The following is a 60,948-nucleotide window of genomic DNA, read 5'->3' on the forward strand; positions in this document are numbered from 1 at the left end:
AAGTTGCACTCAGCTTTGCCGGGCCCTAGTTATGAATAAAGATCCCCATGAGCAGAATGTGAAAGGTGGTGGATATCACAGACCTGGCTGCTGCTGCCAGGAAAACGGAGAGGACACGACCCTTAGATGTCTGTTCCTCAAATCAGATTAAAAGCTACTCCAGTCCTGAGTTTCCTGATGACTCATTGACTTGTTTCTTTTCCAGCCAAGAATACGATGTTCTATTCCTTCTGGAATGTTTACAGATGGGAGCACCTGGGGAGTGGAGGACAACTTGACTGCTAAAATCCTCCAACATGGATGCTGGTTTTTCTGCTAACGTCCCCTTCTTACCTACTCTGTGCTGTTAGTGTTCACAGCCCCTCCTGATCTCAATCTCACTCCTCAGTCATGTTTCACTCAAATATGTGTAGTCTGAGGCAAGTGAAATTAGAGGTGCGTGTTTGTCTACTATTCAGTCTGTTTTGGCAGTGTGGCAAATGGAGCCCAAGTCCTTTCATATTCTAGACAAGTTCCCTGCCACCAAGTTACATGCCCAGCCCTTGCTTTTTGACCTCCTTTGGTAGCTGAGATTCGCCTTCAATCCACTGTGCATCCTTTCTGTAACTCCCAAGGCTTGGTGTTACTCAACTAGAACTGAAATCAGGAATTGTCTGTGGGCAGATAGAAACAGGCTTCATTTGCATTGAATGGCTGGGAATGGAGATAGAGTGAATGCCATGTTTAGCATAATATGGTGTGATGATCTGAACGAATTTCACTTTAGCCATGAGATCCTAAACCAACTTCACTGGAGTTTTACTCTCTCGTCTAAATAACAACCATTTTGCCCAATTCATAGCACTCTCATGAGAAGTGAATGAAATGGCGTGGGTGAAAATGCTTTCAGGCTCACACAAACTGTACCAGTGTGTTTGTCCTTACAAATAATTAACTTGAAGTGGGACAAGGCTACTGGAAAGGCCAAGCATGGCATATGTTTACTTCTCCTAAAGCACTTTACATTCGTTGACCTACTAATGTGTATAAAATAAGGACTTGGCAATGGTATTATTTAAAAAAAAATGGAAAAAGTGGGAAAAATAAAAGATTTATGATGCCATCCAGGTTTGATAAAATCCAGATGATAAAAATTGTCCACTAAAAGTTGTCAACACTGTAGTTTCATGAATTCCAGACTCTGGGACCTCAGTTTGAGCCTGGGAAATTCCCTTTTGATCATTCAGTATTTCTCTAGCACTATTAATTGAAATAGCACAACCATCAAAACCTCTAAGGGGAAGAACATGAGTCATTCTCTAGAATGAGGATCTGGACACAGACATACCTGCCAGAGCCTCTGGAAGTGATTCTGAAACCCCAACCTGCCCTGCCCTTCCTGCTAATCTGCGTTCTGTTGGTGTGAGCACAGCAAACGCTTCCTGTTTCTGGCCTTCAGCCCATTTCAATGTGTTCCTCTTTGCTCTCTCATCTAAGCGCTATCACACAGATAACTGCAGCAGTCACATGCTTGAGAACATCTAGTAAGATGCCAGGAGTTGTGGTCGGCTCTATTACCTGGAATTTTCCACTTACGTCTTTTAAGAAGGTGATGTTTATTCCCAAGTTATAGAAGCAAAGACCCAACCATCCAACTAAACTACCTAATAAAAGGATCATTGGAGGACCAAAGAGGCCAAGACTCTTGGTATCTCTGGTGGTGTACCCCAATAATAATCAGAAAACATTGTTTCTCTCTTGAAATCTCATCCACAGTTTTTCAAAAATATTCTACTTTAATCACATGAACTATTTTTAAATGTTCAACCACTTATATCTATCCTTATAACAGTTTCAGGATAAATATTAAATATAATGTGGATAAAAAGCTTTTTAATTAATATGAAAAGATTACACATGTACATTACACCTGTATATTACCTACGTGCATATGATTAAAAACACATGATAAGATGACATGTTTCATGTCGTTGTCCAACACAATACTCACTTGTTTTTTGAGGTAGGGTCTTGCCACATAGACCAGGCTGGATTGGAACTCACAGAGATCTTCCTTAGTGCTGGGATTAAAGACAAGTGCCATCATGCCTGAATCCTCATGTTATAGCTAAAGGTTTTCTCCACATTTTCTAATTTATAAAACTCTACCCTTCTTTTTAGCTTGGAAAATATATGAATTTACAATAGTGGAGGACATTTTTTTCCCTAAAATGTATGAAACTTAGTGGAGAAATTTTCAAAATATTTATTCATGCTTATCTATCTATCTATCTATCTATCTATCTATCTATCTATAATCATCGGCTATACTATTATATTTTGGGAAACACAGTCCCCATAGATATTTAGACTCTACAAAGAAGTCATCGTCATAAGAGAAAGCAAAGAAAAAATATGAGGGAAATTCCTCAAGAATGGAACCACCATCTTACCTGCTCTCAAGCTCCACCTTTAACGTCCATGCAGTTAACTGGCCTGCCCATCTTCCCATCTTCGAACTGCTTCCATACTACACAGCCCCCAACTGTCCAAGCCTTGTTGCACAGTGAACTATGTGTAGATGTGATCATTTCTCCATTATGCTGGTCCTTATTAGACAACTAACAGACAATACACCAAAACATCTAAAAATGTACTCAGTACTCTTTGGAAACAGCACAGTGAAGGAAGAACTTTCTTAACTCAATTATATTTTTTTCTCTTCTGAAAACCAGACTAGTTCATTTCATGACCCCCAGAGGTCATCCTGGTTGTGAGTGACCCTGGGAAGGATGGTATGAACAAGCTCTGATACTTTTGGGCTTCACAGTTGTTGGAGAAATAAATGCACTTGACAATCAGACTAAACTGTGGTGTAATCCTAGACCTAATACTTACTATCAAGAATAAGGGAATTAACAGTTCTCTGCATCAAACAAGTGCAAAATAGAAAACCACACCTTCCTTTAGTGGGGTTCACGAGACAAGTGAAATATCCTGGGTGAACTATCCATTGTACGTTCTGTCAGAGATCCTGTGAGGAGTTAAATGTATGTGAGTATCTGAAATGCAGTTATTAAACAGTGTTTCTTGCTGAGAATATTAACTTATTTAGTTTTAATTAGACTGCATTCATCTCTGCACTCCAAGTGAAGGACTTCTGATGTTGTGTCTCCTGCCTTGAGTGAGCTCCTTTGGCAAAATACCTGTACCAGAAACCCAGGCCTCATTCTGTTCCTGTTTCTGGTCTGTGGGGAGTCGATTTGAAAGCAGAACCAGACTCTCTGTTTAATCCCTCCCGACTTAAAAATGCAAGTTTCCAGAGACTGCTCTCTGGTAATATGTTCCAGCATAAGCTACCCCTGACAGATGCTAAGCACGACACAGGCCAGGGCAGTGAAATCCACTCTGATAATCAGTGGCTACGTTTATCAGAATACAAGGAATGGCAATGGAGAGTTGTTCTATATGTAGTATGGTCTAAATTTAAATGCTTCCCCAGTGAAATTTTTTTTTATTTTGTAGATTTCCAACTTATTCCTTAATTATCCTAAGACTGCAATATTTTCTGCTAGGTTTATTTACTATTTTCTTATTTTGTTTTGCTTTTATTGAAAATAGAATTTTTCACACATAATAAATACATCTTGACTATGGTTTCCCTTCCCTATGAAACATCTTCCAATTCCTCCCCACCGCCCCTCCCATTTGGAGACACCCCATTTCTGTTTCTTAGAACAAACAAGCTTCTAAGGGATAATAATAAAATAAGATAAGATAAAACAAAAAAACTAACACATCAGAATAGGATAAAACAAAGAGTAGGAAAAGGGCCCAAGAAAGGGCACAAAAAAGCAGATATAGATGTAGAGACCCACTCATTCACACACTCAGAAATCCCTTAAAAAACACAAAACTGTAAGCCATAATATATTTGTATGTATTCATATATATATATATATATATATATATATATATATATATATATATATAGAGAGAGAGAGAGAGAGAGAGAGAGAGAGAGAGAGAATTTTTTTAAGTGACAGCATTATGAGACAAGGAACCTCCAAAGATGCCACTGAGTGCATTTTCTGTTGGCCATCTACAGTTGGGCATGCTGTCTACCCTTAAGAATAGTTTGGCTGGGCAGTGGTGGCACACACCTTTAATTCCAGCACTCAGGAGGCAGAGACAGACAGAGTGAGTTCCAGGCCAGACTGGTCTACAAAGCAAGTTTCAGGACAGCCAGGACATTGCACAGAGAAACCTTGTCTTGAAAAAAAAAGTTGTTTGTTTCTCCAGTGAAATTCCCTAGGAGAAAACTCAACTTCCATTTGCAAGTGGTTATCAATTAGAGATACCTTCTAGGTTAGGGATGGAGGCATGTGCCCACTTCTTTCAGCTCTAGGACCCCATCTGGTGCAGACCCATGCTGGTCCTGTGCATTGTGCCTCAGTCTCTGTGAGTTCATGGGCTTTGATCCTGCTGATTTAGAGAACTGTGTCTCCTTGGTGTCCTCCATCCCCTCTGGATCTTATACTCTTTCTGGCTTCTTCCTAAGCCCTGAGGGGAGGAATTTGAGGGAGACATCCCATTTAGGGCTGAGTGTTCTGAGGTCTCTCACTCTCTGCATATTGTCTAGCTATAGGTTTCTATATTTGTCCCATCTGCTGCAGAAAGAAGCTTCCCTGATGATGGCTGAGCAAGTCACTCATCTATGAATATATCAAAATGTCATTGGAGTCATTTTATTGTGATTTTTTAGTTTAGAGCAGTAGTATTTGGTTTTTCCCCTAAGTCTCTGGGCTCTCTAGTCTCAGGTTCTTGGTCAACCAAGCAGTGTCAGGTATGGGTTCCATCTTGTGGAGTAGGCTTTAAGTCAAATCAGATAATTAGTTGGCTGCTCTCACAGCTTTGTGCCACCAATTGCACTAGTATATCTTGCAGCAGGACACCATGTTAGATCAAAGGGTTTGTGGCTAGCTTGGTGTTTACCTTTCTCCTTTGCTAGCATACAGAAGGCCTTCCTATCCCAGAGATGCTATCACACAGGGGCAAAGGTTCTGCATAGACCACCGGCTCAACTTCTCTACATTCAGTGAGTTGTGCAGGTGTTGTCTTCGGTAATACAGCCTTGCCGTCAGTTTGTGGAGAGCAACCTATAGTCTTTGCAACAGCCTGAGTAGTCTGTAGGTCCCCATGGGACACATTTAGCCAACAACTCAATTAAATGTAACTGATTTCCAGTACTGGAAGAGAAGAGATGTATAGATGGGGCTCTGTCACCCCCATTTTTTGATAATTTTATCTAGATCACCTTCATATATTTATATATTTTAGGAAGCTTCTACTGGATTAGGTTTCCATACTACTCCTCAATTTGGACCTGAAGTTTGGCTGTCACTCCCTGTGTTTTCTCCCTCATCACCCTCTTCCATTCCTCTCCCCACTTGATCAGCCCATTCCAATCACCTACCCTCAATCCTTCCATAGCTATCTATTCTGTGTCCCCTTTCTTGGGAGATCTGCGCCGCGCCCCCCGCCCCCCGCCGTCCCTTACTCTATACATAGCCTTGTGGGTCTGTACACTATATCTTCACTATCATTGACTCTTCAGGTAATAACTACAAATAAGCAAATATAATATCATATGTGTCTTTCTGGGTCTGGGTAACCTCACTCAGAATGTTTTTTTTTTTTTCTAGTTCTATCCATTTACCTGTAAATTTCATGGTTTCATTTTTTAGCAGCCATCTAATTCTCCATTGTATAAATGTACCAGATTTTCTTTATCCATTAATCTGTTGAGTGAAATCTAGATTGTTTCCAGTTTCTGGCTCTTGTGAATACTTCAGCCATGAACACAGTGGAGCAGGTATCTCTGTTGTGGAAGAAATTATCCTTTGGGTATATGCCCAAGAGTGATATAGCTGGACATTTATGTAGACAGATTTCCATTTTTTTAAGGAATTGCCATACTGATTTCCATAGTGACTGTACAGTTTACAGATGCAACAATAATGGATGATAGATGAGTATAAGATGAAAATCCCAGAGTTGTTTGATTTGCATTTTTCTGATTACTAAGGATGTTCAAATGTTGAAATGTTTCTCAGCCATTTGAGGCTCCTCTATTGAGAATTCTCAATATGAAAATCAAATCTCAGTCTGTCATTTGTTTATAGAAAGGCTATAATTTTTGTGAGTTAATTTTGTATCTACTTACTTATTCATGTGTTCTGTTCCTCTAGAGAACCCTGACTAATATAATAGGCATCCCCTTCTTTAGGTTAAGGAAATTTTCTTCTATGATTTTGTTGAAAATACTTTTTAACCTTTTTCCTTTTTGTTTCTTCTCTGTCCCTATTCTTATTATTCTCACACTTGGTCTTTTCATAGTGTTCCAGATTTCCTGGAGTTTTTATGTAGTGGTATTTGCTCCACCCATGACCTTGGGCTATAGGACACGAAGGAGGTGGTACTTCCTGTCATTGTATGTGACCTCTCATAAGGAAAGAGAGAAGGGTCACAAGTCCCTTCCCCCTGCTCCTGCCTGGGAGGTGAATTCTCTCCTGGTCAAATCAGAGGATGACTTCAGCTGTCTATTTCCTCGATTTGTATCTTAATAAATTCTGCTTAATAATAAATTCACTCACGTGAATTGATGGTTATAATTTTGTGCCAAGATTATTTTAGGTTTGACATTGTCTTTGATGGAAGTATCCATTTTTTCTATTGTGTCTTCAATGCCTGAGATTGTCTTCTCCATTTCTTATACTCTATTGGTTAGTCTTGCCTCTGAGGTTCTTATGTGAGTTCCTAAATTTTAATTTCCAGATTCCCCTCAGTTTCAGCTTTCCTTATTGATTCTATTTCCACTTCCAGATCTTGAAATAATTTATTCATTTCCTCCCACAGTGTTTTAACAGATTTCTTAAAGGGTTCATTCATTTCCTCGTTAATATTTTCTCCATCGTACATTCATAAAGGCTATTTTAAGGTCTTTGGCTTGTGTTTCAGCTATGGTGCAATACCCAAGACCTACTATGGTAGGATTGCTGGGCTCTAGAGTAGAGATATTGTCCTGGCTGTTATTGATGGTGTTTTTATGCTGGTGTCTAGGCATCTGGGATTTGGGATGATCATAATTCTAGGTGCCAGTATCTGGTCTCATCTTTGTTGGGTGGTTGTCTTGATCTTTAGTTTCTATTGCTCTCTCTGGTTCTTACAAGGATGTGGTGGCTGTGTGGCCACTGCCAGTTGATGGTAAAATGTGTTTCTAGGTATTGGAAGTTGACATTTAGAACTAGGGATGGGCTGGGGTGTGGTGTGCTGAGGAGGGTCTATATGAGGGAGGGAAGCAGGGTATTCCACCAAGATCTGCTTCGTCCCCTGGGGATGTGGGGAGAGATTGAGGAGAGGTCACAATAGGTAATCTGCTGCAGGGATGGGAATGAGTCTTGGGGATCTTATTTGGAGGAGGGAAAGTGAAAACCTGAAATTTGTTTAGCTGCTTTGTTGGCCTTCTTGCTTGGCTGGCAGGTTCCTAGGAATGCCTGCTGGCATTAGGAGCTGGGGTAACAAGACGAGTGTGGGGTAGAGTAAGCCTGGAGGGGGAGGATTTGTATGATCCACTGGAGATGAGGGCAGGGAAGGAGGGAGTTGCAGCAGGTGGTCTGCTGCAGAGCTGAGGGTGAGACTGAGGGATTGGATTTGGAGGAGAGAAGGGAGAGGTGAAGATCTGCTGTTAACCTATCTGCTTCCATCATTTACTATTTTCACAACGTTTTATCTCTTCTTTCCCGATATATATTCTCTCTAAAGGTAAAAATGACCTTCCTAGAAGTGGAGTTCACATACAGCCCCATGCCTCTGCATGGAGGAGTTTCTAAAAAGCCACTAGGTTTTCCATGCAAACTGCAATACCTTTCCTATTCTCCTGCATACTACTATCCCTTCTCTGCAAAGACTAGTAATGGAACCCTGTGGGTTGATTCCATCCTTGGGCAATCCCAATTGTATATTGATGTACGTTACATTTCCAGTGACGACCTATGGGTTCTCATGTCATTTCAATGAGCTTGGTTTATCTTTACTTTAGAGTTCTCCAAGAACAACAACAACAAAAAAAAAAGATGATTTTTGTTTCAATAATAATTTGCCAGAAAAATCATGTGCAATGCAATTTGCAACATGAGCAGCCAGGATACAGATTCAAAAATGTTTCTTTCTTATGTTTAAGGATCTGAAATATCTTGGCTTCTCCACAAGGGCTGAAATAAGAAAGGTCATTTTCTTTTTTTAAAAAATTAACTCTTTGAAATTTTTTTCATACACATTATGTATCTTGAACATATCTACCCTTTACTTCCCATCCAATTCCCCCAAGATCCTCCATCACATCTACCTTTCAATTTCATGTTCTCCCTTTATAATTATTTATTTATTTATTCTAGCCCATTAAGTTCAGTTAATGTTGCTTCTATGCACATTTGTGTGGGGTCACCCACTTGATCATGAGGAATTTGCAAGTGGCTAAAATGACTGTCAGCCGCCACCAATTGCCAATAGCTCCTTAGCTGGGTTGGTGCCTTGGGAGCCTCTTCCCACTACACATTGGAATTTTTTTAAATTTCTTTTATTAGCATGTATTAGTTGTATTAGTTGCATATATTAATGTGGTCCTAGGTGGTATTTCCATACATGCATGTAGCATGCATGGATTAAATCCAGCTTGCTTTCTCCCAACTGAGTAGTTTTCAAATGGGTAATGTTCTTTTATTCAGTAATTCCTTTTTTAAAGATAAGTCACTCATCACAAAAAGAACTTTATTTTCACTATAAACATTTCTTATTGTTTTCATTTTTTAAATTTTTTTATTTATTGTGTCTTTCACACCATGCATCTCAATCTCATTCATTTCCTGTCCCTTTGTATCTGCCCCTCTGCCCTTTCAACCACTCCTGCAAAATAAAATTTAAGAGAAAAAAAAAAAAGAAAAGGGGAAAATCTTATCATGGAAGCTGTAGTGTGGCACAATGAGTCACACAGTAAACCCTTTTATCCATGTATATTTTCTTGCAAGTGTTTGCTGCAAAGAGTCATTGGTCTGGTTCAAGTCCTCTGGTTTCTGCTACACTATCCGTGCTGGCTCCTCCCTGGGACTCCTCTTGGTTATCCTGCTGTTACCCTGTGTCGTGGAGACCTTACAGCTTTAGATCTGCAGGACAGACCCTTTCACATGGTCTAGCAGATCATAGGTGGGGTGGATGCTGAGGTGGGCCAACTCATAAGCCTGGTTCTGGACCTGGGTAGTGGCAGGGTTGGCCAGCCCACCGGTCTTCATCACCAGGGTGAGCTCTCCAGCATTGTCCTGGCTAGCTCACCCCTTACAGCAACGATCAAGGGTTGGGGAAGTTCTCCTGCTTTCACATCCTCAGGGTTAGCGCTCCAATGCTGACACCTTCAGGGCCAGCTCTACTGTGTTGCCCAGGAGAGGGGCCACTTTCCCAAGCGCTGCAGCCGATAATGGGGAGTATCGGTTCCCTCGCCCAGCACAGGTGCAGGGGCGGGGGGGGGGGGAGGGTAGAGGCATCTTTCCCTTGCCCCCCCCTACTATACCTGTACTGGCTATGTTTCTCTCAGGCCCTCAGGGCTGACTCACCTGTGCCCCTGTCTACAGGGTCAACTCTACTGTGCCGACGAGGCTAGGCGCAGGGCCTGTTCTTCTGAGTGCTGCTGCTGGTGAGGGGTTGGGTTAGGTCCCCCATCTGCTGCAGGTGGCGAGGGGTGTAGGGAGGGGGCTTCTTTCTCTCACCCATGCCACCCCATGGGAAATGAGAGGGTCGCGATCTGCTCTCTCATGTCCTCAGGCCAGCTTGCCCTTACCCCTGCGATCAGGGTCAGCTCTATTTTGCTGCCCAGGTGAGGTGTAGGACCCTCTCTCCTGAGTGCTTCAGCCGGTGAGGGGCTGGACCAGTTCTCCCTAGTGTTGCTGCCAGTGAGGGGCAGGGCTAACTCCGTACAGCCTGATCCTCTCTGCCTTTGGTGGAGCCTCGGACATCAATACAGACCATGGCTACATCAGGATCATGAACATAGACACAGGCCCGGCAGCAGCCCAGGCCCAGACATCCCCACGGCCCTGGGTGGCAATGAATCCACCCACCTCAGCCCACTCCTCGCTGTTTCCATCTCTTCATATATACCTCTGTCCATAGGACATAAACCATTCTGTCTCTCTCACTCTCTCTCCCATGCCACACTGTACGTTCACTCACCATAGTAGTGCCCTGCCTGGTAGGCCTCACAAGACACAGGGCAGGCCCATGTTTTCTCCTGGAAGCCTGGAGCAGTCCACCACAGGCTTGTGGGTGGGTCGCTTTGCTCCACTCAGTCTGTCATGGCAGGAACATGCTTCCCACGTGTTGGAATTTCTAACCAGATCAATACTATACAGTTCTTGTGTAGGTAGCCACAGCTGCGGTGACTTCATGTATGCGAGGGAGACATCACATCCGGAGGACAGCATTTCCCAGCACTCCCCCCCCATCCTCTGGCTCTTTACATCCTCTCTGCTCCTTCTTCCACAATCTCCCCTGAGCCTTGAGTGGTGGAGTATTGATGTAGATGATGCATTTAGGACTCAACACCGAGAGTCATTTATTCTCAGCACATTGACCCGTAATCTTTCTCTGTAGCAAACAATGCCTGCTGTAATAAGAAACTTTTCTCACCAAGGTCGGGAATGCACAAATGCATCGACATGAACATAAATATTTAGGAGGCATCTTGACAACATGACCATTTAGTAAAACAGCATCCATAAGTTCTCCCCTGGAGCCTATGACTAGCCATGGATTTGGACCACATTTTCAGTATGAGGAGGCATGAATCCCTTCCTGTGGGACAGTTCTGAAATTCAACCAAAGGGGCAGTTAGTAACCCTTTCTGCCTGTTGCATTAGTGAACACATCTTGCCTGGGAGGTCAGTACGGTCGCATGCAGGGTCTAGCACTGGGTAAGACCATTGATGTCTTTTCTCCCCCAGGAGCCTCGGTAGCATCTTCCAGCAGAGACGGTCTCTCAGTCTGTTGACTCTTCATTTCTCTGTGTCCTGCAACTGAAGTGTGTAATGTCTTTGGAAATAGAGTCTTACTATCTATTTATGGCGGACCACCAACACTGACTGTGATAACCTGTACTGGTGTAAGTGCCCCTGGGACCCTTGACCAACAGCTTGCAGGGTCAAACTGTGGTAAGGGCAAGGGCATACCCTAACCTCCCCTCTTAGTCTTCTTGTGAAATTGGGGTTTGCTCTTCCCTCATGTTGCAGGTACCCATTTTCCTTCCTTTTCATCCCTTCTCCCTCTCTCCTTCCTTCCTTCCTTTCCTGCCAGCCTCTCTTCTTTGTTTTTCTTTGTTCTGTTTCTCTCTCTCTTTTTTTTTTAACCAACCTCTCTGGTGGTTTCAGCTATCAAGGATGCTGCAGGCTTTTTAATCAAATCAACTGCAAGAAAGAAAGGCTATTCAAGACAAAGTCTTAACCCAGGTTGCTGGTAACATGAAGGTGTTTAAGAAATATTTGCTGAACCATGGATTCAACCATCATCATCACCATACTAGGCCCAAATCTGCTTTTTTTTTTTTTCCTTTTCAAGGAAAACTAGTATCTTTGTAATTGGACAGAACTAAGATATTTAATGCACTGATCATGGAGATGAAACACTCCTCCCACAGGTAGGAAGCAATAGACTTGTTCTGTAGAACAAAAGAAATAAAATTGCTCTTGGGAGTTGTGTTACATGTAGTTCATCAGTTAGAAAAGAAGGGTTTCTAGTGAACCCAAATCCCTAAAACTTCAATCCTAGGAACCTGTGCAAAAGGAATTAGAACACCTAATGCAGTATTGCGTTAATATAAGAACCTCATTTTGACAACTTGCTTTAAAAATCCGATGCGTCTACAAATTTTCCTTCTAATAAGCAAAGAAGTGTGCAACAGATGGAGAAAAAAAAACTAAGAGCAAAGGAATAAAGGTTCAAATGGGGGAAGAGGAGGGAAGGAGAAAGAAGGAAGGAGGGAGAAAGAAAGGAAGAAGGAACGGAGGGAGGGAGGGAAGGAAGGAGCCAGGGAAGGAAGGAATAAATCCTGGAAATTTAAAGTTGCAGAAGGAATGCAGCAGCAGCTTTAACTCGTGTTCCCGTGGCTCCCCCTGCTGGCCAAAACTTTACGAACCCCTGTCACAGGCATTTCCAAGTGTAGGTGGGTTTACCAGTGCAGATGCAGGCTGAGGAGCCGGCCTGAAGATGTATTCCTCCAAACAAACTCATCTCGCTCTGATCTGAAGAAGGAGATGAACGACCAAGGTCGAGATGTGGAAATCTGTACATTCCTGTTGGTTTTTATTTGTAATAGCTATATTAAAGCACTTCATTGTGTTGACATGTGGTCATTGATTTAATAAGAACACACACACACACGCCAGAGATCATATAAAAATACATTAATGATTTCTTTGGGATCTATTACCAGTAACAACAAATATTTATGACAGCACAATACCTTTATAGAATGTAGGTCTTACGAAGGCATTCTCATTAGTCTTTTCCATCCCCTCAGATAGATATCAAAATCAAGACAAAAATCAACATTGCACTAGTTTAAATATTAAATAATTTCTCAAGATAAGGTATCACTTTGACACTGAGCTGAAGAATTTGTGATTCAAGAACCAATATGCCAAGTATTGGGTAAAATGGGGCAGAAGGATCGTGATGTTGAGGTCAGGAGAGGGAGGGAGGGAGGGAGGGAGAGAGGGAGGGAGGGAGGGAGGGAGGGAGGGAGGGAGGGAGGAAAAGAGAGTACAGGGAAATGAGAGGAAGGAGGAGACAGAGGAGAGGGGAGGGGAGGAGAGGAGAGGAGAGGAATTCTCTTCACACAAGAGAATGCCTGAAATGTCTTCCTCCCATTTCTGCTCTGAGAAGTAGAATGATGCAGTAGGACTCACAGTGACATCTATTCCCTGATTTCACACCCTAACATAACTATTATAACACGCTTCACTTACACCTCTTTCTGATCTTCTTACTATTTACATTGACAGTTACTAAGTTCATGTCTAGATGACAGAGGACATGAGCCATGGATGTCCTCTGCATGGACTTAATTGTCAACTCATTTCTTTGTTCTCTTCCACATTTTTACTGGAACAAGGACAAGTTACAAACTAATATTCTAAGAAAAAGTATGCAATACCAAGAATAAGCAAGCAGTGGCCATGGTAAAACCCAAATAACTGTTTGGGGGTGAACAAATTCTATTGAATACTTGTTCATACGTGAGTAAATAAACCAAGAGAGAAAGGGATTTTGAAAAGCTCAAGCGCAAAGCAATTAAAGATTCCTAGATGTTCCTAGAAATGAGCATCAATCCATGCAACATAAGCAATGCTCTGTGAATGCAGTGGAATCTAGGACTGAAAAAGGATAGTGTGCATGGTACCAGAAGTAGGTTGGGGCTTCATCATAAAGTATAGTTTCTTAGGTAGGAAGCAAAGGATCTGGGACAGCCTGCTTGCTCCATCACTCAAGCGCTGTGTGATGTGCCCCAAGTTTATAGGGACAGTTGCACATGGTAGTCAGGGCTGCAGCAGTTCACACCTAACCCAGAAGATTATTATATACCATGCTTTCTGTCTCAAAGGTCTCTCGTATTTAGGAACCTGCACACGCCTCCTTTGTAAACTAGAATTTATGGGGATACAAAGTTAATTTTGTAGCCCATGTTTGCAGCTTGTATTGCACCAGGTATTGAAGAGATTGAAATCACAAAAAGAAACATTGAGTTTCAAAAAAAGGAGCCAAGGACTGTACTTTGGTAAATAAAAACAAAATGTTTCAGTTGAACATAATTTGTAGAAAATCAGCTTAGAGGAAGCAGCAGCAGACGGTGATCAGCTTGCTCACTGCCAAGTTCCACAGCTAAGGCAGACTTGCTAAGTCTGTGGATCATGATGCCCTGGAAGTCATACGTGCCTCCAAACTTATACTGGAACAAATACAGTCCAATTAGAGAAAAAGGAGAATGCCCTTACTTGGAGACACACAGTCTCCTTCCTGGAAAGAACACATACACCAACATAATGATGTCAGGAAGGGGTTACCATTGTCTCTTCAATGAAATTTTGAAAATGTAGAAGTGAGAGAAGAGCTAAAAGGCCTTGCATAACATGAAAGAGTGGAAATAACTCCAATTAAGGTTCCGATGGCCATGCTTAGAAACAATTAAAAGCATAGATTTTTGAACAAAAATATCAGGACTTAAGAACTGTTACGTTTTTTGTTTGTGTGTTTCTCTTTTCATTTCCAAACTGCACAACAAAGACAAGTATGTAAACTTTCTAATCCTATTTTACAATATATAGAATAGAATTGCTAGTGTAACTTACATAAAATAAATTAATTAATGCATACTAATAATTTAGGACATTCTTGCATTGGTTAGTGCTCATTAAATAGAATTTGGATTTTTTCCAATGTGCATTTATTGCTTGTTTATTTATATGTCAGACAGTCTAATAATTTACAGTACAAAAGTGAACAACTTAAGCAAGAACATGATATTTACATTACATTGTGGTTTAGGAAGATAAAAAGTCAATAAAAAATAATGGTAGGCAAGGGCTTTGGCTGAAAATACCTACAGAGACAACATAGAAACCCATGAGAGGACACCACTGTGGCAAAAAAAAAATTACCAGGAAAGGTTGTGGCAAGGATCTAAAGGTAATTAGAGATTTGGCAGAGGCAAAGGAAGAGAGAAAGCTAAGAGGTAGGGAGACACTCTAGGTATGCATATGGACCCAAAGAGAAACAGAGATAGAGCATGCTACCCTCACTGGGCAGATGAACATGTAGGGAACCTGGGGTAGGTAACTTTTGTGTGGGGAAGTAGGAAAAATGCAGATTTGGGAGGTGGGCAATACAGGCTCTGGGCCAGTACATTCTGATTTTACGGTAGCATCAGTGGAGAATATTTAGAGAGAAAATGACAAGTATTGCTTATTTTTCAAAGACTAGCTGATTCATTTAAACTCCAATAAGTTTGAAAGTAACAAACTAATTAGAAGATTTTTACACAGGCAAAAGACGGGCAGTTTGGAGTAGGATGGCGGCAGTGGGCTTGGAGCAGATGGATTTGAAGACGGAAGCTGCGGAAGTTGATGACTAATTGGAAGACTGGAAGGAGGGAAAGAGGATATGTAGAAGTTAGGCTTGGAACCTTGGCTGATGGGAATACTCCCTACTGTGACAGGAAAACAGAGCAGGAGGTTTGGGGGCCTCAGAGCTAATGACTTTGATCTCAACTGATTTCTGATTTTTTAAAGGTTCAACTTCCAGTCTAGCTTAAATGCAATATGATTTAAAAGTGATCCATATTCAGTAGAGACTGCACTTTACATTTTGATTATTTCTTTCCCCTAGGCAAGCTATATACTGCATGCTACTACCTTGAGAAGCTGAGAAGAGGCAGCCACCCATACCTCCCAGTCAGGCATGCAGTCATGGGGATAAACAGCTGACACAGGACAGTATACTTTGTTTCTAAGGTTTGTCTGTACAAGTAGCATTTTCTGTGTATAACAAGGACCTTTTTGCTACAACCATACTAGTCAGTGGTGGCTGTCAGCACAGGAGGACACCATTAGTGTCCAGTTGCACCATGCTGGTCAGTGGTGGCTATCAGGAAGGTGTTCTCCCCTCTTAGATATAGGCACCTCAACAACAAGGACCTGGAGAGATACTGGTCAGCTGGAGACTTAGTAAGGGCGGGATGCACTGTGGGCAGAGTGATGGTGTGGGCAGCACAGGCTGAGGAGACAGGGGCCAAAGCACAGCAGTATACTGTAGAGTCTTCATATCCTGGAGTAAACAGCCAGAGTAGGCATCACCCTTGGGAGAGCCACACTGGAACAGGAGAATTCTGCTACTGAAAGATGAGCAGGTTCTCAGCTTTCACACAATTTCAGAGTCCTGCTTTTAAAAAGATCAATAAACACATAGGGACATAAACAAATACAAGAAGTAAGGAAATCAATTCAGGAAAGCTAGAAAAGTTGGAGAAATCATCATCACTTTGAAAACTCAAAATCACAGAGGATGAATTCAATAAGGAAATGATATCCAAGCTGAAAACTGTCAAAATGAAAGAATCAATAATGATAATAATAAAAACAGTACTGAGGCCCAAACTAATAATCCACGGGGTAGAATAAGGAGCTAAGATAAATCCTAAAGGCAGAGACAACTGATTTGTTGAAATTAGTTAGAGACGGAAATAGATATACAAACAAGAGCTATTTAGAACCTCTTTACAGCATAGAAGAGTGAAGAAGTAAAAAACAAAAATACAAAGCAAGTAAACTATAGCAAAAGACCTATGGGAAAAGAAAATCCAACTAGCCTTAAGGTAAGCACATGAGAATAACATGAAGCCTTTCATCAGCACCCCGAAAGCCCAGGGCAGCCTGGAGTGAGAGGTTTCAAATCATGGAAGTAAACAACTGCCAGCCAAGATGCTGTAGCCAGCAAAGTTGACTTTCGAAATGATGAATAAGTGAAGGACAGTAGAAAACAAGTTCAAACTAAGACAATCCACAACAACTAAGCTGATGCTGCAGAAAATACCTGAAAGAATACTATACACAGAGGAAGAAGAAAGACACATTTCTGAGAGCACAAGAGAGAGTACATTTATGAGGTAAGTAGATGCACAAAGGAAAGCTTGGACATCACCACCATATTGCATGCAGTAAGCCAGAAAACTTCTAAAACTCACAGATAAGAAAGCAAATAACCATGCCTTTAACCAGAGAAACTACCCAAAACTATGGGATTTATCAAATAATCACCTTCAAAGCAATTGCCTCTATGCACCATTTAAAGCACAAGGACCTGCTGATTGGATAAAAAGAAGGTCCCACTACCTTCTGCCTCCAAAAAACACATCTCACTGGCAAAAACACCAATAGACTGATACTCAAAGGATGTCTATCAACCTGAAAAGCAAAAGAAATAAAGGCAAGCTGGGTTCATGTTCCAATTTTCTTTCTCTAGCTGTGATAAAAAACACTTTGGCAGAAAACAGCTTGAGGGGAAAAAGATATGCTTAGCTTATACTTGCACGTCACAGTCCATGCTTCAGGGCAGTCAGGGCAAGAACAGAAGGGAGAACTAAAGGAAAAATATGGAGGAAATCTGCTTGCTGGCTCAGTCACAGACTCATGCTTAGCTAGCCTACATCAGGGCCATCTATCCAGGAAATGATGCAATCCACAGTGGGTGTCAATTCACATCAATTAACAATCAATACAATCCCTCACAGATCAAACAAGAACAACTACTCAACTCTTTTTTCAGGTGATGTAGGCTGTCCAGTTGACAGTTAATGCTAAATTAGGACAAGTAACTATACTGATATCTTATAAAGTAGACTTCAAAACCAAAATAGGAAAGGATAAATATGGCTACTACATAATAATAATGGTAAATATTCATTCAGAAGATTTAACAACTCTAATATTGTATATATACATCAGATGTGGGGGGGCTTCTAAATTATAAAATAAATATTAAAAATCATGAAAGGTTGTGTTTGGTCTTGACGCAATAGTGAGTGACTTTAGTACTCACTCTTATCTTTTGATCATCATCCAAATGAATATCAGAGGTAAACTACAGCATAGATTGATTGGACTAAACAGATATCTACAGAACACTCCATCTAACATATGTAGAATACACACACTTCTAAGCAACCTGGGAAATCATCTCTAACATTGATTACATTTATAGATCACAAAACAAGCCTTAATAAATACAAAAGAATCTAGATTATTATCTGAATATTAGTAGCATATAGTGAAATAAAGCCAAGAATCAGCAACAAGAGAAACCACAGAAAAGCAGTCAAATACTTGGGACACTGAACAGTATGCTCCTGAATTAACTGTGGGTTATTTTATAAGTTGAGAGTATTCCTAGAATTAAATGAAAATGACAGCACAGCTTCACAGAACATAGGATACAATGAAGGCAGTTCTCAGAGGAAAGCTTAAGAGCTTCCATTTAAAAAGTCATAGAGATCCAAAACAAGCCAATGATCCATCCCAAAGCTCTAGGGGAAAAAAAAAAAAACAATAAAGGCTGAACTCAAATGCAATATATAACAAGAAGTAATGAAAGCTGGGACAAATACCGATGAAAAGGAAATTGGAAAAAAAAAAAGGGGGGGGGATTCAAGATTGCAATGGTTGCCAGTGACCACAGAGCTGAGTGCAGCTTCTAGGATCCTGAGAGACCCACAGAGGCTTCGCAGGAAGAGGCAATGGAGGCACAGCATGAGCCTGCAGAGTGCACGGTATCTCCGGGGGAGGGTGGGGGAAGGCAGGTCTTATGAGAAGATGTCTTTCAAAGGTGGTTTCATGGAACTGGAGAAAAGGATGAAACAAGGACCATCCCAACTCTGCAGTGATACGCTCCTTTGTTTGCTGTGGCCGCACTCCCAAATCTGTCGCTGCAATGTCTCCAGTTCTGCTTCTCTCAGCCGTGGGCACCACTCAGTTCCAGAAAATCTGGAAGAAATAAAACAAAAAAAATTAAATCTAGCAAAATTAAATCAAGACAGTGTAAGCACCTTAAACAGAAATATGGCAGGTCATGGCACTGCTGCAATAGATAAAAAATATGCCCAAAGAAAAAGCCAGAACTTGGCAGGCTCACTAACAAATTCTATCAAACTTTAAAGGATGATTTACTACCATACCTCTCAAACCGCTCCATAAAACAGAAAGCGGGGCTGTATTGCCAAAATACTGTATGAAACCAGCATCATTCTGATAACAAAACTAGATAAGGATACACAGACAAAAAGTTCTCAACAAAATATTTTCAAATTGAATTCAACAGCACATGAAAAGCATTGTGCATTATGACCAAGTTGGTTACATCCTAGAAATGCAAGGTTGATTTAACATCAGCAAGTTAATAATTGCAATACTGCACGTAAATAAGCTTCAAGTCAGAAATCATGTCATCATCTCTGAATGATAGATAGTGAAAAGGCACTTGACACAGTTAAATACCACTACATGATAAAAATCCTGAAACACTGGGATAACAAGAAAGTATCTCACCAAAATCAAAACTATATATGACCAATCTAGAGCCTACATCACATGAATGAAGAGAAACCAATACATTTCCTCTAACATCAGAAATGAGACAAAGGTACTCACTTTCTCCATTTTACTCAATGTAGTGTTTAAAATCTTGGCTAGAGAAATAAGACAAGAAAAGGGAATGAAAGACACACAGGTAGAACAGTAAATCAAATTATTCTTTGCAAATGACAAGTTCCTACATTTAAGATACACTAAAGACTCCACCTGAAAACTGTTGGACATGACAAATATAAAATCAGCAAAATCAGAAACTTTTCTGTAGATCATTCACGAAGGTGATGAAAAGCAATTAGAAGAAGCATGCCATTCACAATCCCTAAGAATAAGCCTGACCAAGGAGGAGAAACGTCTCATAAACTTTACAACCCTGAAAAAAAAATTGAAGACAGAGAAACAAAAACACAGTCTAGAAACTTAATGCCATCTCCCTAAAAGCTTCAATTACATTCATCACGGAATTATAAGAGGCAATCCTAAAATTCATGTTAAGACACAAAAGACCCCAAATAGCCAAAACAATCCTAATCAGAAAAAAATAATGTTAGAGGCATCATAATACCCAATTATAATTTGCCATTCTAACAAAGACAGCATGATATTGTCACAAATAGACATGCATATTAATGGAATTGAATGGAGCACCAAATAAACCTATACAGCTATAATAATATAACTTTATATTTATTATTTTTTATTTACATTTTTGTGTATTTGGGGGGGGGCATAGTATGTGCATGTGAATGCAGAGGCCTGTGACAGTCAGAGGTTCCCCTGGAGCTATAGTTATAGGCAACTGTGAACTGCCTAATAGGTCACACTGGGGGACAATTTTCCTAGCTGGACTAGCCAGAATTGGTGGGTTTAGGTTCGGTGAGAGAGCCTTCCTCAATAAATAAAATGGGAATTGATAAGGAAGACACCCAATGTCAACTTTGGCTTCTATGCATACCTGTATACATGTATCCACACGTATATGTGTGACTATACATAGACAATACACATATGCATACAGAGAGAGAGAGAGAGAGAGAGAGAGAGAGAGAGAGAGAGAGAGAGAGAGAGAGAGAGAGAGGAAGAAGGAGGAGGAGGGAGGAAGGGAGGGAGGAAGGAAAAAAGAAAAGCTCCCTCACTGGGAACTAATTCTACTGGACTCTTAACCTTCACCAAAACTGTGAAGAAACATATTTCTGACTTGGGCCATATTTGTTGTTTCTGCAAAGGCCAAAACAGGCATCTTCCAAAACCAACAAAAGTTTACAAAATACTTACAATGAAACATATGTCAGTCCCAGGGTCTTATTTCATGGTAAATGAGTTGCACAGTAGACACCGAGCCCAGGTAGCCATCAATCTTTCCATAAATTGTGCCATTGGGAAGCATCTGGCCTGGCAGAATGATGGAGTGACCTATTAAGTGTTCATCTAGGACATTGGCTGTGGACTCACATCCTGCTGGATTAAAGCATTTTCTCCCGGGATGCTGTATATATTCTCTGAACCAAAAAAATCAATGTGTGGTATCATATTTCCAAGAGTTAAAATGCATAGGCCTAGAAAAAAAATAAAAATAAAAGGAGGCCTGCTTTCACTCACATAACGATCAGATTTGTGCTTTCACATCTACAATTTGGCGCTCTGCTAAATCTTAGCCGTATGCGCAAAAATGCTACCCTTAAAAGTTCCTCCTAAACCTGAAGGCATGTATGATTGGCATCCTAGCTGAGGCTGCTTGTTCTGGTATAATGGAACACCTAAGGAGGGGGAGAGTAATTTAGAAAGAAAATAAATTTATATTGTATAGTACTGGGGCTGGAGATTCAAAGATCCAAAGACTCAAAGGCACTGTGATATGGTGTGGGGAGAGCCTCTTACCACACATCACATGGTAGAAGACAAAGCAGCGAGTGAGCAAGCTAGCTGAATGCTGCGCGTGTGACATCATGATGTAAATGGCCTCCTGCTAAAAGCAAATCATCTCTCAGGGTCCCTTCACCTCTGGGGAGGTTGATGGTCTTGCTACTAACTACTGTGAAGATACAGAGGGAGAAGGTGATATAGAAAGTGAAGCTTTTGGTGAACAATGCACAGGATAATGGTCACAGGGATCAGGTACCCATGGTAGAAGCCTAAGGGGATTTGGCACTTCTCAAGAAGGAAGGAGAGATGGTTTTGAAATATTACTGGGAGACAAGAACAGACACTTGCTTTGAATAAGTAAGGCTGTAACTTCAAGCAGATCCTAAGACAACCTTTCAGTGCTGAGATGAACAAGAATAAGAGATATGGCATAAGAATGCCCCCCATAGGCTCATAAATGCGAATACTTGGTCACCAGGGAGTGATGCTATTTGAGAGGATTAGGAGTGTGGCCTTGGAGGAAATGTGTCACTATGGCTGGACTTTGAGATTTCAAGGGCACAAGCCAGGCCCAGAGACTCTCTCTTCCTGCTGCCTGTGGATCCTGATGTAGAACTTCTCCAGCATCATGTCTACTTGGAGGCCATCATGCTCCCCACCATGATGACAATGGAGTAAACCTCTGAAACCCCTGTCATCAATTGCTTTCTTTCATAAAGTTGCCATAGCTGTGGTGTCTTCACAGCTATAGGACACTGACTAAGACAAAAGACAGGAAGGGATTTGCTCTGATTCATCTTTAGAATGAAGGATGTCTTTTCAAAATATGTTCCTAAATGATGAGCATGAAAACCAAAGTACAGCTGTTTTTTCTAAAGCTTTGTGTACAGCAAGAGTGAAGAAACCATTTTCCATTGGAATAAAACAGAAAATGGGAAATCAATGTAGAGTGTGTGTGTGTGTGTGTGTGTGTGTGTGAGAGAGAGAGAGAGAGAGAGAGAGAGACAGAGACAGAGACAGAGACAGAGACAGAGACAGAGACAGACAGGCAGGCAGGCAGGCAAGCAGGCAGATAGGCAAAGAAACAGATTCACAAAAACACAAGCATGAGGAAATGGTGTTCCTCATTTATCCCAAGTTATTGGTTACTGACATTATATTTGAAAACAAAGTTGGATATCATAATCTTCTTCTTAAATTTTGCTTTATTCTTTCAACTTATTCTTAATAATTTTACTGTAAAAAAAGCATTTTTCCTATTTCTTACTTTATTAGAACACAATGCTTTATTATGCCAACATTTTATAATATCTTTAAACTATTGAGGTACTTCACCATTGTAAATATAACTACTGATCAACAAAATTATTTATAACCCTAACTATACTTAGAAAACATCTTTTGTTGGCAGCGGTAGCGCACACCTTCAATCCAGGCACTCGAGAGGCAGAGGTAAGAGGATCTCTCTGAGTTCAAGCCTAGCCTGGTCTCCAAAGCGAGTTCCAGGAAAGGCGCAAAGCTACACAGAGAAACCCTGTCTCGAAAAACCAAAAGAAGAAAAAAGAAAGAAAAGGAAAGAAAAAAGAAAACGTCTTTCTTCAGTAGTTTAGGTGGTTCCAATTTTTCAGTTTAAAAAATACTTATTTCTTCTATTATATATCTATGACTTTTAATAACATTTGTTATGTTTTCTATTTCTTTTTTGTCTTTTATATTTTAAATTTCTCTTTGGAATTTATTTCCATTATTTTCTTATGCTCCATTTTGCTCTTTTGCTTAAGGGTCTTTGTTCTTGTGTGTACGTTTTAATCTCCCTTGGTGATAAAAAACGTCCCAATGTTAAGTGTCAGGTCCTGCTTTTTCACTTTTGGAAAGTAATTCTTTTCCTGTCTTTTTCTTCTGCTTCTCTCTCATGTAATCCCACTGTCAACTCTTGTAGCTGCTTCCTGTGCAGTTAGAGTCCTCCTGAGAACATTCTTGCCCGTGGCTATCTCTTGAGCTGTTTTCCTAGCAGTTTCAGAGTGTCTGGCTTTAAATACGGGCATCTTGAAGCATCTTAAATGGACTTTTGTGGAGGATGGGAGAGAAGGATCACATTTCCTTCCTTTTTGGTCTACAGACTTTTGCTTAGGTTTGTTTTGGTTTTCTCGATGTTTTTACTAATTAATTTAGTTATAGTTATTAGACAATCTCATACATGTAGACTATGTATTCCAGTTATCGAGTCCTCCCATGTTCTCATCTCTCCCATCATTATCAGTGTCCTCCACTCGACCCCATCACTACCAGGCCCTTTCCCAGATCCATCACTTCTGGTTCTATTGTGTGGCCTATTTGATTTAATCAGGGCTATCTTGTAACAATTGGATTGGAACTATCTATTGAAGCCTGGTGTGATAATCAATGAGTACAAAACTGAAAGTGATGTTTCTCACCTCTCCCTGAATCTATCAATAGCAAATAATCCAACAGTGACAGGTACGGTCCCTGCACTCCTCCTGCACCCATAAGGACCATTAACAAGCTCTTTTTTCTGGGTTTTTTGTTTTGTTTTGCTTTGTTTTTTTTATTTATTTTACATACCAACCACAGTTTCCCTTCCCTCATCCTGTTCCCTCCCTCTACCTCCTTTCTACCCACACTGCATCTACTCCTCAGAAAGGGTAAGGCCTCCCATGGGAGTCAACAAAGCATGCCAAGTTGAGGCAGGACCAAGCTCCTCCCCACTGACCCACATAAAGGCTCAGTGAAGCATCCCACCCTAGGGAATAGGTTCCAAAAAGCCAGCTCATGCACCAGGGACAGATCTTGGTCCCACTGCTAGGGGCCACAAGCAGACCAAGCTACACAACTGTCACCCACATGGAGAGGGCATAGGTCAGTCCCATGCAGGCTCCCTAGCTGTTGGTCTAGAGTCCATGAGCTCCCATGACCTGGGTCTGCTATCTCTATGGGTTTCCCCATCATGATCTTAAACGTGCCCCCCCTTGCTTATATAATCCCTCCTTCCTCTCTTCAACAGGACTCCCAGAACTCTGCCCAGTGCTTGGCTGTGGATCTCCATATCTGCTCCCATCAGTTACTGGATGAAGGTTCTATGATGACAATTAGGGTAGTCACCAATCTGATTACAGGAGAGGGCCAGTTCAGGCACCCTCTCCACTATTGCTAGGAGTCTCAGCTGGGGTCATATTTGTGGATTCCTGGGAGTTTCCCTGGCACCAGGTTTCTCCCTTACCCCATAATGTCTCCCTCTATCAAGATGTCTCTTGCATTGCTCTCCCACTCCATCCCTCCCCCAACTCAGCCATCCCAATCCCTGATCGCTCAAGATCCCATCCCCAAATCTCTTCCCCTCTAACTCCCCCACGCTCCTGTCCCCAGTTTACCCAGGAGATCTCATCTATTTTCCCTTCCCAGGGCAATCCATGCATCCCTCTTAGGGCCCTCCTTGTTACTTAGCTTCTCTGAGGCTCTGGTTATTGTTTGGACAAGCTCATTTTTGTGTAGACTCAGATCAGACATACTGTGGTTACAGTAGCTGTGTTTTGTTTAGGAGATGACATTTCACAACTGTTCTTCCCTATCTTCTAGGTCTTGTATTCCTTCAGTTCCCTCTCCTGCAACATTGCCTGAGCCTTAAATGGGTTGATATAAATGTTTTGTTTAGGGTTAATCAAGGACCTATCACATATTCTTATCACCCCACAAAGCCATGAGTCTCTTCCTGGGGCAGGGCTGGAAAGGCTTCTCTGATTAAAGATGAGAGTATATGTACTTATGGGTATAAATATAAGTATTTAAAAGACAACTATGTGTTATGTCCATTTACCAAAATTACTATTCACTTCCCTGCAAGGCTTATGATCTCTTGAGACATGGGATTGTGAGCGTGCTTACAGTGTCAGCTGTGGATTCTCTCATTCCCTGAGGAGCAGACCTAAAACCGAGTCAGTGAGCAGTTGGTTACCCCATGAAAGAAATGCCACCATCGTACAAATGAACGTACCTTGTCTGACAGATCGGTCTTATAGATTGTAGGATTGACAGCTGGATAAGACATTTGAACCCATTCCTCTTCATACAGCTTCTGTAGCGCCTTCTGGGGCTATGAAAGCTCCCTAGCCAGGAGGAATGTTCCATCTCAGTTCCAGCTTGATTTCTTATACAGAGAAATACACGACACACATGCATCCAAGATGTGGGGCATCTTTGGCACCCAAGAGGAATGACAAAAGCCTGTATTGTCTGGGGGCAGGTGAGCTTGGGTTATATTTAAAAAAAAAAAAAAATGTCTGTCTTGGCATGGTGCCACAAACCTTTAATCCCAGCACTCAGGAGGCAATGGCAGGTGGATCTCTGTGAGTTCAAGGCCAGCTTGGTCCACATAACAAGTTCCAGGCCACACAAGCTACATAGTGAGACTCTGTCTCAGAAAAAAAAAAAAAGGTGGGGTGGTAGGTGAGAAAGCCAGAGGAAGCAAGCCAGTAAGCATGTTCCTCAGTCATCTGGCTTCAGTTGCTGACTCTCGTTTCCTGCCTCGGTTTCTCTCGATGATGTGATGGACGATAACTTTTAAGCTAAAATGAACCCTTTTCACCCCAAGTTGCTTTTGGTCATGATGTGTATCACAACACCAGAAAAGCAACCAAAACAATATGTATTCTACAGACAGGGCATGACCCAAGATGCTTTTGTGTTTCTACTTTACTTTCTTGTTTGATTTGGTTGGTTTCAGTTTGCTTTGGGTTTGTTTTAAGTGAGAGTTTCACTATGTAACCTAGGCTGGCCTCAAATTCATCATCTTGCTTCAGCTTCCAGAGTGCTGGGATTGCATCTATACACAACCCACGTGGGTTTTGGTGGTCACGATACTATTTTCATGTAAGAAGCAAAGTGTAGTCTCAGTTTCACTTTTCAATACACCTGCAATCTTCAGTAATGTGCTAGGAGAGCTAGTCAAAGAGCTTTCCGAATGTGAGGGGACACCAGATTTGGAAGAGAAGAGTGTGTTTGTTTTTCAAATTAAGACTGAGATACTGTAGAAGAGTAGATGTCAGGCTGGCAGGGTGGGAGGGAGGGAGGAAAGGAGACTGAGAAACCAGCATGTAGTCATAATGTCAGTAGCGAGTGTAAAGTCCAGAAAGGCTGAAGAAGACCCCAAATTCTAATAGTATGCAAAAGCAAAGAGTGTTTATGTGAGATGTATATTATGTGGTGTGTGTGTGTGTGTGTGTGTGTGTGTGTGTGTGTGTGTGTGTGTGTGTGTGTGTGTGTGTGTGATGTGTGATGATTCTGTGGACAAAGGGAATTCACAGGGGAACTTTGGAGCGTCGGTTCTCAATGTCCACTTCCAGTGGATCTGCCTCTTGTGTTCTCAGGGTTGCACCATCAAGCGGAAAACCCTTACCCACTGAACTTTGTCACTGGTTCCATACTTCTTATATATTCTTATTTTGTTTTAATTTGGTTAATTATCTCACTCACACTTTCTTTTTCATTTGAACTCTGGAGAAAATTTGTGTTGGTCAAATAGCTAAGGAAAATCTTTTGGAGGAGTTTGTTGACTGGAATTTGGAAGCATGACAACAGTATACGTATTTACAATAGTGAGACTTCTTTGCTTTTTTTTCTGTTGTTTTGAGACAGTATATTGTCTCAACAGACTGGCATTGAATCCTCAGTCTTCTGACCTCAGCCCCCTGAGTGCGGGGATGACAACTATGAGCTACCACACCTGGCTAATTGTGAACCTTCATTTAAGGATCATGGGACGTACTTTTATTCCACTGTGTTCTTTGTAGGTTTATATTATTTTCTTTATAAATATATTGCTTATTTCACGTTAAGCCTACTCCTACTCATTTTATGGTTTTTACATAGAAATTTAATGAGCGGGAGTAATTTGAAAAAAAGGTGACATAATTCAGCCTACAGAGGAGGACCAATGTCAGCTTTTGATTTTCCTAATAGTATCATATATTTTCTAATATATCTAAAGGATAGATTATTGTTAAAAATGTTCCTTTCTAGTTATCTTCTCCCAGCCAAAGGCTTGTTAATTTGCAACAGATAGTAACAAAACTGACCACTAGATGGCAGAATAAGATACATTTCTTGGATTTCCACATTTTTAGAGAAGAAACTGATTCACAAACTAACTCAGATTGTTTTACAGTTTACAGTACTTCAAAATACACTAGTGTTGATCTAAAGATCAATGTATAGTAGGAAAATATATGTCTGAAGCAATCTCTATGATTTATTGCACTTTATTAACTTACCTCATATAAACATAATGTTGTTTGTTCTCTAAGTCTCTCCCTTACTTCACTCAGAGCAGTAGAGGGGAATTCTAAATTTTCTGGTTTACTTTTTCCTCTCTAAATAAAGTACCTTCTCCAGATGCCAAAACTGCATTTGTTGCCTTAAATGTCCTTGCCTCCGTAAGTCTAGTATTTTTAGTAAGTGATCAATATGTTTGGGGGGCTGCCTGTGTTCTTCTCTTCCTCCTGAGCACAAAGTTTACAGGCACTCATTCCCCTTAGAGACCATTCAGACAGTGCTTTTCAAGCAGGACATTGTGTTTCTTCACTGGCCTATTAAATAAAGTGGGTCAAATCCAGCCATCTATCGATCTACCTTCTACCTAACGTGGTAGAAAAATGTCAGAATACAATGCTTAGAAAAAGGCAACCATTTCTTTGGTAAATTACTTGTGAATATTAAATATGTACACCTATGTGATCATGTTTGTTGGGTTGTGATTTTAAAATGTATTTCTAACTATGTGTCATGTTTTTTTTTTTAAAGTATAAAAGTAGAAGCTGCTAGAATCTCTCAGGCTTTGTGTCGCCTGGTGTATTGTGGATCCCAGAGCTCCACTCTCTGAGCCATTCCTTGAAACCCCACATGTCATCTCCTTAGGAGTCCTGGCAGTTTTTCCTGTCTATGCTTCCAGGGCTGTGAGGCTCTGACCTGCAGCCAGAGTTCTGCAGAAGTCTGAGAAGTCCCAGTCACTCCAGAGGTGCTCATCTGTCTCAAGTCCTTCCACTTCTCCTGAAACAGTGGGCTTCCAGTTTCCAAACAGCATCCCCAAGACCCACGCCGATGCTCTGAAGGAATGGGTGTGAGGTCATGCTCTCTCACTGATGTCTACATAGATGACTCGGCATCACTTAAGGGTGGGCACTGCTAGCCTGAACTCATCTTCCTTGCCCCAAATCAACCCACATCTTAAATTTTATTTTAGCAACACCATCCTCTTTGTATTACCTGGAGTGTAATTCTCCAAATGAGTATTTAGATATGAGGATATTATGTTTATCTTGAGAAGAGTCTGACTTTGAATATCAGCATCACCATGTTTCTCCTGTAGGTCTTTGTGAGCATCTAATTTTCAGACTCCCTTGTTTGTAAAATGGAAATTATTATAGTATAGGTCCATTAAATCAGTGCTGGAAGACTATCTCAGGCCAATAGTGGAAGTATAACTAAATTAATTATTGATTCTAATAGTAGTAGAGAACTTGAAGTCAAGAGACTGACTTTCTAATTCCAATGTTCTCTAATCATGTATTTTAGGTGTTTTATCATTCTTCTAGTATTAAGTATAAATATTTGAATTTTATAAAAAATGATTTCTTTTCTCCTAAAGTAGTGTTTTTGCTGCAGCCTCCTGTGGTTCAGCCTGTAAGGAATGGTGTTAGATGAGCAGTGTGTGTTTTCTCTCCCTCTCTCTTTTTTTTTAGTAAAGAATAGTTTAGTTAAATCCACTTCTATCATGTAGTTCATGACTATTGTAAAATAGACAGGCACAACGTTTGCACTTTTTGAAAACTACTCACAAAGGGAATCCAGAACATATTTTCCAATATTTGATATACTTTGGAAAACTTAAGTGATCCACTTTGCTGGCTGTTCTGGCAGGTGGAATAGAAAAGGAGCCAAGACCTTTGGACACTCTGTCCCCACTGGAGAGCTGCACCTTGGGAAGCATCCTACACAGCTTGAACAATATTAATTGAAAAGGGGAATAAAACTGAATCAAGGATCAAGCCCAAAATTTTTCTATTAATATTCCTACCATGGTCAAGTTAATGGACTTTGGAACTTAACTTTATTGTTCTCTACACTGTGTGTAGAAGACTTTATATGTCTATCATGATATAAAATGTAAACTGCACCTATATAAAGGGCAGGTAGGAAGCCTGTTATTGATTTGCTTTTCTGTATTGCTAATGGTCTAATAAGACAGCAGTACAAGCCCAGGTTAGCCCTATTAGTACATGCACCCTGTTCACGATGGGGTTGGTTTTACATTTTGTACTTCACACCCCTATCTTACTCCAGGAAGGGATTTTAGGCCATGGCATCATACTGCTTCATTTTACAGATGCTCAAATCAAAGCAAAGAAAGAAGTAAGATGCCCAAGTTCCCTCAGAAAGACAGTAGCAGGGTGGACATGAATTCCAAATTTCTTGATTCTCAGAATGAGATACTTCCCCTACCTCTCCCTTTCTTCCCCTTCCCTTCTCTTTCTCTTTTCTCTCTTCCCCTTCCTTTGTTCCTCCTACTTTCTCTTTCTTATTGTGGATCCTCTTTCTTCTTCTCTTTCCTCTACCAGACAGTTTTCCAAAGTTAGAGTCAAGTGATCCTTGGCCAAGTGGGACCCAGCAGAGAAGACAGTAATACAGCGGTTAGTGAAAACTCAGCATCTGCTAATGTTTTCTTCCCAGGTTATTCTCAACTGGAGACTGAGAATAAACTCTCTGGGGTGGCCTGAGCTGTACTGCACACAGGCGACATATGCTATCCACCCTGGCTTTCCTAATACTGGGGCTTTGCTGAGGAGCTAGGCAAAAATCAGTACTTGAAAGTTAATCACAGGGCAAAACTGCAGTGTCCATTAGAAACTGAGTGTTTCTCCTTAACCACCATCCACCCGGCCCCGGTTTTCCACATCTCACCATCCCTGAGTTTAAGCAGGGTTTAGCTCTTATATACATCATGTACTTGAAGAGTTCAGCAGCTTTTTATTTTTATTTTACGCTTACTTCTGTTTTTTATTCATGCATCCTTCATATGTTAAAGGTATGAATAAAATGGAGACTAAGAAGACATATGTAATTGTTTCTATTCATTCATTCAAAATTTTGTTTTCCTCTTTGTAAGTGTATTTTAGTAGAAATAAGCTTTGTTCATTTAAACAAATCCTCTTTTAAATCACTTCAGAAAACCTTTGACATCTTTATAGAAGTGTGCATTTTTTAAAGTTGTTTATAAATAAGGTTTCTTTTTTTCTTTTGCTTTTTTTGATTTTTTCAAGACAGGATTTCTCTGTGTTGTTTTGGTGCCTGTCCTGGATCTTGCTCTGTCGACCAGGCTTGCCTTGAACTCACAGAGATCTGCCTGGCTCTGCCTCCCGAGTGCTGGGATTAAAGGTATGCACTACTGCCACCCAGCTCAATAAGGTTTCTTAAGCCACTCCAAAAAATAGCTTATGGGCATGCCAGTTTGAATGAGATGTCCCCCACAGTCTCAGGCATTTGAATACATTGGTCCCAATTGGTGATGCTGTCTGGTAACGCTTGGGAATTGTGGCTTTATTGGGGTGGGTGTGTTATTGGAGGCAAGCTTTGAGAGTTTAAAGACTCATACCATTCTCAATGTGCTTTCTCTCTCTCTCTGCCTCCTGCTCGTGATTTAATATGTGAGCTCTCAGCTTTCTGCCCCAGCTGCCATGACTGCCTGCTGTCACATCTCCTCACCATGGTTGTGATAGACTCTTACCCATCTGGAACCAGAAGCTCAAATAAATTCCTCCTTCTTTAAGTTGCTTTGCCATAGTATTTCAGCACAGCAATAGAAAAGTAATTAATACACTAGGTCATAGTTGTTGCTCTTGGTTGCCATCCAAAACATGATAGTAAGACCCTACTGCTGAAAACACCACATATGTGAGTCATAGGAAATAGAGAAATCAAACTGATACCTTCGCAAACGTTTTATCCCTACTGGCTAGATTTCACAGTGCTAAAGGATGCCATGTGTGCTACTGAGGGATAAAAATCATCAAAAGTCTTTCCTAGTTCTGACCCCTGTAAGCATCAATAATGACTAGCCTACTGCAATAGTAGCATGGATGTTATGGGAGTAACCAACTACTTTCTGCCTGGATTTAAAAGCTCTTAAGTTTTAGAAAGATTTTGGAAATTTGCAGACATGGGAATTTCAGAGAGGCTGGATCATTTAAGAAACTTGGGCTGTTTTAGAGATGCTTGAACATTGAAAGAGACTCCTGATATTTTAGAGAGAGTGGATCTTTTAGAGTGTTGGAATTTTAAAGACTGTAGAATTTTGAAGTTTGAAATATGTTTTATGCATTGTGGTTTTGATATTGATATTACATCTTGGAGATAACGATAAAGAAAATATTAGGATTTAACAGCATGTGTTTGTGTGTCAAGTTGATGATGGGTCAGTTGTGCTGGCTAGTTTTACAGCAACTTGGTACAAACGTGAGTCTTTTTGAAAGAGGGAACCTCAATTGAGAAAATGAACCACCAGATGGGTCTGTGAACAGGCCCGTGATGTGTTTTCCTGATGGATGATAGATGTGGGAGAGTATAGGTTATTATGGGCAGTGACACTCCTGGAACAGTGGTCCTGGGTGCTAAAAGAAAGCAGACTAAACAAGCCATGAAGGAAACACCAGTAAGCAGCACACTTCCATGGCTTCTGCTTCAGTTCCTGCTTTGAGTTCCTGGTTTCCCTGGATGATGGACTAAAACTCTATGATGAAATAGACCCTTTCCTTTCCAAGTTGCTTTTAGTCATAGTATTTGTCACAGAATTACTAAGACATTAAAGTAACAAGACAAAAGAAGGAAACAAAAGAGATATAAAGCGGAATGGAAGTCAATGTATCCCCGTTTGCAAGAAATATAGTCCTATATATGAACCACTAAAAAAACCAGCACAAAAGTACTAGACTGGATAAACAGGTTCATCAAAGTGGCAGGATACAAAATTAACATTAAAAAAATCAATACTCTTCCGGTTTTATCAATTACAAACATAATGAAAAAGAATCAGGAACCTATTCCCACTAACAATAGACACCCCTGTAGCTGGAGAGTTTCTCTCCGGTCCCAACAAACCCCTGCAGTCCCGCAGCCCACTTATAAAATAGTCACTCAGAAGCTTATATTACTTATAAACTGTGTGGCCATGGCAGGCTTCTTGCTATCTGTTCTTATATCTTAAATTAACCCATTTCTATAAATCTATACCCTCATGACTTACTGGTATCTTACATCATGCTTATGGTGGTGGATGGCAGTACCTCCCTGCCTCAGCCTTCCACTTCCCAGAATTCTCCTCTCTCCTTGTCCTGCCTACACTTCCTGCCTGGCTACTAACCAATCAGCACTTTATTTATCAATCAATCATCCACAGTACATCCCCAAAACAAGAAATCTTGGAATAACCTAACCAAGGAAATGGAAGACATCTACACCAAACTGTAAAGAAAGCCCTGAAGGATCAAAAGTCATGATGATAGTAACTGGAAAGACCCTCCCATGCTCAAGGATCAGAAAGTTAGCATTATGAAAAATGGCCATCCTGCCAAAAGCAATCTATAGATCAAATGCAGTCCCAATCTAGATCCCAACACTATTTTTCATAGACACATACAAAAATCTTAAAATTTATGTGGAAGCATAAAAGTCCACCTATGGCCAAAGTAATCTTAACCAAGATAATGCCGTGAGAGGTATTGCCATATTCGATTCCAAGTTATAGTATAGAGCCACAGTAATAAAAACAGCATGGTACTGGCACAAGAAACATGGATCAATGGGTTTGGAAAGAAGACCCAGATAGAAGTTCATTCAACCACAGCTACCTGGTTTTTTGAGAAGTAAGACAGAAGATAAATTGAATAAAGCTTAGCATCTTCAACAAATGGTGCTGGAAAACCTGGATATTAACATGTAGAAGAGTAAACCTAGATTCATATCATATATCTCATTTCATTATACTAGACTCTAAATGGATTAGAGACATCGGTGTAAGACCTGATATCCTGAAACTGCTAGAACACAGTGCACACTTCAGCACATAAGTGCAGGTGAGGATTTTCTGAACAGAACTCTGGTTATACAGACAATACAATCAACAGTCAACAGAGAGTATCTCAAGAACTTTAAAGCTTCTGTCTAGCAAGGAAACTTACCAAGTGAGTGAAATGACAGACCACAGATTGCAGAGAATCTCTGTCAAATATAATCTGATAGAAAACAAGAAGAATATACAAAGAACTCGAAAAAAAAAACTCCAAGAAAACAAACAAGCCAATTTAAAAATGGACAATGTCACTAAACAGAGATTTCTGAAAAGAAGAAATACACATGGATGAATAACCCTTAAAAAAAAACGTTCAACATCTTTAGCTGTGGGAGAAATGCACATTAAAACTGCTTAAGGCTGTATTTCAACCCAGCCAAGATGGCTGCCGTGGAGGGTACATATGACAACAAATGTTGACATAAATGTGGGCAAAAGAGAACATTTCTACAAAGCCAGTGGGAGTTAAATGGATGCAGTCACTTTGAAAATCAATCTGGTAGTTAAAAAAAAAAAAACAACAACAACAAAAAAAAAAACACCCTGAGAAATAGAACTACCAGGTGAACTAGCCATAGACCTCATAGGGCTGTCCTCAAAGGAATCTATGTGTTACTACAGACACATTTGCATGTCCATGTTCACTGGAGTCCCATTTGCAATAACTAAGAATTACAACCAGCCTAGATATCTAGCAAGAATAGACCTCAGCTACAAAGAAAACTGAAATCATCAAAATTGCAGGTAAATGGATAGAACTGAAAAAAGTTATAGAATTATGTATCTAAGTGGTGTATTGAAGGCTCAGAAAGACAAATGGGACATGTTGTCTCTCGCTTGAATGTCCTAGTATCAACAATTTGAGCCAAGAAACCAGAAAGGGACAATGGTGAAGGAACTTCCTTAAGAGATAGAAAACAGGTAAAGCATAGGTAAAATGAAGGTGAGGACATTGAAGGTGGAGAGATCATGGGGGTGTGTGGGAGATGAAGAGAGAATGGGGGGGCACATGGAAACTTACTATCCGCTAATCCAACTAAAAAAACAAAAATGAGAGTTTGGAGGCAGATGCCCTACAAGGCTAGATAATTCTGGTCCTAAAAGCAATGAGTCACTAGACAAAGCCCCCCTGCCAGGTGTGAGATGCCTCCCTAGGACTAGAGCGACAGAGAAAACCTAGAAGCCCCCCAAACAAAATAGGATCTTTCCACTCTTCTTACTTGCTCCCCAGAAGTAGTTGACACTATTGCTGAACCGCCCCTCACACACATACACCTGGGGTGTAAGGTAGAGAAGTCAAGTCGCAGTTGGGCTAGACACTTCCTCTCCGTGACTAGCTTTTACAACACCTCATGGTACTTTGCAGGTTGTTGGGGTAAAGTCAACAACAGCTTGATCCAGCTGTGAACTCTATCAGCCCACCCGCCAGACAGGATGTGCCCATTAGTGCAGTAATGGTACAGCTGGTACAGAGATAACCAGCCATTCTCTGATTGGGTTTGAGGCCCACTCCACATATTCCAGGGTTATCTTGGACTAATTACTAATGTTAATTAGTAATATGGAAACAAAGTTCTCATTCATCTGAACCAGGGGGAAAAATGCTATTTTTCTAGTAATCCTTAAATAAATTTTGGCACGTAATTAACAAAATGCATAGTTATACTAAAAGACAAGGAGAGGAGCCTATAAGAAAATTAAGAAGAAAAACCTACTTTTCTCTACGGACTTAAAACATGAGTTATATCTCTAACAAGTGCCTCGCATCAGGTTGCTCATAAATCATCAGAGAGAATCACTGGCAGTGAAGTCAGAGGCAGAGGAAGGAGACTGAGGCACGAATGTCAACTACACCCAGAACATTCCCATGCTTTAAATGCTGCCATAGAGGAGATGATACAGAAGAGGGAGTCGCCGCCACTCCCCAAGCAAACTGTCAGACATGGGAAAGGGATAAAAAGTGAGGCCCCTTGAGCTCCATCCCCCCAACCAGGAAGAGGAAAATCACCTTGCAAGCAGTTCAGGGCTAAGCGAGAAATCTTGGCAGAATCCACTTTGCACTAAAGCACTATATGATCTATATAGAAGGCAAGACACAGTTGGAGCTCACCGAAGGGAACTTGAGGACAAGTGGGCGGCAAGGGAGCAAAGGTCAGAGGCCTACAGGCAAAGCAGGCTTGACAATAACGGGAAGTTTTTCTGTCCTACTTTTTTTTCTTTCTTCCTTCCCTCCTCCCTCTTCCTTTCTCCCTCCTTCTTCATCCCTCCTTCAATTCCTTTCTTCTTTTTTTTTAAATTTTTTTTATTTTGTTTTTGATCTTATGGTTTTGAAATAGAATCTCTCTCTCTCTCTCTCTCTCTCTCTCTCTCTCTCTCTCTCTCTCTCTCTCTTTCTCTAGCCCAAGGTGGCCTGGAAGTCACCATATGTAGTCCAGATTAACCTCAAACCCATGGCAATCCCCCTACCTCCTCTTCCCAAAGGCTGGGAATGCAGACATAAGCCATCATCCCAGGATTTATAGAAATTTCTGCCTTAAGACAAGGCAGAGCTTACAAGATGGGGAGCAGGGACTGAATTGTACCTTTCTTTTCTGGGGACTAGCAGGTGCTGGTTGGGTGTCAAGACTGATGTCTACACTCTTCAGGATGCCTTGACTATAAGGACTATTTGGGTCTCACAATTAAGTATGAGATGGCTGATTTCTTGGAGGATCAACTGTGACAGCTGGGGTTGACTGAGATGTCCAGGGCCCAGCCAGCAGAGCCTCTCAGTGTGGGGTCCTAATCTCTGGAATTCCAACCATATGTTCTGACAGAGACCATTTGCTTCCCTTCTAAACTGGCTCTCACTGGATCTAGTGATAAAGACCCATTCTGTGTGGCTCTGAAGCCCACAGCTGGGCACAGATCTGGAAACCAGAGTTTTGGCTGGTCCTAGGGGACACAAAAGGAGAGAGATGAACGCATTAGCACTTCACAGCTTTGCTTTGTTCCAGAGATGACTGCAGATGGACGCTGCTCCAGGAAGAACACGTGACTTCTGCAAAACACAAATGGTATTAATAGGGAGCAGAGATCAAATGTAGCTCAGTTATAGTAATTGGACGCTTTTTGTGTCAAGCACTATGTTAAACATTTAAAAAACATTAGCTCATGCTTTCCTCAAAGCAATCCCTTGAGGTAAGAATTGTTTTTCCTATTTTACAGCTTAGAAAGCTGTGGTAGCCAGACTAAGGGGCTTCTCAGGCTCAACCCACAGCCCACCTCTGAGGAAGCCAAGTTTTACACCTGGGCCCGCCTAACAGCAAAGCCAGTGGTCTAAAGAGAGGAAGTTTTACACATGGACAGAGGACTTTAAAAGGAGTCAGGCAAGACCTAACTCCTCATCACAATGTATATGCTGTGAAGTCTGTGTTGTCAATGTCTCTCGGCTTCCATAACCCAAAGGTGAGAAATTACAATTGTATTTTCCATCAATATTTTTTGTGGAAATCAATTGATTAATCTGTGTATATGAATCTGTAATGTTAGACCCTTATGATTTTGATCTTTTTTGAAGCTTTAGTTTTCTCACTGACGTATGATATCTTTCTATCAGAATTCCCAATAATCTTGAAAGAGTTAAGATGACCTAGGGAATCATTTTATAAACTACAAAGTGGCTGTACAAGTGAGGTAATGTTCAAGCAATCCCCTTATAATTCTAATACACTGTAAGGGATTATAGTAGTTTCAGCCAGTTCCTGTGAGACTAGTAACAAGTATCACTATTTAATATTGTTTAACTTTTATTAGCTTCCTTCGACAGCGATGGCATACATTTCCCAAGTAACTTGGCACAGACTTTCTCCCAGGCAAGCACTCCCCTCACACCCTGGTGCCACTAGAGAAAGAGATGACGCCATTCTCAAAGCAGCAGCAGCAGCATGCTCTTTGAATGATCTGCTGAGGCCAGAGACTCATGCATTGCATATCCTCAGATCTGCACATGCATTAAAGCTATGAAAATGATTCTGTGAGGGAGACAAATACAAACACATGAGGTCACTTCTTCCAGAGTGTAACAGGATGTAGACTCTTGGAAGAAAAATAGCCTAAATGTCTTCTTGGAAACTTTTGTCTCTGAGCACGGAACACATTATAAATTTTTCCAAATCTCTCCAACATACAGTACCTCAAGCAGTGTGCCTTTTTACTTTAATTTTTCCCACTCCTTCTCTTCTTAAGTTGTCCTTTTGGGGGTAAAGAAGAAAAAGCTGGGAACAGTTTTTGGTCACTAATGAGTTCTTCTCTGAAGGTCCCGATCTCTGCAGAGAGACAAGCATAATATGGCTTGGAAGCTGAGTCCCATGGCTACTTCTGGGTCAATAGTTCAATGTTGATGCCCCTTCATCTGACAGGAGTGCAGTATGACACTCAGTTAAGACACACTGAAGTCAGGAGACCTGACTCTGCTAAATAATTCTACAAATAGTCATTACATCACAAAAGAACTACATTTATAAATGTCATACACACACACACACACATACAACCAAGTATGTGTATATGTATGTATGTATATATATATGATGTATATGGATAAACACATACACACACAAACAACACACACCCCACACACGCACATATTGTCCTAGAGTTCTGGTCCTTCACCAAAGCATATAACAACTGAAGAACTCTGTACTGGGAAAGAATTTTTAACTCTCAAAGCAAAATCCATATTCCAGAACCTAATATCAAACACACAAAAAAATATATTTTTCCCTTATAGACAATAGTATACCATTTTTTGCAATGTTTCATTATAGGGTTTGATTTTTTTTTTTTTTTTTTTGTTACTGAGTCTATGTTAAATTAATCCATTAAATGTTCTCAGAGGATCAATTGTGACAGATGGGGCTGACTTTGATGCCCCAGGTCCCTGCCAGAAGAGCTGGGAAACCATTTAATATCATCATGTTCTCTTGGTAATTTATTAAGGCCTTTAGGCTGTAATTATTTATTTTACATCTTTTCTTTGAACCATGCTCATGTTTGACTGCATATAAAAATCATCTGTATATATAATAGTCCAGACTCCATTCTCGGCAATTCTGACTAAATTGGAGGGTAGTCTGGGCATTTTTAAAAAGCTATTTAGAGCCGGGCGGTGGTGGCGCACGCCCTTAATCCCAGCACTCAGGAGGCAGAGCCAGGAGATTCTGTGAGTTCGAGCCACCTGGCTACAGAGTGAATCAGAAAAGAGCAAAGCTACACAGAGAAACCCTGTCTCGAAAAACAAAAAAAAAAAAAAAAAGCTATTTAGATCCTGGCTTAATGTAGCAGTACTGAAACAGTAGTTATTCATGAGGCTGAGGCAGGGGGATCACAAGCACAAGACCTGCCTTGGCAACATGGTGAGTCCCTGTATCAAAATGTAAAAAGAGAGAATTGGGATGTAGCAGAATGATAAAGAAATTACTGTCTAAGTTGGGGTTTCTATTGCCATGAAGAGACACCATGACTACAGCAGCTCTTATAAAGGAAAACATTTAATTAAGATGGCAGCTTATATTTTGAGAGGCTTAGTCAATTATCATCATGGCAGGACATGGTGGGCGGCAAAGAGGCAGACATGGTGCTGGAGAGGTAGCTGAGAGTTCGGCATCTTACGCAGACAACAGGAAGTGGTCTGTGGATCACATTGAGTGAAGCTTGAGCATATGAGACCTCAAAACCCCCACAGTGACACACTTCCTCCAGCAAAGCCATACCTACTCCAACAAAGCCATAACTCTTAATAGTGTTGCTCCGTTTGGAGCCCATTTTCTTTCAAACCACCATAGTTACCTAGCATGCATTTGGTTCTAAATTCAATCTCAAGTTCTTCTAAACAGCTAAATAAATGTATTCAGTAATTCTGCTAGCACACATTGTTGGGAAGTCCTCTAGGATAGAGTTTAAGATTGCATCTGGGCAGTGGTGGCACACACCTTCAATCCCAGCACTCGGGAGGCAGAGGCAGGCGGATCTCTGTGAGTTCGAGGCTAACCTGGGCTACAGAGTAAGTTCCAGGACTATTTCACAGAGAAACCCTGTCTCAATCCCCCCCGCACAAAAAAAGATTGCAACCACTGTGGAGCTTGTTAAATTACATATTCTGATTCAGGTGGTCTTAGACAGGAACTGACATTTTATAATTCATCTAAAAAAGTTGTGACTTATTTTTTTAATTTTTTATTATTTATTTGTGCATGAATCTATATGTGAATTGTGTGTGTGTGTGTGTGTGTGTGTGTGTGTGTGTGTGTGTGTGTCTGGTACCTATACAAGCCAGAAGTGGGCATCAGATCCCATGAAGTTACATCATTTATTGTGTATAAACTTCAGGAGCCATGCCAGAAACTTCAAGATTAGACACAGGTCCTCAGAGAAAGAAAACCAACAGGAGAGACAGGTAGATACACAGGTAGTCTATAAAGAGAGAGGTAAAGAGATTTAGTAAAAGCAATTTGTTTGTATGATAGTTCTGAGTCATGAGTCTGAAAACTAGAACCCTGGGAGAGAGGTGTTGTAGTTCCTTCATGAAAGTTTGCATACCCAAGACCTGGGGGAGGCAATGTTTTAGAGTTCAAAGATTTGAAGAAAGTAGGATTTCAGCAGCTTAATCTATCTAAAAGGTAGGCAATCTCCATCTTATGTAAAGGCTAAACATATTGTTTTCTGCCGACTTTCAGCCTATTGGATGAGACCAGCCCACATTACAGAGGCCAGTTTTCTCTACTTAGTCAATGTCTAGTATACTGGTTTAATAAAATGCTGATTGGCCAGTGGCCAGGCAGGAAGTATAGGCAGGGTGAGCAGACTAGGAGAATGCTGGGAAGAGGAAAAGTGAAGTGAAAAGTCACCAGCCAGACATAGAGGAAGCAAGATGTCAAGGCAGACCTGAGAAAAGGTTTTAAAAAATGTGGCATTTTTTAAATAAGAATTATTTTAAAAAGATAAGAATTATGGGTTAATTTAAGTGTAAGTGTTAGTCAGTAAAAGCCTGAGCTAATGGTTGAGCAGTTAAACCAATATATATATTTTAAAGGTATCTTGACTTCAAAATTTGTGTCTAAGGGTATGTTACTTTGGAAAAGAGGTTCTGCTTTTGTTTCCACAGAAGATGAGGATCTATGAAATGCTTCTACGCTAATATGGTTTGATCAAGGAAGATCCCCTGAGAGGTCTCCAGATGTTCCAACATCCAGAACAGCTTCAAGGCAACTGGCTCAGACAATGTAGCCTCACAGACTACTCCAGTCAGAACTTGACCATGATTCTTAATTTTCTCAGGATCCCCATTAGATTGCCAGCACCCCAAACAGAGGAAATACTATCAGAAGCTACACCCAAATTCCAAAAACGTTGTTTCTAAGTGTTTATTTTTATTTAAAGGAGGTTGATTATGAATGTAATCTCTTTCTAAAGAAGAAAGGGGTATAATATAAATATGATAGGATAAAAGGGTAATTATTGAATATACTTTTAAAGAACAACTTGTTTAAAAGGTTTTACATTGCTATAGATTTTAGTTTATTACAAATTTAAAGTTAATTTTGCTATAGTATATATATATATTTCTACTCTTGTTTAAGGTATTATGTTTATGCAACTAATTAAAAATTGTAATGTATAATTAAGAAATATAGATTAATAATTAGTCATCTATGATAATCAAACTTATAGTCATGCTAGTTACATTTTTTAGGTATATAAAGGTATATTTCAATTAGGTAGGTAATCATCAAACACTTCAAAGATAGAATATGGCATTTTAAATGATTTAAAAACTTAGATTTCCTGGACAATGAGGCATATCTACTCCTGGCAGCACCGATTTACTTCAAAGAGGAAGATGGGCATCAAAGACACTCCATATGGAGTTTATCTTCTTCTTGGCAAAACTGGCCATTTTGACAAGAAACTGTTCTTGCCTGGACTGCTTGACAAAATGTTGTAGCAACTGGACATGCAGAACCCAAGGAAATATGACCACTAAATTTTGCCAAAACAAGGCAAAATGGTCCTTCAGGTTCCTGCTTTGCAGAGGAAACTACCAGACATTCTGCAGGACATAGGGAGAAGCAACTGAGAAACTCTAGGCTTATAGGCTGAACATGGATGCCCCAATGTTACAGAAGAACTTTTGGTGACTGTCTAGGCAGCTAGCTGTCTCTGTCATTCTAAATTTTGGAAGTTGCTTACAATTCTCTTCCTGTTTACTTAGGTAACATTATATCCTTTGGGGGCCTTTGATATAGTTGAAGACTAGATAGTTATAATTGTAATTCTCCTTGGTTATGATAAAAGATAAATTAGATATAAAACTTTAGACTCACAAATACAGGATAGATAACAGAATATTTTCTTTAATTTTGCCAAATACAAATAGACTAGATATTATAACTGTAATTCTTGCTTGATAACTGTTGTATTATATGTAATTTTACTATGCTAAAGTTAAAACCATCCTTTTTGATTAGACAAAAAAAAAGGGGAAATGCTGTGGGATAATGCACTTGTACACTGGTTTAATAAAACGCTGATTGGCCAGTGGCCAGGTAGGAAGTATAGGCAGGGTGAGCAGACTAGGAGAATGCTGGGAAGGGGAAGGGCAGAGTGATGAGTCACCAGCCAGACACAGAGAAAGCAAGATGTCAAGGCAGAACTGAGAAAAGGTAAAAAGCCACCTGGCTAAACACAGATAAGAATTAAGGGTTAATTTAAATGTAAGAGCTCATCAGTAAAATCCTGAGTTAATGACTGGGCAATTATAATTAATATAAGCCTCTGAGTGATTATTTTATAAGCAGCTGTAGGACTGCAGGTGAGAGAGATTTGTTTGGATGGTATGGGGCCGGGAGGGACCCGAGAAACTTTTGACTACAGTCTTGGGGCTTTTTTGTTTTTGTTTTTGTTTTGTTTTGGTTGGTTGGTTGGTTTTGGATTTCTTTTTCTTTTTCTTTTTCTTTTTACAGACTTCCATTAAACTGGCATTGAGTCAGTGAGCTGCCTCCACACCTCAGCCCACTGACAAAGAGACCAAAAGCTTCATACATCTCAAGCTGGGGGCGGTGGTGCAAGAAAGGGAGTTTTAATAGCTGACCATTCAAAGACACAAATGTATTAAGGCAGAAGAATTTAAAAATAATGTAGTACATAATTTACAAAAGCTTTGCATAATCTCCCCTGCATGGAACCTGGGTGTGGACAGGGCCATCCTCCTTTCTGGAGTATGGGGAAGTATCTTTTGGGAGGACAAAGGACTTACTGTAACCATGATTCTCATGGCTACTTGGAATGACTATTAAAAACAAACAAGCACAAAAAAAAAATGTACAATCCATCAGTGCTCAGGCACATTGTAGAGCTTTGCCTTCATCATTCATTGGATCATTTAAATCCCAAGCTAAAAGCACCAGTAAAAACAAAAGCAAATTAAAAATAAATAAACAAATAAAGCCATACCAATGCTGTCTCAGTTTTGTTTGTTTGTTTGTTTGTTTTTGTTTTATTTCTATACAAGATGGGTTTTGTCAAAAAAGGGACAGCTCAGTTACAGTCAGCCTAGAAGTATCTGTGGTACAGGATGGAGGGCGGGACTTGTCATACTCACAGTTGTGGACTTACCTCTGCTTCAAGGTGGACAGCAAGGCCAGGGTAGAGCCGTAATCCTCAGAGGACTTGCACTCTGGGAGAACACTGGCCTTGATCTTGATGGTGCTGGGAGCCCGAACAGTTATCTCTTTCTGCATCCTGTCTGCGGTGCTTGGGTACAAGGTGATGCTACCATCCTGTCTTCAACGTCTGGGTACATGGTGGTGCCACCACACAGCACTGTGTTGCCATATCAGTCTTTGAAGATGCTGACATCAGAACTTGAACATGGTGGAATTGAAGGTAGTTTCATGGATGCCACAGGAGTCTACACCCAGGAAAGAAGGTTAGAAGACTGACCTAGGAATAACAGAACCATTTGTTGCAAATAGTAACAACCTGGCAGTGGGTCAGTTCATATTTCTTCTCCAGGATACAGCAGTATTTACCTCTTCCTCAAAGTCCAGGGCAATGTAGTGTAGCTTCCCTTGGATGACATGAATGACATCCCACTCCACTGTAGTGGAAAAGCCGTAGCCATGCTCTGTAAGGATCTTCACGGCATCTTCTTTCAGGTCCCTGCCAGCAGAGGTCCAGATTTGGAATGGCGTAGGGGAGAGAGTAGCTGTAGTAGCTGGACACAGTGTGGGTGAACAGATTTCCAGAATCTACCCTGATGCCAGTGGTATGATCTGTGAGGGACCTGCCCCCACTTTACCATGGATACTTTTGAGGAGAGGAATAAGAAAATATCAGGTAGAAAGAGAGGCCTAGGCAATACAAGGAAAGACAGAAACACAGGCTAGCTTTGGGAGGACCTGAGTCAATATCCAATGGCCCAGAACTTTATTCAAAAGGGCTTTTTGCAGCAATGCCATGGGCAGAGGCAAAAGATCTCACCCCTTGCTTGATACAGCAAGTACAGACCCTTCCAAATACCTGATAACCACACCCGTGGTCAAATCATTCCCTTATGGAGCCCTGCTGAGTAAAGCAAGCTCAGATTCTCTGACCTTGAATAATTTGGGCCTCCACAATGATCAGAAGCACATATCAACAACCCCGTATGTAAAGCTACATACACAGTTAGCATATTCAAGGTCTCCAGCATGATCAGTTCATCTGGGGCTCAGTGAGCAGCAACTGGTATTTCTTGGGAATCATGCACAGAACACTGTAGGTATCATGCCAGGTCTTCTCCATGTCATCTTGGTTGGCAGTAAGACTATGCTCAATATGGTATTTTAGGGGCAATAACTTCATTGTTAACATTGCCCATGTATGAATCCTTCTGGCTCATACCCACCTGATATCACACCCTGGTGCCATGGGGGTGACCCATTATGGACGGGGAAATGGCCTAGGAGTATCACTACCTGTGAAGACAGCTTTGCTCATACACAAGGCTCCTTGACAAGTGTAGCAATATTACCATCCATGGAGAACTGGGTGGTGGTAGAGGATGTGGGTGGTCATGAAAGAGACCTGTGCAGAGACATGTGGACATGGATTTGATCATCTTGGTCAACTTCTTAAGTACTAATGTCATCTGGAAATGTCGCCATGGCCCAACCAAGAATAATATTTGCCCAAATGTCTGGGCATTGTCATGATCCTATCATGTTGACAAAGCAAGTCATAGCCCCCAGACAATCCAATTCACTGTAATGAAGTATACCAATAAAATTCATATAATCATTAATGTCTGGGAAGTGCTATGCTGTAATCACAATTCTTAAACTTTTTTGACTTCTTTATATTCTTAAATATTACTGAAAACGCAAAGTACTCTTCTCTGTGTGAGGTGAATCTGTTTTGCATATTACAAATGAACTGGGAGATTTTAGAATCATTTATTTATTCATTTGCTATTCATTTAGCAAAAAAAAATTGAGAACGGTAGCATAGTTGCAAATTGTTTATGTATAGTTAATAGCAAGAAGTTAATCATTTACATTATCAGACATCACACTGACTCAGAAAATTCCACTCTCATAAAATAATGAAAGTGAAAAAAAGCAAATAACATCATTAGGGTGAAACTTCTTTATCTCCGCATGCTCAGGGCAGTCCCTGGTCTTGATCTTCATTGTGCTGGGAGCCAGAGCAGTGACCTTCTGCTTCCTGTGTGCGATGCCTGGGTACTGTTTGTGCCAGAAGACAACACTGTGTTGGCCAAGGGGTCTTTGATCATATCTAAGAGCTCTCCAAGGATCTTTGTAGCACACTTTGATAGTTTTACAATAGACAGAAGTAGAGAATCTATATAATTTCCTACAGAAAAGGCTAATCTCAGCTCTCCCCAGAAAATGTGCCGAAGTTCTCCTGAATTGAGCAGGGAGTAGGAGGGACTTGAACCGGCACCTGTCCACTGCTGCCTGTTTCCCACCAGCTCATTACCGGATACGCCAAGACATCTTAAAGGCCAGGGCTGAGAACACCATTCTGCAAGTTTGTTCATCTCTTAGTAAAAGCAGGTTTCTCAGCCTCAGTCCGCCAGACATTTTGACTTAAATGATTATTTTGCTGGAGGGAGATGCCTTGTGCATTATGGACTGTTAAACAATTCCTTAGTCCCACTCACTTAATTGCCAATCCCCTTCCCCAGTGGGAGGAAAAACAAACAAACAACAAAACTAAAACAGACCAAAAAAAAAAAAAAAAGCACACAAACGTCACCCAGTGTCTTCTGCACTTGGCTGAGAATCAGTGTAATCGACTAAAGGGGAAATGAAAGCAGTTCCCCAGCAGGGCTGTTTGCGAGACTACACATGACCTTGACACTAAGATCTGATTGACAAGTGGCACCTTAGTGAAAGGGGAGGGGAAGGGATGCTACAGTCTGTGGCTGGTTTCCACATCCCTTGAGCTATTGTGTAGACTTACTCCTTGTTTTGAAACAGGAAAGAAAAGGAAGGAAAATCCTGCGAAGAAACCATGAATCCCAGTGAGTGTGATATCCGTTTTGAAGGATCCAAGAGACAGCTGCAAGGCAGGAACACGGGAAGAGTAAGCAGATGAAGTGCTAAACTCTAAGCCAAGTTCTCTGCTGTGATGTAGAACCGAAAACACATAAAACTATATCTCAAAAAGATGTAAAGGTGATTTTCATTTATTCATTCTGTTCCAGTTTCTTCTAAAACACCAGATGAGTAGTGTGTGTGTGTGTGTGTGTGTGTGTGTGTGTGTGTGTGTGTGTGTGTGTGTGTGTGAGAGAGAGAGAGAGAGAGAGAGAGAGAGAGTGCGCGTGCGAGCGCGCGCGCAAGAGGGGGGGTAAGGAGTCAGTCCTTAATTACGTCATCAGCCTGCAACGGCATCCCAGCCTAAAAAGTGGGTGGGCCCTATGTGCGTCCCTCTCTCTTTCCTTTCTGCTCCTTCCTTCTGTCTATCCTCTCTCTTTCTCTCTCCCCCCTTCTTCTCTTTCCGCACTTTCCTTCCATCTGCCTCTCTCTCTCTCTCTCTCTCTCTCTCTCTCTCTCTCTCTCTCTCTCTCTCCCTCCCTCCCTCCCTTCTCTCCCAGTAAAGCTCTAAAAAGGTAACCATGGCCATGATTCTTCTCATCAGCACTCTCCTCCGTCGACATGGCCGCTGCGGGTAGCAGCCAGCCACGAGGAGCGCGCGGTTTAAAGCTAGTCCAAGAAAAGTTGAGTAAGTGTCCAAATAATACATTAACATCATGAAGAATTTTTTTTTAAATAAAGGGAAGGTGCACTGACTCAGCAGTTCTTGCCACCCAAACTGTATTATGCACCCAGTACCACCTGCCCAGGGACAGCACTGCCTACGATGATTTGGGTCTTTCTGTATCAATCATCTATTAGGAAAATGCCACCCAACCCCCAGCTTGCCTATATGACAATTTGATGTATTTGTTCAATTGAGGTTTCCTCTTCCATTACCCTAGGTAATGTCAAGCTGACAAAACAAAACAAAAACTTACCACCACCACCAACAACAAAAAACTAACCAGCATATTTGTTCCTCTTGACCATTTTTTTTTCCTTTTTATACATTGTAACCCAATAATATTCGTATCCATTTCTTTTTTTCTTTTTTTTTTTTTTTTTTTTTTTTTTGGTTTTTCAAGGCAGGGTTTCTCTGTGTAGCTTTGAGCCTTTCCTGGAACTCACTCTGTAGACCAGGCTGGCCTCAAACTCACAGAGATCCGCCTGCCTCTGCCTCCCGAGTGCTGGGATTAAAGGCATTCGCCACCACTGCCCGGCTCCATTTCTTAATATATGTTTGTGAAATCACATCACATGTGGTAATATTTATTAGAAGTGATATTTCTGCATTTCAATTAAGTTTCACCAGAAAAGGCAATATAGCATGGTGAATTTTTTTTTCTCCTCCAACATAATATTCTTTTGTGGATTGTTTGGGAACTTCACATCATGCACCCCGATCACACACACTTGACAGGCCTCCTGGGTCCACACCCGACCCTTGTGACTTCCTCCCAGAGAAAAAGAAGGAAGAAAGAAAATTACCAAGTCCGCTGTGTATTGCCCATATACTCACTAGAACATGGTCAAACTCCCAGTGACCAGCCCTGAGTCCTTCCCCATCCCTACCCCAACCCCTGCCAGAAGCCATCAACTATAAAGAGCTACAGTCCAGCACCCCTATCACAATTTTTAAGAGTTCTCTTCAATGACTTCCTGTCTAGACTGTGTCTTTTTCTTGGAGGTGGGGATTTGGGGTAGAGGTTGTCACAGAAGCCTTCAATGTCTCTCATTCTCAACAGTCATTGACACCACTGCACAAATGCTTCCTCACCCATTCAAGTCAGTGGCAGCACAGATCATGGACTTCCACATGGTTTTTGGCGACAGCACGGACCATAAACATTCACATGGCCTCAGGCATCAGAAAGGACCATGGACCAGTGGCAGTACAAATCATGGACATCAACATGGCCCTCTGCCACAGCACAGACCACAGACACTGTCTTGGCTACCTATGGCATCACAGACCAAAAAAAAAAATCAGCATGGCAGTAAAATGGTCCATGACATCAACATTCAGTCAGCAGCACGAACCTCAGACATCCACATAGCTTCAGTGGTAACACAGGCCACAGCAGGACCACAAACATCAACATGGCCTCCAATGGCAACACAGACATCCACAAGGACCTTGGGAATTAACATGGCCTGGGACAACAACACAGACCATTTGTAGTGGGTAGCTGTTTCAGCTTTGACCTTGAAACACTGCCCCTAGAATAACAGCAGGTAACTGCCACACCTGCTGATGACCTGCCCCTGGGGTGTAGCTGAGAGGGAGCTCCTTAAGATTCAAGATGCAAGGTGCATATGTCTGACCCCTTCTGGATACCCCGTGGTCCTGGAAGCTGGATGGGACACTAAGCCAGAGTTCTCTGCTGGATGGATGGTACCTCATCTCTCCCTGATCCTGTAACCAAGCCCTATTGGATGTATGTAAGTTATCCCAGAAATAAACCTCTCTTGATTACCAGATAAATTACGTGGAATTGCCTCATTAATTACATCAATAACCACTGACATCCCCAGGCTGTAATACAGACCAGCATCACATCCCCAGGCTGTAGTACAGACCACATATACCAACATAGCCTCCAGTGGCAGCATGGACCATGGGGATCTTTCAAGGAGGCCCAGTCCAGAAAATGAGCTGTTCTCCATCTCTGACATCTCATTGTTACTCAGAGCCAGGGTGATCATGCAGCTGGGCAGTGTGTTTGGGGGCAGAGCTTTCATGAGCTCCAGGTTGCTCTGCACTACCCTGCCAGCCCTACTCAGCAACAACATGCTTCCCCATGGAAGCATGGTGAAATTTTAAGGATGTGTTTAAATCCCGGCCCCATACTTCCCTAACAAAGTAGCATGTCTCCCATGACTTTCTTTTTTAAAAATTATCTATGAAGTGGGAAGGGATTACAATAAAGAATGGAGAGATGTTTGTATGAATGCCAGTTCTCATTAATAACCTATCTACTACTCTGCCAAGACAAAGGATCAACAGGAGTAAAGATCAAAAAAAAAAAAAAATGTGAGCACAAAGGGCACATTTGAAATGAAGCAGACAATCCATATTAGCTGGAGCCCTGGGATGGCTGGGGAAATGGTCTAAAGAGAGGTTGAGTTACATGCTCTGAGAGTTTGAAGTATCAGAAGGAGGAGTTTGCACTTAATTTATCAATTTAGCAGCCAATTCATTTCATTGCAGAGTATTGCTCTTTGTCACTTTATACCCAAGCCATAGCTCTGTGGAACTCTGTAGCATCTGGCGGTACCAATGCAGCCTTTATAAATGCAAACATTCACACTGTCATATTTGCATCTACCTTATAGGCAGTCTGCAGGCTTCTGCTGTTTCCAAGTACACACAGTTTTAAACTGGGTTCCAGGAATCTGTCTAGCACAGGCAACATTTGAAAGGTATAAAAAAGAAAAGTGAATATTAGGCTCCACTTTGACATGTCTTATGATTTCCAAGAGTATGAAATGTGAAATGTGATTTTTTTCCCATAGCTTGTATGTACCTGGGGAAGAGGGAAAGTGGCCACATCAGCCAGAAAAATGATGGATGGAGGAAAATGATGTCATCGTGAAGGAATGCTAATGTTGATCTTGAAGAAGTGATTGTGAATCAAGATCTTCAGAGAGAGGGCTCCCAGATGCCTTGGCTTGTTAGACAATCATTTGAGACCCCTTGAGAAAAATGCACTATCCAGAAGGGGGCCTTGGAGAGGCTTTGCATTAGTTTCCAGAGCTTCTCCAGGAGGCTGAAGAGGGATCCAGTGTCATCAAAACCTCAGGATCCTGCAAGCAAAAGATGTGGTTGCAAGGTCTGGCTTAGAACTGACCTGAACTCATCAGGTTACTTCACCTGGTTAAGATTCCCTTTCATCTTCTGAGGACAGAACTGAAGTTCTTTTATTCCTACAGTTGCTTAGAGAAATAAATAATGTAACTTCTTAAAATGTATGAAGATGTAACACAAGAAATAATACATAAATATATATTAAATACATATAATACATAAAATATATATTAAAGATCTGAGAATTCAATTAAAATATTGAAAGTGAGAATTTGGGGACATGCATATTTAAAGCACGTTTCACTCGGAAGCCTTGCTTAGTTTGAACCTCGGTATGTAGCCAAGGCTACATAAAATGTTATTTGTATGTTTATTTGTTAACATACAAATAACATTTTAATACAAATAAAATATCACCATATAAGTCCCTTTCAGCAGAGTATTTTTGTACAGCAATAGGAAAACAAACCAAGAAAAAAAATCAACTGATCTCCACGAAGCAGCAAGTATGTGCATTGAAGAAACCAAAGCCTCTGATATAAACAGTACTGAGGAAACTGAGTATCTATTTGCAGAGGGGAACTGTAACATATAACAGTCCGGGTAGCAGGGATATGCATCACCTCAGATAGAGTTGATTTTATTTAAAGATCTTCTTTATCAGCTGTTCTAAAATATTTAATTAGTTCTTAATTGTCATGTTTATTCTATGTACTATAGGAAATAAGAAAGTATACATATATACATATCAACTCCAACAGGATCAAAGACTCAAATGCAAAACTCAAAATTATATAGCTATCAGGAGAAAATGTAGAGGAAATACTTAGGACATTGTCAGGGCAAAGATACATAGATGATAGATAGATATAAGATAGATAGGTAGATAGATAGATAGATAGATAGATGATAGAAGATAGATAGATAGATAGATAGATAGATAGATAGACAGACAGATAGATCAGGACCCAAAAGTACAAAAAACAGAAATGAAAATGACAAGCAAAACTGTATCTGTATGTTCATCAATAAAATAGCAAAGTTAAGACAAACCCTGTGGAAGGGGAGAAAATATTTATAAATTATTCATTTAAAAAAGAATCTACTTTCAGAATACATAAGGGGATCAAATAAGTAAATATTAAAGCCAAATTAGACAAAACCCATGATCAAACAAAATAAAACAAAAGAAAGGAAAAAACACTGCTCACAAAAAGTCCCCCAAAAAATGGACAAATGGCCTTAGCACACATTTATCAAAAAGAAAATATACAAGTAACCAGAAAAATTATGAAAAAATGCTCAGAGTAACTAATTATCACAGAAATACACGTTACTAATCACAGTAATTTCACCCCATTTAGAACAGTGACTAGAAATAAGGGGGAAATAATAATTCTAAGTGTGAATGAAAAGCAACTGCTTAGATTGTGAAGAACAGCATGCATTTTCCTTTAAAAAGTTAGAAATATAACTACTTATGACCTAGTACTTCCACTTTGAACATCTACCCAGAAAAACTGAAGCCATTGGAATATTTTTTTCAGCAGTGAAAATGAGTTGAGATGCCGTCCTTTGCAGCAACATGAGTAGAATTGGAGGGTGCCATCCTAAGGGAAATAAACAACCAGAGAAGACATATATGCACAGCTTCATTCACACATAGAGAGGCTAAATCATTGGGCTCAAGGAACTGAAGTATTTCCGGAGCCTGGGAAGTGTGTGGCCAAGAATCCCTGAAGAGATGCCATGCTGTGTAGCTGCACAGGGTGCAAGTGGATAGGAAGAATAACTTCTAATGTTCTGCAGCACAGTAGCATAATGATAACTGAGAAGAAAGTCACAGTTCCCCATGGCTCAGAAAGGATGTTATAGTCCCAATATATAAAGATACATCTGAGGTGGCAGATAGGCTTGTTACATGGGTCTGATCTTGATACATTGAATAGCTATTGAAAGTCGTACTGCAACTTATAAATATGTATGATTGCTTTGTGATAAATAAAAATAAATATGTTCTTGCAAAAATGATACAGAATATTGGCAAGGAAAGAAGAAAGAAAGAAAAAAAGGGAGGGAGGGAGGGAGGGAAAAAGAGGGAGGAGGGAGCAAGGTTGTTTCAGTATTCCAGTACCAGATTCCAAGACCCTATCTGTGGATATAGTGCCCTGCCACCTAGCACCTAGCACTTAACCCTCGATTTCATCCCCAAGGTGTGGGCTCCTTCTTCGGGGATTGGTTTGCATTCTTGGATCTGTTAGCTTTGAATATTGCTAGTGAATGGTGGGGATTTGGCTCCTGTTCAGCATTCTAATCCATTGCTTTTGGCTCCCTTGGGTAATACACATCCTTGATGCCATAGTCTTGTCCTTCTACAGAATTGGTGTGCACACTTACCCTGTAGCACTATAAGGAAGGGTGTGGATAGCCTAGGTAGAGGAGCCAGTGAAGAGTAATGGGATATGCCTCCCTGCAGGAAAATAGTATGTGAGCCTTGAATCTTCCTTTCCAGCAGTATTCAAATAAACACATAAGTTATGATGGCTCTAAATATTAATAATTTCATCTATACTCTCCAAGGTTACCTCTGTTTAACTACTAAATATGATTCTGGATGTATACAAAGCCTTTCCACCATCTGGCTTTCCAATCTGATCCTTCCTTCAGTATTCAGCTGAATTATCATCTACTATGAGGACTTTCTAGATTTGGCCAGTGCTGTTTTTTGACCTTCTGTTATTTTTTGAAGAAATGAGCAGCAACGCCATTTTTTCCCTAAGGTTTTTAAGAACACACATATGTCCACACCCAAACTAAGCATTCCCCCTGCTTCCTCATTCCTTGCAAACTGCCAAACACACAGGAAGCACTAAGGACATCTTGATATGCAAATGTTTAGTGATACCAACCAGGAAAACAGAATGCCTACCACTGTCTCATGTAGACAAGGAAGTTACTGAAGTATAAAAGACCGGCTGACCTGCCCAAGAATCCCAGCCTGATGCTGAATACAAATTTTCTGAGCCTCACTGTGCAATTCTTTTCCTTCAAAGCATCTTCAAATTAAGATGGGTAATGTACCATTTAAGTAGACTAGTTACAAAGCCTGGACACGCAGCGGGAGTGCCTGAAGTGTTCTGTGCCTCTAGCCTCAGAGAACAATTCTGTCTGGTCAACATATGACTTGCTTTCCATTGGGTAAGAGAATGTTTTCTTACTCTCCTTGATCTTATTGGAAGGCGACAGACCTTGGGGTTTACATCATCATATAGTTCTACACTGGTGAAATGTTTCACAGTGCAGGATTTTTCTGAACTTTGCAACACACTGTTATATATTCATGGTCATGTTCACATTTTAAAAAATTATTAATTTGAATGGGAATGTCTTAGCTAAACTTAATATTTCTACAATTTCACCTGGGGCAGGGGGAATGGTTTTAGAACAATTCAAGCGTGGGGTTGTGAGTCTTCAATCTTTCGGCTTTCTGAACTTGGTGGTGGGACAAAAGCCCATCTCATCCTGAAGCCTCACCCTCATTCTGGAGTGTAAAGTTTTTTTCTTTTGGGACAATAGGCCATATTTACATAGAAATATTACAGGGCAGGGCAGTGGTCAACTCACTGTAGTCTTGAAGAGCCAAAGACTTCTGGGTTCAAAGGGTATTCTCAGGTAGTATCATCAATGCTCTTTGAGCCAATACCTCATCCTCAGCCTCACTCCACACTGCAGCCCTTCAGTTCACGGTCTCAGTGTTAGGATTCTGCCCTCACTCCAGCTCCATGACTGCACATGCGCAGTTCAGGAGCTGAGTAAGGGGTCTTGTGTCTTACGTCATCAGTGTGAGCTGGTGATTACATGTGCTGTGTGGTCACACAATCAGTGCATGTGTGGCGTAGCTCCGTAAGCCCACCCATTCCTTAAAAGGCCAGACCCAGACTCCTCCTCCCTCTCTGTTCTCTCCTGGCCCCACTGTCTCTATCTTTCTCTCTCTGCTCTCTGCATGTGTGTCTCTCCCAGACCTGGCTCTCCCACCCCCAATAAAGCTCTGATACTGGACTTTGTCGTGGCTCATGCCTCATGACCTTTCCTCATGGTAACCAGCACCACTTATCACTTTTAACACTCAGCAACCCATATCCACTACTTATCCCAATGCTAACCCCTGGTACCACCATTGGCTAGTTTACCCCAGCTAACATCTGATATAGAAAGACAACAGACTTTTAACGCTAATTCAACCTTTCTACACCTGAAACTTTGTTAAATCCACCATATTTCGATTTGACCTCATTGTCTCCAATCATGTTCCACCCCAAGTACCACACATGGTGGAGCCAGATCAATCTTTCCAAACAGAAAGGTGGTTTCAGTGTTAAAACCCTTCACTTCTTCTCTGGCTGGCAATCTAATCTGTTTCTCTCTTTCTTTAGGACACAGTTCAAACACTTGAAGGTGGCTTAACAGACTTTCAAAAATCCTGACCCTGTGTCTGAAGTCCATCATCTCCCTTCTTCCTGGTTTGTACTCTATGTGCACGTTAAGTCCCACTCAACCTGTTGAAAGAGTCTGAAGAAGGGAGTGTAGAATTGGGAAATGGTAGCTGTGAAATATAGACATGGATGAAGAAAAAGACAGAGACACATGATAGCCTGGCAGGGTTCTGGGTAATACAGCAGACAAGAGTTTTATTACTCACAGCCTTTAAATACCCAAAGCATGGGGTGGGGGCAGGGCAAGAAGACCTCCCCCTTTGAAAGACATCATGGTTCAAAGTACAGTTAAGTGTAAACACCTCCTTAGTACTTAAGACATCTGGTGACTATCCTTATGGCAAAGTATCCTGTAAATAGGCCTTGAGATATAAGATACCTGGTAACCACGCCTCTGGCCAAAACATCCTATTATACAGCAGGAAACAAGCTTGGACTCTCTGACCTTGAGTCAAGATGAAAACAAGCCACACATGCCATCCCAGACTAAACACCTTCCAGCCAAGAGTGGCACTCTTGCTGTCCTCTCATACCACCACAATAGGCCTAAGCCCACAGAACCACAGTTCCTAATACTTGTCTGGTTACTCCATTTCCAGTCCAGGTCTTCCTGCACCTTTACCCTGATGAATCAGCCTCAGCCAACACAGTAGTGCCTCCAGGAAGCCTCCTGAAGCCCAGAAAAAGTGGGTTAGGGTTTGTTTGGGTTGACAACAGCTGCCCTTTACTCCTGATGGCACAATTGCACATGCAGAGGAGATTTCTCCATGACGCTGCTGACGATTTGAATGGAAAGGCGGTGCCTTAGAATAGCTGATGTAACGTCACAGTAGTTAAGGATAGTATTCCACAAAGCAGGGCCAGGATAAATACTAGTTAAAAGACTAAAGCATCTAACTAGTGATAAAAGATTGATAGCATAACGTCACAGTAAACTAAAGAGTATTGTCTGCGGGGATTACACTCACACCTCCATAAGCTGGCCCATAGCACAGCACAGGGAGTCTAGCCATCCTGTGTAGCATCAGCGAGTGTTTGTTTTTGTTGCTTGTTACTGGGAGTGGCGCAAACGATTGCAGATGGAGCTGTGATAAACATGGCAGCTTTGAATCCTTGGCCTTGGCTTCCATTTTGCCTCGACACAGGCTTTGTTTTAGGATTTTATCAACCAGTGGAGCGCCTAGCCCAAGTGTTTTGGCACTGGTTAAATAACCACATTTTTATTAAATGCACCATGAGTCAGTCTCTCCTCAGAGTCTATAAAGTATCGTCTAGTATTGGTTTGGACATGCTACTTTAGTATGTGTAAGAATTCTGAAGAAGCCAGATCTCTCCCCTAGTCCCCGTTCTCCTAGGTACCCTGGAGCTTTAAGAATCTGCGTATCTAACAAGGTTTGTGGCTTAAGCAACAGTCCACTGGTATGCCCTGAGAATTTGCTGTGTGGAGTACTGCAATTTGCACCAGCGAAGGAAGGATCTCTTTGCAGTGTGCACGGTCACTTCCACTCACTACCCACCAGCTCCTGGCTCACACAGAACTAAGGCAAATAAGGACACCTTTGCTCCCTGAGGGTCCCAGTGTGCTGCCGCTGAGTCAGACTGTGGTTATGGTTATAGCCTTTGAGGTAAGTAATTTGACTCCTTTCAAAGGTAGAACACAATCAAAAACAAAATATGTAGGAAAGGTCATTTCAGACAAGAAAGATAGTGAGTGCCATCTTAAGACATGTGTGATACAGGGGAAAAAATTTTTTTTGAAAGAGAAATGATACTGACAGCTCCCTGGAAGGCTGAGAGCAATATTTTTTTTAATTTAAAGCTTTTTACATGCAATGTATTGTAATCATGTTCTCCCTCTTCACCTCCTCCAGCTCCTCCCCACCTCCCTACCCACCCAACATCATGGTCATTTTCTCTCTCTTGCTCAAAACAAACAAACAACAGAAAACTAACAAAACAATAAGACAAAATAATGCCAAAACAAAACAAACAAAAAGCCCACCAAAATCAAAAACAGATTTTTTAGGGTGGGTGACTACTCCTGGGCACTGGGCCTGCCCTGGAGTGTGGTTGATAAACCCATTGAGACTTCATGGTGACACAAACGACCTCAGAATGGAGACAAGGAGAGTGATCAAGATATGATTGCTGTCACACCAGCAAGATATAAGTGTCAGCATATGGTGGGAAGGGTCAGTGAAGTCATGATTTTAACCAAATATACAGTCCTCCTAGGTCACAGCAGGACAGGACAGCTCCTGGGCACTCTTACTCCTCACCATGGTATCTGAGGTCCTTTGACTTCCCAGGAAAGGCTACTTCCTTGGATTTTTTTTCTTTGTGTGGAAATAAAGGGAGGAATCTAGTCAGTTTTATTTGCTGATGTGTTTCTAGCACATAATAAAGTCACTGGCACTTAGTAGGTGTTAAGTACGTCTAGATTGATTGACTGCCAGTCTGGAAAAGGCTATAGGCATCATATAAAATTGTCTCTTCTTTACGTGTTCGTAAACACGGAAATTGGGGTCAATGGAAGGATGGAGTGGAGCCGTGCATCCGGCTGGCAGTGAGACTAGAAACAGACCCCACATGTCTGGACTTCCAGCCCAGTTCTTCCTGATAGCACACCAAGCCATGCTGTCAGGCCTCTGTTTTGGAGTTCTGGATAATGAGGTACTTCTGTGTGACCTCATTGTTTTCTATTGGTCTGCCACGGGCTGTGGTCTGCCAGACAGCAACTCATTTAAGGCATCTTCTTGCAGCCAGTGGCGTCCCTGATGAGAACAGTAAAGTGTGTTTTCTCTAGTCTGTGTCCCATTTCAAGTGGTTTGTTTTTGCTTAATTTGAACTGCACTACAAGTGAATCACAACTTAATTCCACGGAGAAAAGAACGGCCCGACAAACAATGACTGTTGAGAGACAGTTAAGTCTCCCCCTGCTACAGCGTTCACTGAAAAATATATCCCGTGGAAAATACACGCAGGTCTGCTGGCCAAACTTTATGAAGTATCTGTCTGCTGTGAGTGTTCCTGGCTGTGGCTCTGGTGACGTCCATCAGTAAGTGTCGTGTCTGGGTGTCAGAATGTGTGTGCTGGGTAAAATAAAGAGAAGTGGAGCAGAGGTACCAGAACTGGTAAAGGAAAGTTGGCTAGACACTCCTGATCACATCTGTGCCTCTGCATGGCACCTTGCTTCTCTGCGTGTGTGTTATAGTAATGCAGAGTGTCTCATCCCCAGACAAGGGAGAGCACCTGGTTATAATCCCACAGTCCTACAGGTGGGTCACTATACACAGGGGGGTCCAGATGTACGATACTTCATGTAGGCACATGCTGTGAACACTTGGTCCCCAGCAGGTGGTGCTATCTGGGGAGGTTCTGGGAAACTTCAGAGGTAGGAAGTAGCTAGAGAAAGTAGGTCAATGAGGGCACATAATCGAGAGTATCTTGCCACTGGTCCTTCGTCTCTCTCTTGCTTCTCTGTCTATGAAGAAGTGAAGATCTGCTTCTGCAGGTGCTTTTGTCGTACGGACTCCACACAAACATATAGAGCCAAGCAAGCAGGAACTCAACCTTGTAAAACTATGAGCCAAAAAAAAAAAAAAAAACACTTCTGCTTTTATATGGCTTCTATTGACATCCTAGTCACAGCAGCAAAAAGTTAAGTAATACACAGATTATGTGGACTCAAAGTTACCTCATATAGCTGGGTTAATTTCTCCAAATGTAAAAAGAAATAATATTTTACTAATTCCTTAGTTTCATTTAGTGAGAAAACATATATGGTAGCACTCAGGATTTCTGAGACACCATATACTAAAGCATTTACAAAGAAACATTGGTTCCCCCACCAAAATCTTTTTATTAGACAAAAAGTCAAAAAGCCTCATTAGAATATGTCCAAGAGTCTCAAGAGACAGCAGGATGAATGTTTACATTTCTATTCATAACCACTTGTATTTATTTATTTATTTATTTATTTATTTATTTATTTATTTATTTATTTTTGGTTTTTCGAGACAGGGTTTCTCTTGTGTAGCTTTGTGCTTTCCTGAACTCACTTGGTAGCCAGGCTGGCTTGAACTCACAGAGATCCGCCTGCCTCTGCCTCCCGAGTGCTGGGATTAAAGGCGTGCGCCACCACCGCCCGGCAAACCACTTGTATTTATTAAGTACTTATCACATGTGATGGATGTTCATTGTATGAGTGCTATATGATTGTTAGCCACCACCTCCCAGCTGTGCTGTTAGTTTTCTATTGCTGAAATAAAGTAACAAAAGTCACAAAAGGAAGAAAGTTTATTCTGCCTTATGGTTCTGGAGGGCTAGAGTCAACAATGGTGAGGATGACATGTTAACAGGCAGTCACAAAGCATTGGCAGCAGAAGCAGGAAGCTGAGAGATCACATCTCAACCACCCACAGGAAGCAGAGAAAATTACCAGGAAGTGGGGTGAGGCTATCCACCCTGAAAACCTACTCACGGTGGTGTACTTTGCCCAGCAAGGCTACATTTCCTAAAGGTTCCATAGCACTCCCAGATCACACCACCAGCTGAGGACAAAGTATTCAAATGCATGAGCCTATGGGTGACAGATCTCATACAAATGACCATAGCCCTTCAAAATTACACAGGTTACCACCACTGCCTTTGTTTGCCCTTCTACCATAACTAGATGGTAAGGCCTTATGACTGTAGGCACCACTCATATAAGTAACACCACAAAAACTCATTGGTTCATTAAGTTGGACTTTGGTACAATCATTACCTTGGTCTGTCCCGGGTTCTCTCATTGGAATGAGTTGATGTGTATGTGTGTTGTGTCTATCCAGTGAAAGTCTCTCACACAACACCATCAGTGAGTACTCATGCTCCAATGGAATGTTCCATACTCATGACCGTGTGGTAAAGCCCAGGTTATGGAGTAAAAATAAAACACTGTGAAAATGGAATAGGAACTTGGTAGGAGGGGGGGAGATGAGGAACCATTCTGGACATCTGTCACCAATTAATACCAAATTGAAGTCTGCTGTAATCAGATAACTATCAACCATATGACATGAATCCTTTTAATTGTTCTGATGCTTGTTTCATGATTCATAATGGCCTCAGTAAATTCTGTACATATTTAAGAATGTGCATTTCTACCTTGTCAATGAAGTATTATACCAATCTCATTAAGTTGGGTAAAAATGTTGTTCACGTTGTAAGGATTATGTCCTTAATTACGTCACCAGCCTGCGACGCCATCCCAGCCTGAAAAGCGGGCATGCCCTCTGTGCCCTCTCTCTCTTTCCACAGTCTCTCCTTCCATATTCTCCCCCCTCCACACAGTTTTTCTCTCTCTCTTTTACCCTCTCTCCCAGTAAAGCTCTAGAAAGGTAACTATGGCTTGCTACTCTTCTGTCACCAATACATCCAGCACTCTCCTCTGTCGGCATGGCCACGGCAGGTGGCAGCCAGCCACGAGCGCCGCCACTTAACCAACACACGTCTTCCCTAATTTTCTTTGTAGTTTCTGATATATTATTGAGAATTATTAAGATCTTCAGTTACTTCATGAGAAGGAACCCATACCTGACATTGCTTGGGTAACCAAGAACCAGAGACTAGATCACCCAGGGACCTATGATAAAACCCAATACTGTTGTTCAAAAAAAAAAATAGTAATAAAATGACTCCTAATGACTTTCTGCTCTACTCATATATCAGTGCCTTGATCAGGTATCATCAGAGATGCCTCCTCCTACAGCAAAAGGAAACAGAGATCCACAGCCAGACATTATGCAAAGAGTGAGAGACCCTAAATGGATGTTTCCATCCAATCCATTCCTTCGGGGTTCAGGGAACTCAGCAGAAGAGAAGGCAGGAGTGTAAGAGCCAGAGAGGATAGAGGACACCAAGAAAACAAGGCCCTCTAAGTCACCAGGATTGACGCACTCATGAACTCAGAGACTGGGGCAGCGTACACAGGGCCTGCATGGGTCTGCACCAGATGGGGATCCAGAGCTGAAAGGGGAAGTGGACACGTGTCCCCATCCCTGAAGCAGAAGCTATCGCCAATCGACGACCACTTGCAAATGAAAATTAATTTCCTCCTAGGGAGTCTCACTGGGGAAACAAACTACTCTTAAGGGTAGGCTGCATGTCTAGCTGTAGATGATTAACAGATGGTGGCATCTTTGGAGGTTCTTTGTCTCATAAAGCTATGTCAAGGCTTTCCTCTTAAAAAAAATCTTATTTCACTTTTATTTTTATTTTATGTATATTTTATTTATACTTTTTTCTTCTCTCTTTTTATTCTACAGGTGATTATGTATATATTATGGTTTTCAGTTTAGTGTTTTGTTTTGTTTTTTTAATGGGATTCCTGAGTTCACAAATGAGTAGGTCTCTGTTTTGTGTGCCTTCTCTTGGGCTCTTTTCCTTCTGTTTGTTTTGTACAATTCAGAATTTTAGTTTTTGTTTTATCTTATTATATTTTATTTTTATCCCCATAGACACCTTTTTGTTTTCTTTTTTTTTAAAAAAACCTTTTTGTTTTCTAAGCAGAGACAAAAGGGGGTGGATCCCAATGGGAGGCGAGGGTAGGAGGAACTAAGAAGTTGGTGGGTGAGAACTGTAATCAGGCTGTATTTATTACATGAGGAAAACATCTATTTTCAATAAAAGGGAAAAAAATCTTCAGCTAAATGTGTTTTTCTCCTTGTGTTTCTATCAGGTTTCCGGCATCTTTCATTTGCCAACTCTGTTTCAAATTATGGGTGTGTCTTCTTGAATAATTGAAGCTTTAACACACAAGTACCCTTCC

General features: G+C 41.1%; 1 pseudogene; it reads right to left on the reverse strand.

Moving 5' to 3' along the window:
- Positions 1–13,903: 13,903 nt before the first annotated feature.
- On the reverse strand, positions 13,904–46,417 carry LOC119088833 (annotated as a pseudogene).
- Between the last annotated feature and the right edge of the window lie 14,531 nt (positions 46,418–60,948).

Source organism: Peromyscus leucopus, chromosome 12, assembly GCF_004664715.2.
Source record: "Peromyscus leucopus breed LL Stock chromosome 12, UCI_PerLeu_2.1, whole genome shotgun sequence".
NCBI lineage: Eukaryota > Metazoa > Chordata > Mammalia > Rodentia > Cricetidae > Peromyscus > Peromyscus leucopus.